This window comes from Macrosteles quadrilineatus, unplaced genomic scaffold (genome assembly GCF_028750875.1).
Source record: "Macrosteles quadrilineatus isolate MER2022 unplaced genomic scaffold, UCM_ALF_1.0 Scaffold_5__1_contigs__length_97177068, whole genome shotgun sequence".
NCBI classification, from domain to species: domain Eukaryota; kingdom Metazoa; phylum Arthropoda; class Insecta; order Hemiptera; family Cicadellidae; genus Macrosteles; species Macrosteles quadrilineatus.
Window position 1 is genome coordinate 85342644 of NW_026542598.1, and position 72089 is coordinate 85414732.

The following is a 72089-nucleotide window of genomic DNA, read 5'->3' on the forward strand; positions in this document are numbered from 1 at the left end:
GAAAAGTAATAGTTTAAAAATATTAAATATAATTTTGAACGAATAACTTGAAAGTTTGTCAGATTTAAAAATAATAAACTAAAGACATTAAAAAATTCTTACCCAACATGAAAAAATTGAAAACAACATGTGATTTTAACACATTAAATCAAGTAAAAAATCAATGCCATCTGTATTTATTTTTAGATGAAAGAAAGCATTATTATAACAAATCACAATTTACACTGAATATTACAGAACATATAGAATTTCGGTAGCGTGTGTAGTGGACTGTATTTATCAGATAAGCGGAGTTTGATTCTTCAAATTATAACACTGAGATACAATTGACAAGTAGTTTTAATAACAATTAAACTTTGAGTGATTTCACAAAACTTTACATTTTTTAGTACAAAAGAGAGAGAGGGATCTTCATTTCTTGATGTTCATGTTTTCAACTAACAAATTACTATTAAATTATTTCACATATGTTGTTTTAAACATTAAAACAAGTTAAAAATCAATGCCATCTGTATTTATTTTTAGATAGAAGAAAGCATTATTATAACAAAGTTGTTAACTATACTGAATATTACACAACATACCCCCACCCGTGAACCACTAAGAGGGGTTCACCTAATAATCAAGTATTGAGAGTATTGAAATGAACATATTTACAATAAACTGATGGTTAACAGTCTATCTTCTTTCATTACTCATTGATTGGGAGGGAGGAGACTTTAGTTATAGATCTGGAGAGTGTTCCTGTTGAAGTTGTTAATCTTACAACTCGTACAAGCCCATCTTGCCCTGGGGGGGGTTGAAATGACACGTCCCATTTTCAATGAAAAGGAGGTTGGTTTGGTTCATGCAATAGGACAAGATCTCCAATTTTGATGTTAGGTTGAGGACTTCTCTATTTCCATCGTTGTTGCAACGTGTAGAGGTATTCTTTTTGCCATCTTTTCCAAAAACTTTGGGTTAAGGCTTGAACAAACTTCCACCTTGACAATCTGTTAGTTGGAAAACTAAGATTTTCCCAAAAGATGTATTTACTAGTCTATATTTTCAAAAAATGTACTTTAATTTGTGTACAACAAATATTTTGCTGTAGGACTTACAAATAATTCTATATTAACTTTACTGGATAAAAATATAGATTATCTAAAATAACATGAGATGAATTAACAATAAAAGAATGCTTGGTATACAGTAAGTGATAAACATAAAGCATTCCCTGATTTAGGTTCCAACAAGTTAATTTTACAAATTCACATTTTACCTGACGGTTAAATATTCACAGTCAATTCCACTGAGAAAGAATATTTTTCCAAGGTAAACATTTTCTGGAGTAACTAATTAATTCTGAAGAGATAATCTGAGTTTTAATTTAAGACCGTTAAATCGGCAATCGTAATTTGAAGCGAAAACTCGCCTCCGCGAAATTAGAAAAAGCTTAGATATATCTTGTTTGGAATAATTCATCTAAAAGATTGTTTTAGTAGTTTTGAAAAAAAAAAACATTTAAAAATGTACGTATAGAGATGATCATAAATGGAACAAACAACTTTGAACTGCATTGAAATGTATAACGATGGGCAAATGATACTACATTTGGGGTATTTCCTTGGACAGACTTAGGGTTTAGACTAAGTGTTAATCTAAAAAAACCACCTACTGTAGTTTCTTCCTGAAATTAGTAAATTAAATAAAAAATATGTGCTTAGGTCATAGATCAATTTTAATTATTTTTAAATATAGACTACTGAACATTTGTTACATTTTTTTCATCGCCACATTTTTCTTTACATGTTTGCTTTTGTATCAGGCAGTGATACTTACAATGGTTGAATACTTTTCATTAAATTCTCGGAAACTGGTGTTTTCTACCTTCTAATACCTTAAACCCCACTTGAGGTATATACTTTCCTCTTTCTAATCAAGCATCAAACTTAACCACGTTTATTCAACGATAAGGCCTACGTTACTTTCCTTAACTCAATTACACGATGATACTCCTCCTTTTCACTTTCATAGTCTCAACTTTATCAGAATCCACGATTGACGAGAAGCTCGACATATTACTCGATGATATCAACAATTTTGTCACTGCTGGTGGTGCCGAGTCCATCGCTGTGGACGATTTCTCAGCCTCCTTCCAGAAGAAGGTGTTGTTCTTTACCGTCAAGGGCAGCTTGACAGGTACAAATGGATACGTTAATGACCTTTCCACCTTTCAGAGAACTGGTAACTCAACACTTACCGCAACTCTAACGACAGTCACCGTAGGACTCCACTTCGGTCTTCGTCATCTTGAGACGTCCTACAAATACAAGGCTGAGTTCGAGAAGATCGCGGTTTCAGGAGACATCACACTCAAGGTGAAGAAAAACTCCATTTACCTCCAGGTAACCTTTGTCTTCGAGGAGGAAGATTCTTGTAGCACCATGCTAGACCTATGGTACATCGAGGCTCTAGACGACTACGACGTGGAAATCACCAACTTTGGACCTCTCAACTGGACATATGAGAAGATCGTGGAGTGGCTTCTGAGGAAGTTCAAGGAAGATATTCAACAAAGGATTGAGGTGGGTCTGACCAAGTCGTTTTCGAGAATGATTCAAGGGCAGGAGTTTTGTGAGCTGTTTAGGTTTATGTGATATTTGGGATGGTGTAGTTTAGAAACGGTTTATCACATTATATATTATATTAGTAAGTGCTATATGAAGACGGTGTATGTGAAGTTTCGTTCAAATCAGTACATTTATTATTTTCAGTTTTTGTTTAATAGTACAACTTCAAAAGCAATCATTTTGGACGCAAGTATTTATGCTGTATTATAAGAGGCAGTGTATTTTATTTGTATAATTTCTGTACACATAAAAAATATATGGTTGTGGTTCGAAAGCTGTAGTATACTATTTTGTTTCTCATACCACAATTTTTTTACTATTCGCATGACCTTTTGAGCATACGCATATGGTTTAGGCTTATAGACCCGTCACACGGATCTTGTTTCAGCAGCTAGTTCTCGCTGCGAGATCCAACAGCTTCAGTTGATAGTTCTCCAGCGCGCTAGAAGTCCTGTCAGACGAAGCTGGAGAACTAGCGCTACAACTTGCAAGTCTGGGGATGTAATTGGGACTGGGTGTATAGTTAACAAAAATAAAGTCGTCTGTTGGTATAAGAAGTGATCTTTGTCGATGACCAGCCATCATAGAATTAAAGAGTGCAAGGAAAAAAAATAATAATGTATAAACAATATTATTTTGTATCTACTACAGGCATTAAATTAACAAATTAAAATTTAATAAGTCGGGGTTGGCATTTAACAAAAGTTCTTTATCTTTTATCAATAAAAAAACACATTCATTTAGTTAATATAGGTGAGCTGTAGAAACCGTAACAACGACAAAATTATAGCAATGTATGAAAAAACTTTTAACATGAAGTTTAAAATTTTTTCTTGATTAGTTAAAATGTATTAAATTAATTTAAATTCATTTTTCTTATTGCGAGAACTAGCTTGATACTGTCAGATGGAACTGGATTGGCGCTAGAGATTTTAAGGACAAATAAAGACATTTTTCATTTCATTTCATTTCAGGCAACGCCCACCGTGGTTAGGTTAGGTTGGGTTATCAATGCACAATTATTTACAATGCATAATGGACCCACAATTTTGTTTCGTGGCGCGTGGCAACATGGTGACAACGCAAGAACGTGAGGTGCCTGCTATCTGACTGTGACTACCCCTGCAACCCATGTCGTCGGGACTTTATGTTGGGGTTGGAAAATTGTGTAGCTCGTGAAACGCTCTACTTATTACATTAAAATCCATAGCAGTTCATGACATTTTGAGCTCTTAAAACATGATTTAAAAAAATAATTTCTGGAGTTTGTGAACCTTAACCTTGAAATTTACTCATTGTCCTCACGCATAACAACGCAAATAAAACGTATATTTTAAATACATATCATAATATTATATACAAACTTAAGGCACTCAATGATCACTAAACAAACATAAAGCATACACAAACGCAAGCTTCAAAGTTTAATATAGGGTAAAGAGTCCTTTACAGTATCCATTGTAATTCTTTTACTGATGCTTCATACAAAATTCAATAAGAAGATTAATATGCAAATTACATTTCGAATATCTTGGATATTGACAACCGAAGGTATGAGATGAAGTGACAGAACTTTGACATGCAAATGTTTTGACTTCTCTTCAGCCTTGCCTTCATACATCCTCTGATGCACTCGTGTGATCTATGTTGAAATAAGTTATACTTGTAAAAATGTTACTATTCTGAAATATTTAGTAAAATTAATTAATCAGTTTATTTTAAAGTGGTTGTTGAGGTAGACGTTTACGATACAAAAGAGTGTGGAAGGTGAGCTCAGAAATATTAGTAAAACAGTGTTTTGATTATATATACCTTATTGTTTAAGAAAATATTATATGCAAAAAAACATTTGTATAAATCCTGTAGAAAATATCGAAATTATATTCTTTATCCATTCTTAAAATTGAATAAAAATAGCTTTATTTAAGTGGAACAAAACCTGATTAACTCTAACTTTTGCATAAAATTATATATATGAAAAGATTGAAATAAATTATAAAATAAATAACTTCTTGATCAGCATCGTACGTGTTAGTAAATTACCTGAAGAAAACAAACAAATTATACGTCGAATAACACTAGTGATAATATATTTACACTTATACCATCCTTCATATGTATTTAACGTCTTGTGTGATTCAACAGTATAAGTGTAAATATATTATTACTAGTGTTATTAGACGTATAATTTGTTTTTTTTTTTTAGATAAATTATAAAAGTATAAAATAAAGGGGGGAGTTTCACAGAAAGAAATGTTCTATATCAAACATTCAGGAGGTGAGCCGACATGGGTCTGTATAAAGCTCATATTCTACCAATGACTTAATGTATTAAAAAACTAAGATTTATAGAAGATTTTTAAGATTAATAGATGTTTTAAATTAAACAAAAAATTGTTATTTATTCAGGCAAAGTTAGGGCCACATGGCCCTTTCTTTTTTAATACTACACTAGCTGCTGTACCCGTGCTTCGCAACGGAGAGGACACGGAAGCGAAAACTATGATCTTTAAGCCTGTTGTATAAAATAGTTACACATTCCCCTTTGGTTTCAGGAACATAGCTCAATTTAAACTCTTAGTTTGAAAAATATCTTTCTTTAAGGCTATGCTAACTTATAAGACGAATGATATGATGCGCTGATGCATGTATGGAAATAATGTTCCTTTTCGAAATTTTCAAATAATAAGCTTACTTAAACATTAATTTCGTTAAAAAACGTACATATAAAGTAAAGAAGGAAAAATAATCACATCAACACATGCACTGTAGTAAAGCAAAAAACAGTTTATATTGATATCACATATAATTTATATGTTTCACCCTATACTACTAAGATTTTTTCAAAGTTCAATCTTTACATGCAGATCAGTGTGTATGTATCACAATAATGAGCAAAAATAAACTAATGGAAAACTTGTATTACCTTTTATTACAAAGCCTAACTATTACTAATTACAATTAACTAAGTTATTAACTATTATTGTTAATCAGGGCACAGATTTCACCAATTTAAATATTTAAATATAGTTTAACAACATAGTACATAACAGTTATTATTTTAACTTGTTCCATAGCTTAAAACATTAGGTAAAGAAACATAGTTACGTTACAGATATTTAATTGACTTAAAACAAAAGTGAATTGCGTGCAGCTTATTTTTGTGATATTCTCTATGGTGAAATCAAAGCAGTGTTGTAAAACACAACTACTAAGGAGGTTTCTGTAAATAAATGCAAAAAGGCGAATGTGAAGTAGATTATAGAGAAAATATAAGTAGTAGTTACCACTGGACAGAATAAAATTAAGTATAATTGAAATTTGGTTTGTAAATTAAATTCAAACTCAAATTAAAGTGTAAATATCGAATAGTAAAATTTTTAAAACTCCCTAAATATTTCTCTTAGTTTTTAAAACCTATTAAATCCTAATCCAAACATTTGTTGATCAGTTCAAATTTGTAAACAAAAAGCTACCATATCAAAATTATTCAAAACCATTTATACATTGTAATGATCGTTCTGTTTCCATTAAAATAATGTTGTTAAAAACCACAATTAAACTATTCTTATAATCATAAAACTGTATATTCATGGGAGCAGAACCTGTACCTCTTAACATCTGCTGTTTCAACTGTCAAATTTTAGTATTAACAGCTGACTTCAATTAATCTTTTCAATCGGTACAGTGGTTCTTGCAGTGGCGTAACTAGAACATGGCTTTGGGGGGGGATGGAGGAGCCCCAATACCGGGGGGCCTGGGGGGTATGGAATACCCCCCAGCAAAAAGGGGGGTCCGGGGGTCCTCCCCCGGAAAATTTTGAAAAATTCGAACTCCAAACTCGCTTTTTCAGGCATTCATGAGGTGTAAAGAACGTTCAAAAGAACTCCAAAAATCTACCCAGTTGAGGCTGTTTCTGGCCGGTCAGTATCAGGAAATAGTAAGTAACTAATAAATCAAAACCACAACACAACAAACGAACAAATTATCGTTAAGTTGTTTTTGTACTGTAGCCTTCTGTGCTGCGCGCGAAGAGCCGTATCTACTGAATTTTTATTTCAAATCGATTTTGACAGGCTGAAAACTTAATGTATTATTGATCAGTAGACCTACAGTTTGTTGAGACATTTGTTAAGACACTTAAAACACAATCAACAATGAAGATTGACAGTCAAAACCAGTATTGTGAGAAAGCCCTTAATTTCTTGTTATTTGTGTATGTCAGCTGTAAAGAGGATTTAAACGTAAAATAATATCCTTCGGCTACTAACTGTTAAAACTTGATATTAATATAGTTGTGAAATTCGTGTAGCCTATTAAAGTTGGGTTAGTTCGAGTAAAATAGTTGGGAAATTCAGTGTCTCCCCCAAAATATTTTTTTTCGTGCGATGACCCTGACTGTAGGTAAAATTATCGGGTGGAAAGAGTGAACCTCCCCAGGCACCAGATACCCCTCCCCTCCCCCACCCGCCCCTACACCACGCGTCTTCGCAAAGTAAGCAAGGCAGAATGTTTTTGTTTGTTATCAGGAACTGTCATCACTTTCAGTATGCTCAATGCTCAGTTTTAGCACAGACAAGGGAAATTTCCTTAGTCAATGGTTTTAGTTACCATACGCTTTCTAAACAAATCTGTTATTAAGCTTTGCTATGATGATGCTTTCCTCTTAGACATTGTGAACAGAACAACAGAACACATCATCACTGAACAACAAGTAACACACAGGCGACAAGCACAGGGAAACGCGCCAGACCCAGAACAGACTGAGCGGGAACTTAACTAAACTTACAGTTACAGCGCATGAGCGGCAGTGTTGCCAACCTAATATGATGACTTCCCACGTAATTGCCACTGGAAATCCCCGATTTTATTCGCAAAGATTATGAAACTACCCGCAACAATTCCTGATCCACCCTCTGAGAACAATGTTCATTATGGAGTAGGTTATTAAGTTTTTTTTTTTTTTTTGCCTTTGGGGGGGGGTTCTATCCCCCTCATCCCCCCCCGTAGTTACGCCACTGGGTTCTTGCGTTATTGGGTAACAGACAGACATACAAACACACACCATCTCATTTTTAAATATTAGTATAGATTACTGTAACAACGTTATTACCATTTCTAGATTTTTGAATTATAATTTATATGAGCTCAATAATTGAACCCAAGCAACTTTGAGAGGATGATGTAAGGATCTTATTATTCAAGAAATATGTGTAAAGGGTGTATAAAAAACAGCTCACACTCGGTGGCACAGATCATCTCACCCGTAGCTCAACTAGCATATACTATTTTACCTATACAGTAAATAATAATAAATAGTAAATATTAAATAGTAAACAGTAAATAATAATATAGTAAATAATCCACCTTTAAGGGTAGATAGGGGGTAACTGAAAATGTTCATTTTAACGGTTTGAATTAGTAGAATACAATGCTAAAGTTTAAACTCAAACGGATAACCAAGTCAAAGATGGCAGCCATTCAAAGACATATGTTTTATTAAATTGCCAAAATAATCAAATTATATAAGAATCAGTTACACTTAAGACACCTGCACACATAAGAATAGTTTTACATACAATTAAAAATAAATTTTTATTGCTTACAAATAACACCATAAGTGCCAGATGAAAAAAAGCTTACTCTGTTTCGATATTTTGCTAAAATAAACTGTAGTTTGTTCAAAAGATTTTGTGTTAGTTAAAATATGAATTTTTAAAAACGACTTCAAGCATTTTTCCCCTTCATAAACCTTTATTTTGTTCAAGTAAATAGAATGAATGTATGGTTTTATTTAATGTTATATGATTCTTCAAACAGCTTATAAATGCAGATTACTTTCAACATTTAATACACTTAAATGTCGAAGGTATATCTCCATTATGAATCAATAAATTTCTCCTTATTTCAAATTTGGTTTCAAAGGATTTTCCAAATGAAGTGCACTTACTTAAGTCTCTCTCTTGAATGAATCCTTGCAATATTTGTCTTCATAACGGTGTTAGACGCAAAGAATTGTCCACGTGTAGTGCACTTGTAAGGTATCTTTTATGTGTGAACCAATGAATGTCTCTTCATTTTGCTCTTAGTCAAGAAGGAATTTCCACATGTAGAACACTTATAAGGTCTCTCTGCTGTATGAACCATTGCATGGTTCTTAAAGTAGCCTTTTGATGCAAAGGATTTTCCACATGTAGTGCAAGTATGAGGTCTCTCTCCTGTATGAACTAATGCATGTGTCTTCAAGTAGCCTTTTGATTCAACCTTAATTCTGTTTAAGTTTAGTTTTTAGTTCATTTAAATGACTAGCTGTTGTACCCGTGCTTTGCAACGGGAAGAGGACACAAAATAAAAACATTTTAATCTTTACATTTGTTGCATATAATAGTTACACATCCACCAACGCTTTTAGAAACAAAATTCAACTTTTATAGCCTTAATAGAAACGTTTAAGTTATATGACTTTTAAATCTGGTAAGTAGTGGAGACCACCATTTTGGTTTTGATTAATTTTAAATCTTGTGTAGGCTGACATGAGAAAAACTTACCAAATCTTAGAATAAAACATTGACATACATGATTTACCTTCGTCTTACATATCTTTTAATTTATTATTGACATTATAACATTTTAATTTTGAAGTTGCAAAAATACTAACTATTAAATTTAAATGAAAATTTTTTTTAATTTCACTCTTCTTTATCTTTATATTAAATCACAAATCCTTCCATCTTCAGTTTCTTCACTCACAATAAATCATTAGCAAAACTAAGTCAGCTGTTATAAACTTTAGAAATATTGCTGTGCCTTATCAATACAGTTTTTTGAAATATTAAAGAAACTATATCTATAGGTACTATAAAAAATTTTAAACAAATAATTTAGCATTAAAGACAGCAGACAAAACTAATATGATTATCAAAGCATCAAGGACTAAAAAATGTAATAGCAAATACAGTACCTATATGCTTCATTGCATCTCTGATTCTACTCTACAAAAATATCAACAAACAACTTAATATACAAACTCGTTTTTTTAATCAGTTCCATCGTCCATTGCCTTTACATTTTCACACTTACCATTAAGTAAACATAGTAACAGATATTTAATTGATTTTAGAAACAAAAGAACACTATGTACTGCTTAGTTTTATGATAGTTTCCTTGGTTTGATTTAATCAGTGGTGTGGCAAAACACAAATAATAAATGTATCAAATAAAGTAAATGTGAACTGAAAGCTATGTTAAGATAAAATAAGAGTATTTTGTATTAGCATTTGATAATTAAATATAGTTACATACAACAGATTTTAGAAAACAAAAATCAACGTACAATTTAGTTATTGATGATATTCTTTAGTTTAATTTAAGCATAGGTTTAGCAAAACACAATAACTTAATTTACCTTAATATACACATAAAAAACAATGTGATGTGCAAGTTATGTTAAGTTAATCCAACACATGTTAAGCAGTAAGAATTTACTTAAAGTAGCTTACAAAATTCATATAAAACATCTATACTTTGTAATTTTAATACTGTTTCCATGAAAACATACCAATAACATTATTTTCATAACTTAGACGCTTTAAAAAATCCAAAGCAGAGCCGGAGTTGATACAGCAACGGTTATAGAATCTTTTTTTCTCTATAATCATTGACATAGTTTTAGAATAAATAATCCATGATAAAAGGTTAGATTAAAATAAACCTATCTCATAGTTATGGAAAATATTATATTTAATTTCTTTGTATCAGCTGTCTGAAATTGTGAAATATGCAGTTAAGCAGTTCTTCTTGTTTACATTTAAATGTCAAAGCAAATGTAAACAAACATTGTTAGTGTTCTCATCACAGCCATGGAGACCAATCAATATTTACTTTTAAAATGTTCACCTCAGAACTTGTAAAGCCAAAGAAGCAAAGCCTACGGCCAGTATCGAAATGTGAATAGTCCTATAATGGTCCTTGGTATGGTAGCTATTTTTGTATAATTTAAGCCCAGTTGGTTCAGTAGTTTTTGCACCTATTAGTAATACACATACAGACAGACACCATTAGATTTTTATATAATAGTATAGATTACTGTATATTGAATGAATGCATAGTTTCATTAAATGTTATATTATTCTTCAAACAGCTTATAAATGCAGTTTATTTTCAACATGCAATACACTTAAATGTTAAAGGTATATCTCCATTATGAATCAATAAATTTCTCCTTATTTTAAATTTGGTTTCAAAGGATTTTCCAAATGAAGTGCACTTATATGAACGAACTAATACATGTGTCTTCAATTTGTCTTTTGATGGAAAGGATTTTCCGCATGTAGTGCAATTATAGGGTCCCTCTCCTGTATAATTCAATGAATGTCTCTTCAATTTGTCTTTTGATGCAAAGGACTTTCCACATGTAGTGCACTTGTAAGGTCTCTCTTGTATGAACCAATGAATTTCTCTTCATTTTGCTCTTAGAGACGAAGGATGTTTCACATGTAGTGCACTTATAAGGTCTCTCAACTATATGAACCATAGCATGTGTCTTCAAGTAGCCTTTTGATGTAAAGGATTTTCCACATGTAGTGCACTTATACCACCTCTATCCTGTATGAACCAATAAATGTCTCTTCATCTCACGTTTCGCTTTAAAGGACTTTCCACATTTATAACAAGTATGAGGTCTCTCTCCTGTATGAACCAATGAATGTTTCTTCAAGTTATATTTATATATAAAGGATTTTCCGCATGTAGTGCAATTATAGGGCCTCTCTCCTGTATGATTCAATGAATGTCTCTTCAATATGTCTTTTAATGCAAAGGATTTCCCACATGTAGTGCACTTATAGGGCCTCTCTCCTGTATGAACCAATAAATGTCTCTTCATTTGACTCTTGTGCACAAAGGATTTTTCACATGTAGTGCACTTATAAGGTCTCTCTCCTGTATGAAACAATGCATGCATCTTCAAGTTGCGGTTTGATGCTGTAATGAGAGTAAGAACGAATGAAAAAGAACTTTTATTACCTTTAGAAAGGTTTTTAATAACTTGAACAATACTACATTGAATTATAATGGATTTGTTTACAAACACAACAAAACAATAATAAAGAATTGAAGACACATGTTTTTTTACTACATTCTTCCTCCCTAATGTTAATGAACGTAGTCATTTAAATAATTAGGAGGTCTTCTGCTTCTGAAACTTCTTCTCGGATATGTGTTATGGTTCTTATTGGCTTCTTGTCTAGGTTGTAAATTCTCGGCAGTAGTATTCATTTCATCTTCTTGATTCTGTGTTGATGATGGACTAGGAAAGTATTCAGGTTCAGGTTGAGAAGTGGGTAATAGAGTATTTTCATCACTCTCAAAATCGGTTTGCTCTATGTCGGTTTGGTACTCACCAACTGGAGCAAGATGACGTGTAGACACGGTAGTTTCTCTTCCATCAGGCAACTTAACATGAGCATACTCGGCATTTCCGTGAAGAAGTTGGACCTCTTCAACAAGTGGCTCATACTTTGACGTACGATTGAATCTCTTCAAGTACACAGGGCCGGAATTGAGAAGCCATGAAGGAGCTGAAACACCATTGTTCCCAGATCTACGTGGATGTAAGAACATCCGCTCGTGAGGAGTTTGATTTGTGGCTGTGCAAAGTAATGATCTCACTGAGCTAAGGGCATCCTCTAAAACTGTCTCCCATTGGTTTATTTCTAAGTTAAGTGATTTCAATGCCAGTTCAATTGTTTTCCATAGAATGCCGTTATACCTTTCTACTTGCCCATTACCTGCTGGATTGTACGCAGTGGTTCTACTAGTTGAGATTCCAAGTGAGTTCAAGTAGCTTTTTAGGTCTTGGCTCAGAAATGATGTTCCTCTGTCCGAATGTATGTAACTAGGAACCCCAAAAGTAGAAAATAATGTTTTTAGTTTTGACTTAACTGTTGACGACGACATGTCTGAACACGGGAAAGCGAAAGGGAACCGTGAAAACTCGTCTACTATTACTAATAAGTAACGGTTTCGACTTGATGAAGGCAGTGGGCCTTTGAAATCGATATTCAGACGTTCAAATGCAGAAGTGGCTTTAATCAAAATCCCTTTGTGTTTGAAGAATCTAGGCTTCACAGCAGCACACACATTGCAGGAGTTTGTTATTCGTCTGATTTCATCAATCGAGTAGGGCAAGTTCTTACTCCGAACCCAGTGGTACAAACGTGTCACACCTGGGTGACATAAATTGGCATGTAAATCAATCAACAGTTTTTCTTGATTTTGGATTGAAGAACATACTCTAGTCAGGGCATCTGCAGCCATATTATCTTTACCGGGTCTATATACAATATCATAATGAAAGCACGACAATTCCAATTTCCACCTCATTATCTTTTCATTTTTCACTTTGCCATGACGGTTGTTATCGAACATAAAAGAAACCGACCTCTGGTCAGTAATCAGTTTGAAATGTTTACCAACCAAATAGTGACGCCATTTCCGCAGTGCTTCCACAATAGCTTGTGCTTCTTTTTCGACACTTGAATGTCTTTGTTCTGCTGGAGAAAGTATCCTTGAGAAGAATGCAACTGGACGGTTCGATTGAGTCAAAGTAGCAGCAATGGTACTCTCAGATGCATCAGTTTCTACGATGAACTGTGCTTCAGGGTCAATGCAGCTTACTACAGATCCGATGATTTCACTTTTTATAGCTTCAAAAGACTGGAGCCCTGCTTTGGACAAAGGGAATGTAGTACGCGCAAGTGGAATCACTTTGGCAGCATAATCTGGTATAAGTGATGCATAATGTGAAAACATACCAAGGGTCCTCCTCAGTGATGCGGTGTCTCTGGGCGGAGGTAAATTTTTCAAAGGATCTAGTCGACTGGGGTCAGGCTTGATAGTTTTGTTTGATATATGATAGCCCAACAAGTTGATCGATCGCAGTGAAAATGAAGACTTCTCATTATTAATAGTTAGATTGTATTTGGATGCAGCTTCGATAAACTTTTTTAAGTTTATATCGTGTTGTTCTTGTGTTTTTCCACAGATTGTAACATCGTCAAGATAGGCGTAAGTGTCTTGTAACTGTTCTGTTCGGATGACTTGGTCAATTACACGTTGGAATGCTGCCACCCCATTAGTGACCCCAAACGGGATACGCTTAAACTGGTAGAGTTGACCACAGGCCTCAAAAGCTGTGTAGTGCTTTTCTTCATTTCTTATCTTAACTTGGTGGTACGCACTTTTCAAGTCGATAGTACTGAAAAACTCATAATTTGCAACTTTGTTAACGATATCATCGATTCTAGGTAGTGGGTAAGCGTCCAGTAATGTAAAACGATTTATAGTTCTGGAGTAGTCAATGACCATTCTTTTTCTATGATTTTCAGTAGTAACTACTAATGCTTGAGCCCTCCATGGAGACATACTAGGCTCTATAACATCGTCTTTGAGCAATTTACTTACTTCGTTTTCAATAAACTTTAAATCATTGGTGCTATGGCGATGATACTTGATTGCGATTGGCTTACATTCCGGTTTTAAATTAGAAAACAAAGATACCGGTTCTACAGTTGAGGCTGCCACGCTACATACGGTTAGTTGTGACTTGTTACCACCAAAGACTACTTTAATACTTGCATGGTTTTTCAAAATATCATGTCCAACAATTATGTCTGCACAAAGATCTGGTAACAATGAAAGATTAACTTGCTTGTAAAAGTGATCAAGAATGACAAGATTTACTTTGCATTGACCTGTTATGTCGGATGTGATTGATGTAGTAGCCATTGAGACAGTACCCCTACCTGGTTTTATAGGAATACCTAAATTAAGAGCAGTAGATTTGTTTATAAAACTTAGAGAGCTTCCCGTATCTATCAAAGCAGAGACAGATTTACCATTAACTAGGGCTTGTACTGTACTCTTTGTTAACCCACCGGGCGAAGCTGCTAGGTCAATAGAGTTCATTACTTCTTTAGATTTATCCAATTGCTTGTTTTGTAGTTTACCTGCCCTGCAGACCTTAGCAAAATGCCCCTGTTTACCACAGTTATGACAAATTGTATTTTTAGCTGGACATTTGACCCTAGGATGTCTTAGATTACCGCAAAAGAAACATTTTTCAGTCACAGCAGCTAGAGAACACTTTTCTAAACTGCTTGAAGTTGCTTCAACATTCTGATTGCTAGCTTGAGTTTCTTGGGACGAAGTTGCATTTACTATAGATTGGAAAGCTAATGATTGCTCATGTGCAAGTTCTAGGGATCTGGCTTGACTATATGCCTGATCTAGGGTCAACGAAACATTTTCTAGTAAGCGCTGGCGAATTGCTGAAGATTTTATTCCTGCAATAAATGTGTCACGGATATAATCATCCCTATTCTTTTCAGCTGTGACAGCTTTAAACTGACAGTCTTTACTTAGTAATTTTAAAGCCTGGAGATATTGGTCAATAGTCTCCTCAGGTTGCTGCTGACGTGCAGATAGTTTATGTCTGGAATATATTTCATTTACAGGTTTTACATAGATACTTCTTAGCACAGATATAGCATCGTTATACGTACCGCTTTCACTTATGTACTCGTCGATTTCCGGAGTAATAAAGTTTATAAGTATTTTGAGTTTATCGGAGTCGGATGGTTGTGGTGTGATGCTGGTAACAAAATTCTGAAACGTTTTGTGCCAATGTGTCCATTCCTTACTTGCAGATGATGAGTTTGGATCTACACTAAACTTGTCTGGCTTTAGGATCGTATTCATTTCACAATATCAAGTTATTAAAATTGTAATGAGAGTAAGAACGAATGAAAAAGAACTTTTATTACCTTTAGAAAGGTTTTTAATAACTTGAACAATACTACATTGAATTATAATGGATTTGTTTACAAACACAACAAAACAATAATAAAGAATTGAAGACACATGTTTTTTTACTACAGATGCAAAGGATTTACAACATGTAGTGCAATTATAGGGCCAGTCTCCTGTATGAAACAATAAATGTTGCTTCATTTCATATTTGGTTGCAAATGATTTTTCACATGTACAACACTTGAAAGGTCTCTCTCCTGTATGGACCAATGAATGTCTCGTCATATTGTTCTTAGACGCAAAGGATTTGTCACATGTAACGCACTTATAGGGTCTCTCTCCTGTATGAACCAATGAATGTGTCTTCAAGTGTACTTTTAATGCAAAGAATTTTCCACATGTAGTGCACTTATGGGGCCTCTCACCTGTATGAACCAAAAAATGATTCTTCATCGCATTTTTCGTTGTAAAGGATTTTCCACATGTAGAACAAGTATAAGGCCTTACTCCTGTATGAACCAATGCATGTATCTTCAAACTTTCTTTCGATGCAAAGAATTTTCCACATGAAGTGCACTTATATGGCCTCTTTCTTGTATGAACCGTTGCATGTTTTTTTAGGTGGTATATTGATGCGAAGGATTTTCCACACGTAGTGCACTTATAAGGCTTATAAGGTCTCTCTCCTGTATGAACCATTGCATGTGTCTTTAAGTAGCCTTTTGATGTAAAGGATTTCCCACATGAAGTGCACTTATAGGGCCTCTCACCTGTATGAACCAAAAAATGACTCTTCATCACACGTTTCGATGTAAAGGATTTTCCACATGTAGAGCAAGTATAAGGTCTCTCTCCTGTATGAACCAATGCATGTGTCTTCATATTGCCTATTTGTGCAAAGGATTTTCCACACGAAGAGCACTTGTAAGGTCTCTCTCCCGTATGAACCGATGAATGTTTCACCATATCGGTTTTGGATATAAAGGATTTTCCACATAAAGTACACTTATAAGGTCTCTCTTTAGTATGAACCATTGCATGTCTCTTTAAATGGCCTCTTGTTGCAAAGGATTTTCCACATGTAGTGCACTTATAGAACCTCTCTCCTGTATGAACCAATGAATGTGTCTTCATATTGCCTATTTGTGAAAAGGATTTTCCACATGAAGAGCACTTGTAAGGTCTCTCTCCCGTATGAACCAATGAATGTTTCACCAAATCGGTTTTGGATATAAAGGATTTTCCACATTCATTACACTTATAAGAACACTTCCTAATGTGTACCAACAAATGACGCTTTACATTGTTTAGTTGTAAAAAGGTTTTCTCACATATCAAACATTTAAAAGGGCGTTCTCCAGTGTGATGTAACATATGAACCTTCATGGTAAATAGAGTTGAACAGATTTTCTCACATATTAGACACTTGAGAGGAAAGTTTTTAGTGTGAGTTGACTTATCTAGTCTTGCACGTTTTATGTCTGTGAAACTCATCACGTAAATCTGCTACGTAATCAAGAAAGTAAACAAATCAGAGGAGTTTGAATGGATTTTAAGTAGTAAACTTGTGCTGAAGGACTTCTTAAATGTATAACAGATACATTATAGGCTACTGTTCTCATTTGACATTGAATCTTCTTGTAGTCAAATCTTGCTATGCATGTTAGGTATTTTACAATACTCTTGAGTTAATTTCCTTCTTCTCTTGTTTCTCTGAATTCTTCTATTGCTATATAAATTTATCATAATTATCTCTTTTTTTTGGTTCCTTTTCTGTCTCAACCTACAACAAAAAAGTGCAATATAATTTAAATTCTAGTTTAACAAAATTAATTACTGTATTTATTGTGTTTAAGGGAAACATAACATCTAGAGCGGTTCTTTAAAGTATTAAATCATGGTTGTCTTAATCTTCTTTTGCTTAAATTAGATTATTTTTTCTTATGTCTGTTTTTCATCTGTTTCCCTTTTGAATATCATACTTAATTAAAAACATTTATTAATCCATTTACATAGTATAATATAGTAGGCTAGTATAATATAATAATATATACATATAATAATTATAGGTATAAATATTAAATATATACATTTTTCTATTGTATATCATGCGAGTTTAATAGTGTCCAGGATACGAGAACCCCATCAAAGATCAAATAAGTTAGGAGCCTAACACTGCCTAAAGAGCTAATGACTGCCAAAGAGATTTTTTTCCTTTTCACGTAACATTGCTCAAGTTCACGTTATCCCTTGCGTGTGAGAAAATAATTGGGTATCTTGAAACCGAAAATGGACATCCATTCAGGTTCAGGGAGTAGCCAAAACGTTAGTAAGGACAAATAGTATCGGTACATTAAACCCACAAATTAAGCCTATTTTAGTAGCTTTGGTGGATTATTCATACAGGTCTGTAACAAAAAGGATAGGGTTTTCAATAGTGTGTACTTCTAGGATAAATGTATAAAAATGTTTGGCATGGTATGCTGCGTGAAGTATTGGCAGTAGTGCTGTTTGTTGTCTTGGTTTGCAGTGATTATTGTTTCCATTAAAAGTATGAGGTATAGAATTAAGTTAAAACTGTTTGACAGTGCTTATTGTAAATAGATGGCTGAAATAAATCTTAAATCTAGATTCTTAGCCTTAAAAACCTATTCTGTAAAAACAAACTTGTAATACTGCAATGGTTTCACATTGTTCTATAATTATTTTTTATTTACGGGTTTTCAAAAAATTGTAATCTGATCGTTTAATTGGTTGTTGTAGTGACAACTAAGATCGATTCTTATGAGGCCTAAAAGGTGTCATCAAGTAATCGCATAATTTAAAGGTCGTCATCAGAGCTTATTAAAAGACACGACACGCGGAAACATTAAACACACTTTTACAAAAACAGAAAACAAACGAAGGCGCAAAATACATTAATCCTGAGGCAAAACTATTATTTTTCTTATCACTTGTGAATGTGAGACTACAGCGAAGCTTAATACGACTTTATTGCCACTTGCCAATCAAATAATTATTAACCTAGTTTTAGAGCAAGCCTCCTGCCACAGGGTTGCAGTACCGATCACAGATGCATTAACGCTACATACCGTCACACATTGGTACCCACTGTACCGTTCTAATCAGTAGAATGTTGTTCAATCAATAATTTTACTCTATTAACTATCATTGTTTTGTACAGTATGTTTAAGTTTCATTACTGAGTTTCAGACAGAACATTTTATTTTTAGACCTTAATTTGAACAACGTTGAACAAACAGCTAAAGCTAATTTTACGCAGTAGCTACTCAAGCTGTAAAACATATTTAATTACCACAGATCTAGAAATCTGCAGGCAACAGTACCATTTTTTGACGGGATTTCGTAAAGATTTTACTAATTTCCCGTTGCAGAAACAATGCGTTAATGTTTTTATTCTATAATCAATGGCCTTAATGTAAATACCTTGAACTATGGAAAGGGTAAATAAACATATTAACATAATAATAAACATATTGTTTTTGCAACAGGGAATGAACCTGACATTTCTAAGGAAATATGTTTGTGAAAATTAAATATAGCCTAATGACATTCCCTATGATGCCCCATCCATATAAGGGAGATTATCTATTTAACACTGGAGGTCGTCCTGTGGTTAAAATCTCGGTCAATAATATCTGTGTTTATATTTTAAATAGAATAACTAAGTTATTATAAAAATATGCATATTAACTATCATCTTAGCGGCAAGTTCAAAAAAGTTTAATAACTTTTTAACACAATTGTAAAAAACTTGGAAAAAATTAATGAAGGGAACTAAAAAATGTGATTTGTTCCTAAATGGAGACAAAGAAAGCCAGAAAAATTATGAGATTGCCAATAACACATAAGGCTTACAATTTATGATAAATAATTTATTTGCAGTCATTGAGAGCTTCCCAAGTTTACCTATATTACTTAACGCTCAAGGGTGGGGCTGGGCGTTACATGGTTATGGTAATGCACAAATCTGTTAAAGTGCGAAAATGATTAAACTATTTAAGAATGAGTCACACTTAAGACACCTACACACATAAGAACAGTTTTACATACAATTGCTGATTCTTAAAAAAAATTGTTTTATTGCTTACAAATAACACTTTGTGTCAGATGAAAAAAGTGCTTTAGTGGGTTGTAACAACATAACAGGCAAGTTATAACGAGAAAAATGTCTTATTTTATTAGTTCAAGTATTGAAAAAAGACATTATACAACCTACATTCTGTGACCTACAAGATGCTTAGCTTATGCTGTTTAGATATTTTGCTAAAATAAACTGTAAAGTTTGTTCTACAAATGTTGTTTAATTTAAAACATTATTTAAAAAAAACAATGTTAAGCAATTTTTCCCCTTTAAAAACCTTTATTGTATTCATGTGAGTTTTTAGTTCATTTAAATGAATAACTGTAAATTGAATAAATGTATAGTTTCATTTAATGTTATATGATTCTTCAAAGGGCTTATAAATGCAAGGTATATCTCCATTATGAATCAATAAATTTCTCCTTATTTCAAATTTGGTTTCATAAGTTTTCCACATGACGTGCACTTATGCGGTCTCTCTCCTGTATGAATCCTTGCAATATGTGTCTTCATAACGGTGTTAGACGCAAAGAATTTTCCACATGTAGTGCACTTGTAAGGTCTCTCTTATATACGAACAAATGAATGTCTGTTCATATCGTTCTTAGAGGCAAAGTATTTGTCACATGCAGTTCACTTATAGGGCCTCTCTCCTGTATGAACCAAAAAATGTGTCTTCATCACACGTTTCGTTGTGAAGGATTTTCCACATGTAGAGCAAGTATAAGGTCTCTCTCCTGTATGGACCAATGTATGTGTCTTCAAACTTTCTATTGATACAAAGGATTTTTCACATGTAGTACATATGACATATTTCCTCTTCCTGTATGAACCATTGCATGTCTCTTGAAGTTGCCTTTTTTTGCAAAGGATTTTCCACATGTAGAACAAGTGTAAGGCCTCTCTCCCGTATGAACCAATGCATGTGTCTTCAAGTTGTATTTTATTGCAAAGGATTTTCCACATGAAGAGCACTTGTAAGGCCTCTCTCCCGTATGAACCAATGAATGTGTCTTCAAGTTAGCTATTGTTGCAAAGGATTTTCCACATGAAGAGCACTTGTAAGGTCTCTCTCCCGTATGAACCGATGAATGTCTCACCATATCGGTTTTGGATGTAAAGGATTTCCCACATAAAGTACACTTATAAGGTCTCTCTTTAGTATGAACCATTGCATGTCTCTTTAAATGGCCTTTTGTTGCAAAAGACTTTCCGCATGTAGTGCACTTATAGGACCTCTCACCTGTATGAACCAATGAATGTCTCTTCATATTGTCTATTTGTGAAAAGGATTTTCCACATGAAGAGCACTTGTAAGGCTTTTCTCTCGTATGAACCGATGAATGTCTCACCATATCGGTTTTGGATGTAAAGGATTTCCCACATAAAGTACACTTATAAGGTCTCTCTTTAGTATGAACCATTGCATGTCTCTTTAAATGGCCTTTTGTTGCAAAAGACTTTCCGCATGTAGTGCACTTATAGAACCTCTCTCCTGTATGAACCAATGAATGCGTCTTCATATTGCCTATTTGTGAAAAGGATTTTCCACATGAAGAGCACTTGTAAGGCCTTTCTCCCGTATGAACCGATGAATGTCTCACCATATCGGTTTTGGATGTAAAAGATTTTCCACATGCAGTACACTTATAAGATAGCTTCCTAATGTGTACCAACAAATGACTCTTTACATGGTTAAGTTGGAAAAAGGATTTCTGACATGTCAAACATTTAAAAGGGTGCTCCCCAGTGTGATGTAACATATGAACCTTCATGGTAAATAGAGTTGAACAGATTTGCTCACATATTAGACACTTGAGAGGAAATTTTTTAGTGTGAGTTGACATCTGTAGTCTTGTACGTTTTATGTCTGTGAAACTCATCACATTAAATATGCTACCTAATCAGGAAAGTAAACAAATCAGAGGGGTTTTATGTATTTTACAGAGTAAACTTGTATTGTAGGACTTCTTAAATGTATAACAGTAACAGATACATGATATGCTACCGTTCTCATTTGATATTGAATATTCTTGTAGTCAAATCTTGCTATGCATGTTAGGTATTTTACAATATACTTGAGTTTTTTTTTATTCTTCTTCTCTTATTTCTCTGAATTCTTTTATTGCATTATATAAATTTATCAGGATTATCTCTTGTTTTGATTCCTTTTGTGTCTCAACCTACAACAAAAAAGTGCAATATAATTTAAATTCTAGTTTAACAAAATTAATTTCTGTATTTATTGTGTTTAAGGGAAACATAACATCTAGAGCGGTTCTTTAAAGTATTAAATCATGGTTGTCTTAATCTTCTTTTGCTTAAATTAGATTATTTTTTCTTATGTCTGTTTTTCATCTGTTTCCCTTTTAAATATCATACTTAATTAAAACATTTATTAATCCATTTACATAGTATAATATAGTAGGCTAGTATAATATAATATAATATAATATAGTATAATATATAATAATTTATAAGTATAAATGTTAAATATATTAAGTTATACATTATTCTATTGTATATCATGCGAGTTTAATAGTGTCCAGGATACGAGAACCCCATCAAAGATCAAATAAGTTAGGAGCCTAACACTGCCTAAAGAGCTAATGACTGCCAAAGAGATTTTTTTCCTTTTCACGTAACATTGCTCAAGTTCACGTTATCCCTTGCGTGTGAGAAAATAATTGGGTATCTTGAAACCGAAAATGGACATCCATTCAGGTTCAGGGAGGACCCGAAACCTTTCTAAGGACAAATAGTATCGGTACATTAAACCCACAAATTAAGCCTATTTTAGTAGCTTTGGTGGATTATTCATACAGGTCTGTAACAAAAAGGATAGGGTTTTCAATAGTGTGTACTTCTAGGATAAATGTATAAACATTTTTGGCATGGTATGCTGCGTGAAGTGTTGGCAGGAGTGCTGTTGGTTGTCTTGGTTTGCAGTAGATTATTGTTTCCATTAAAAGTATGAAGTATAGAATTAAGTACAAAATGTTTGACAGTGCTTACTGTAAATAGATGGCCGAAATACATCTTAAATCTTGATCCTTAACCAAAAAACCTATTCTGTAAAAACAAACTTGTAATACTGCAATGGTTTACAATTTTTCTTTCATTAATTTTAGCGAATTTCTCTATAGGGAAGTTGCTGTTACCGTAGGTCTCATGGTAAGACTTAGGCCCGGGACCGATTTACTTTTTCATTTTGATGTCTCCAGAGGCCAAAAACACCATTCGTTCAAATTTGTATATATGTATATATATATAAATAGATTTATATAGTGTGTGTGTCCGTAAACACGATAACTTGAGTAATTTTCATCCGATTTTGATGAAATTTGGTTTGAAGGTGTAAGGCGGGAAAAACTTGAATGTGTTCGCGATCCAGCATGGTTTTATGGGGGGTTTATGGGGTAAAAATTGGGTTTTCTCACTTTTTACCCTCAAAACAAAAAATTCCCAATTTTTCACTAAACCTTCTTAAAGAGCTTAAAAAAACAAACAATTCAGTATATCAAAGTGTTTTTGTACGGTTGGTTACGGAGAAAACTAAAAAATGGTAAATTTAAAATTCCCATGTTATTCTTATTGAGAATATTGTAAAAAGTTGTAGTTTGCTTGTTTATGGATATCTTTTGATCGAACTTGGCAAATATATTCATTTTATACTAAGCGATAATTATTTTACTTAAAACACATACTTTATTAGTTTCCTTGTAGCAGCAAACCTAGGTACTCGTTAAACCTAATGTTATTTAAATAGATCAATTGAAACTCAATTCAGCCAAATGGAAATTCGCTTAGACGGCAGGTTTGCTGCGGTGGGGGTATTTATTTATTGTTTTGTCAAAAAAATTGTAATCTGGTCGTTTACTTGGTTGTTGTAGTGGCAACTAAGATCAGTTCTAATGAAGACTACAAGGTGTCATCAACTAATCGCATAATTTACATGTCGTCATAAGAGTTTATTAAAAGACACGACACACGGAAACATTCAACATACTTTTACAAAAAACAGGAAACAAACGAAGGCACATAGTACATTAATCCTGAGGCTAAACTATTATCTTTCATATCGATTGTGAATGTGCGACTACAGCGCAGGTAGGGACGTTCCGATACTACCGATACCAGTAGGTATCGATACTTTGGGTCCGATACCAGTAGTATCGGTATCGGTATAAAAACGTTCGATTCTGTAGTGGTATCGATACTGAACACGGAGTATCGTAACATCGGTATCGGAAAAGCAGTTCTTAGAGAATTAGAAGTTCATTTAAGAAATACATTTTTGTTTTGAGTTCAATGGTCATGAATAATTATCTACATGTTTTTCGTGTAAATTACAATATAAAATATAGGTTACGGTTGAGATTTTTAAAAACTTCCCTTATTAGATTGACTTAATAGATTACTCCGCTGAACGCCAGCCACAATAGCCAGCATAAGTAAAAAATGTGCTTATGTGTTTACATTTGTTTAAATAAATAACACCTTTGTAATTATTATTCGCCTATTCACCTATCGGTTATGTTAGGTTGGGTTATTGATAAATTACTAGCGCTTTCATTTGTGCCGCTTATGAAAGTGCAACCTGCTTTTCAAGCTTTCGTTCTGTGCTCATTGTCCAGTTTATTTTTCCGATACTTTTGGTCCGATACTGAGATGGTATCGATACCACACTTCCGATACCATATCGATACCAAGTATCGTATCGAAAGCGGTATCGGAACGTCCCTAAGCGCAGGTTAATACGACTTTATTGCCTCTTGCCAATCAAATTATTATTAACCTAGTCTTTGGAGCAAGCATCGAGTAACAGTTCCCTGAAAAGCCGCGGGGCTGCAGCACCAATCACAGATGCATTAACGCTACCTACCGCCACATATTGGTACCCACTGTGCCGTTCAGATCAGTAGAATGTTGTCCAATCAATAATATTACTCTATTAAATATCATTGTTTTGTACAGTCACTCTGTTCATATACATCGACCCACCCCAGACTGAGCGACCTGTGGCCAGAGTGTAACAGTATATAGAAAGTTCCCTTTGGAAAGCAATTACGACCTTATAGGGCAACTTATGAAAAAAATGGGTAGTTTTGCGCAAGGGTGCGTCATGACGAATATTTTAAGTATATAGTTTTTGGGGGTGTGACTTGTAGTTCTCTCTTAAGTTAATGAGTACTTTGGGCTTTATATATGGATATTATTGCAATAAATACCGACAATATTTAACGACATATAAACAATAAATAAGGAATATTTAAATAAAGAGCAATAAATTGTATAGGGGCTCAAGTATCAAGTTAGAAAAAAACATTGATTGTTTAAGCACTGTTAAAACTTTTTAGATACGAAACTATGTTAATATTGAGGTAAATTGATAATGATATAATTTTTTATAAAAATATGATACAGTATCAATGAAAGGGTTAATAATCTATATCTTTGCCATGTAGTCCATTTTACACAAGCATGTTAAAACACAAAAAACTTTAATAGTAAGGCGAGTGCCTTAAAAACTTCTACACTATTTACGCAAATGTCTCAAAGGGCAAATAGCTTGCCTCCAGAAAAAGATTCCAAGTCCTTCGTAAATACAGATAATGGACGACAATTAATCCAAAACTAGTGTCCTATAGCGAAGCTTTAAAATTGATGCTGTGATTTATATGTTTATTAATATACTATATCAATGCATATTGTCCAATCGTAAATACTAATGTAGACCATAATCCAAGACAGGACCTAGTAACTGGTTTACACCTAAACTTGCAAACATGGGAGAGTATCTCATTTACCTTTATGCAATATAGAAGACTAATGGTAATGTTAATAAATTCCAAGAAAGTTTACACAAAACTATGAATGAGGCAAGAGTATCTGCAAACGACAAACCTATATCCATAAAAGAGGAACTATATATATGTATGTATGTATGTATGTATGTTGTATATACCTTATTGACTCCGAAACCACTTGTCAGATGAAGTGAAACTTTCAGGCATTATTAAGCATTATTCAAGGATGGTTGGTGTGAAGTTTGGTGCGGATCCAATAAAAGGGCTCCACCCCAGAGGGTTTTAAAGGGGTCCAATGTCAGACTTTTGGAACTACAATGTTTACAAATAAATATAATTTAAAAGAAGATTTTTACTTTCACCAACTGTTTTGTAAGTTTGAATGATCACAACTGTATTAGTCATGCAATGAAATAGTTCCTCACTGTTTCCACAGAATGTAATACAGGAAACTATTTTACTTTTGGATAAGCCCCAATCGATGTACACCTGTCCACTCAACAATGTTTGAACTCTCCACTATTAAATATGTGAACATAAAAGGTTACGCCTAAAACTTATATATTTGTACACCTAATGAAAAAACAAAAATTATAGGCCCTCCATATAAGGGAGTTTATTTATTTAGTACGTAATAGAGGTCGTCCTGTGGTCAAAATCCCAGTCAAAAATATCTATGTACATATTTAAAATAGAACAACTAAGTTATTATGAAAAAATGCCTATTGCCTAGCATCTTAGTGGTAAGTTCAAAAAATTGTTATAACTTTTTAACACGATTGAAAATAACTTAGATCAATTGTTGAATGGAACAAAAAATGTGATTTGTTCTTAAATGAAGACGAAGAAAGCCAACATTTAATGAGATTACGAATAACACATTAGGCTTACAGTTTATGATAAATAATTTATTTGCAGTCATGGAGAGGTTCCCAAGTCTGCATATATTACTTAACGCTCAAGGGTGAGGCCGGGCGTTACATTGCCTTATGAGAAGGTGGAAGGGGTTTTCAAGACCGTTATGGTAATGCACAAATCTGTTTTCTTAAAGTGCGAAAATGATAAAACTATTTAATAATTAGTCACACTTAAAGAATCCTACACACAAAAGAGCAGTTTTACATAAAATTGCTGAGACTTTAAAAATAAAGTTTTATTGCTTACAATTAACACCATAAGTTCCTGATGAAAAAAATGCTTAAGTGGGTTGTAACAACATAACATGCAAGTTATAACGAGAAAAATGTTTTATTTTATTAGTTCAAGTTTTGAAAAAATACATTATACAACCTAGACTCTGTGACCTTAAAGAAGTTAAGCTTATGCTAATAAACTGTAAAGTTTGTTCTAAACATTTTATGTTCATTAAAACATTTATTTTAAAACACTATTTCAGCATTTTCCCCCTTCATAAACCTTTATTCTGTTCAAGTTTAGTTTTAAGTTTATTTAAATAAATTACTGTAAATTGAATGAATGTATAGTGTCATTTAATTTTATATGATTCTTCAAACGGCTTATAAATGCAGACAACTTTCAACATATAATACACTTAAATGTTGAGGGTGTAACTCCGTTATTAATTAATAAATTTATCCTTATTTCATATTTGTTTTCAAAAGATTTTCCAAATGAAGTGCTCTTATGAGGTCGCTCCCCTGTATGAATCTTTGCAATATGTGTCTTCATAACGGTCTTAGACTCAAGGATTTTTTCCACTTGTAGTGCACTTGTAAGGTATCTTTTATGTGTGAACCAATGAATGTCTCTTCATTTTGCTCTTGGACACGAAGAATTTTTCACATGTAGTGCACTTGTAAGGTCTCTCACCTATATGAACCATTGCATGTGTCTTCAAGTAACCTTCTGCTGCAAAGAATTTCCCACATGTAAAGCACTTGTAAGGTCTTTCTCCTGTATGAACTAATGAATGTCTCTTTAAGTTGTCTTTTGATGTAAAGAATTTTCCGCATGTAGTGCAATTATAGGGCCTCTCTCCTGTATGAACCAATAAATGTCTCTTCATCACACGTTTCGCTGTAAAGGATTTTCCACATGTAGAGCAAGTATAAGGTCTCTCTCCTGTATGAACCAATGCATGTGTCTTCATAGATCCTTTTGATGCAAAGGATTTTCCACATGTAGAGCACTTGTAAGGTCTCTCTCCTGTATGAACCAATGCATGTTTCTTCAAGTAGCGTTTTAATGCAAAGGATTTTCCACATGTAATACACTTGTAAGGTTTCTCTTTAGTATGAACCAATGAATGTTGCCTCATAACGCTGTTAGACACAAAAGATCTTTCACATGTAGTGCACTTATAAGGTCTCTCACCTGTATGAACCATTGTATGTATCTTTAAGTTGCCTTTTGATGCAAAGGATTTACCACATGTAGTGCACTTATAAGGTCTCTCTCCCGTATGAAGAAATGAGTGTATCTTCTTATTGCTCGAAGATGCAAAGGACTTTCCACATATACAACACTTATAAGGTTTCATCCCTGTATGAACCATTTTAATGTGATTCCTTATATTGCTGCTAGAAGTAAAGAATTTTCCACATATAGTGCACTTATAAGGTCTCTCTCCTGTATGGAGAAATGAATGTGTAATCATTTGGCATTTAGATGTAAAGGATTTCCCACATGCAGTACACTTATAAGAACACTTTCCATGGTGTATCAACAAATGACTCTTTACCTGGTGTAGTCGGACAAATGTTCTTTCACATGTCAAACATTTAAAGGGACGCTCTCCAGTGTGATATAACATATGACCCTTCATGGTAAATAGAGTTGAACAGATTTGCTCACATATTATACACTTGAGAGGAAAGTTTTTTGTGTGAGTTGACATATCTAGTCTTGCACGTTTTATGTCTGTAGAACTCATCACATAAGTCTGCTACGTAATCAGGAAAGTAAACAAATCAGGGGGGTTTTATGTATTTTAAAGAGTAAACTTGTGTTGTAGGACTTCTTTAATGTATAGCAGATACATGATATGCTACCGTTCTCATTTGAATTTGAATCTTCTTGTAGTCAAATCTTGCTTTGCATATTAGGTATTTTACAGTATACTTGAGTGATTTTTCTTTTTCTCTTATTTTTCTGAATATTTCTATTGCATTATATAAATTTATCAGTATAATCTCTTGTTTTGATTTCTTTTCTGTCTCATCCTACATGTCTCAACCTAAAACATAAAATAGTTCAATATAATTTAAATTCTAGTCCAACAAAATGAATTACTGGATTTCATGTGTGTAGGAGAATCCTTTAGAGGATAGATTTTGAGCGGTTCTTTAAAGTATTTTATCAGGGTTGTCTCAATGAGTTTTCTTTTGCTTAAATTAGATTATTTTTTCAAACTATTCACTTCTTAATAACATCAAACTTAATGGAAAACATTTATTAATCCGTTCACATAGGCTGAACAGTTTATCAATTCGCGAATATTGACAATATTCTGATCATTTCTACAAGCTCAAGAATAGTATAATGATACAAAATCAGGGCCTTGCTTTTTAGCAGAATATTGAATATAAAATCCCACTAACCAATACAAACTCCTCAAATTCTAACATTGTATAATCCGAAACACGCTTTGCTGAAAAAACTGTGCTGAGCCTATTTAAAATGAAATTTTGATTACAAACCAGGGTGTCTAGCCGGCCAAGAAATTAGGAACTGTAAGTGAGTTAAGGCGAAAAAAAAGTATGTAAACCATATTGTAATATGTTGACACATTGATTTGTGTTCTTTAATATGTTTAATTTATGCCTGCCTTCTTTATTTATTCTAATAGAACTAACACATGTTTTATTATTATATTATGATTGTAAATAATGTCCAAAAAATACACATCTATTTTTTGTCAAGTCTAAAAGTCTTGTCTGTCTTTAATATTTTTTACATTTGGTGCCGAAACCCGACTTTATCATGTCAATAAGGAGATCAGAGAGGGAAAGACACCCTCCAGACAGATATACTCCAGCAATTGGGAATAACAACGACAAAACTGTTAATCCAAAGCCAAGTAAAGACCAACCATCAGTATCTGCCAAATCTAGTACTTCTTCTAGTAGACGACGATTAATGGAAGTGGAGTTGAAGAAGCTAGAAGAAATACAGAAATTGGAAAGAGCCCATGAGGAAAGAGAAATGGAGCGACAACGACAAGTTGAAGAAATGGAGCGACAACGACAAATGGAAGCTAGAGAAGTAGAGCGACAGAAGCAACTGCTGACAGCGAGAGCTGAGCTTGAGTCTGCTTCAGTGTGTGGCAGTCAACAGTCAAGCCGCCCTAGTAATCGATCTGAAACCAAGGTAGGACTTAGCATAAATCTTGATGATGAGGAAGAACCGCAAAGCAAGGTTGAAAGGTGGTTGAATGAAAAAGAACCGACGGTTCTTAAGTCCTCATCAGCTATCATGACCTCAGCCGTGCAAAAGCTTGCGGATACCTTCCAAAAAGCTATACAGCCTGTTTTATTTCGTCAAAAACTTCCAAGCTTCAGTGGCAAGCCTGACGAATGGCCGATATTTTTTTCGGCGTATGAAAAAACTGCCTATCTTTTTAGTGAGGATGACAACCTCATAAGAGTAAGGAATTGCCTAGAGGGAGAAGCATTTAGAATGGTTAAGCCTCTTTTTGTCTTAAGTCAAAATCTTAAGTCAATTATCAAGACCTTACAGATGCGTTTTGGTAGACCAGAACTCATTTTGGAGTCAATGTTAAAAAAGACTCGTAGGCTAACTTCTGTCAAGGAAGACGACACTACAAGTCTTGTTGAGTTTTCGACAAATATTTTGAATTTTACTGCTACAGCAGAGTCATTACATCTAGAAAATTATGTATTAAACCCTTACTTACTAAATGAATGTCTCAACAAACTTCCCTATAGTTTAAAATACAGGTGGGCTGAGCATGTAAGTAATAATGCTCTAAGCAGTCCCGACTTGAAGGAGTTTTCCACTTGGTTGGAAAAACAATGCTCAATCCTGAGTATTTACTTTCGTCCTACAGAAGAGAAACTCTGGCAGAAGAAAACTGACATAAAGCCGGTTTATACCAGTTCTACCGAAGACAAACAGTTTAACTGTATGTTTTGTCTCGACAACCACAAAAGTGAACGATGTGGAGTTTTCAGGAAGGCAGATGTATCGCAGAGATGGAAAATGATTGTCGAAAAGAAACTATGTTTCTTCTGCTTTCGTGTCACGGTACATTTTTGCCCCGTACATCGTCGCGAGCGCCGCACCGAGCGGCCGCCTGCGCTAGCATTGATAGTTCTGATTTAATATGACAATTAAACCCTTTAATTGGTAAAATAAATAAATGTTGGGTAATATGTTGCCGTTATATATTATAATCATTTAAGATGTAATGTTTGTGGTTTGTTTGGTCAAGGTTGAAAGTGTAGAAACCGTTAAATCAATTATATCAATAATATTAAGGTTGAATTAAGTAATTGATGTTGACTTAAATTCTTTCAAAAATAATATAAACATTAATATTATTAAAGGCAATTAAAATGATCATTCTGTAACGTTATTTCAATGAATAAAACCAATAGAAATCAATAGATATAACTAAGCATCCTTTCTAGAATATTTTATTTTTGCGACAAGTTTTCAAAATGCGACTTTTAACAATAATTTTTCCCTTTTCCACGGCACTGCCTCCGCGCTCTCACTCGCACACACTCTCTATCTCTCTCTAAACTCCCTTTTGCCGCGCTCGGTAGAATTCGTCTGGTCTTGGTCATGTTCGGGGAAATGTACGGAGTAAAATTTTGCTGATATTTATCTCCCTTCTCCCTTCTCCCTGCTCGGTTCGGGGTCTTGATCGGGGAAAAGATCGATAGTGTGTCACCGCCTTTAATATGTTTAATTTATGCCTGCCTTCTTTATTTATTCTAATAGAACTAACACATGTTTTATTATTATATTATGATTGTAAATAATGTCCAAAAAATACACATCTATTTTTTGTCAAATCTAAAAGTCTTGTCTGTCTTTAATATTTTTTACACATATGTTCTTTTTGTATGGGACTGAGAAATGTTGACCAGAAGCCATCAGCCTATCGTTGAATCTCTTGTCTTGAATGTATTGTTGAATGAGTGGATATTTTTTAACAATTGCTGTGTGATATTTGATCTTCCTTGTCTGTTATTTCTCCATGCAGATGTGTGGTTTTTTTTAACGTCTGGCCACTCATTATTGAAAATGGAATACGGTGTATGTACTTTAAGAGGAGACTGATTACTACTGATAGGCTAGCTGATTTTAATTATTGTCTTTCAAATCTTAGCTGGTTAGGATTATATAACAACCGTGATATTGATGCTGCGATCTCTATGTTTATAAATATACTTTGTTATTATCTCAATGTTTATTGTCCAATCGTAAATAATAAATGTAGACCAAAAACCAAGCCAGGACCTAGTAACTGGTTTACACCTGAACTTGCAAACATGAGAGAATATATCATTTACCTTTATGACATATAGAAGACTAATGGTAATGTTAATGACAAAATGAACTTTAAAAATGCCAAAAAAGTTTACACAAAAGCTATGAATGAGGCAAGAATTTCTGCAAACAACAAACTAATTAATAAATCAACAAACAAATGCAAAGCGGCCTGGAAGATAGTGAGAAGTGAATCAGGGCAGAGCAAAGTACCGACTGAAATATGTCTTTCGCCTGACACCTTTAATGATTTTTCTTGTTAATGTACCAACAAGTATGACTCACAATCAGAACTCAAATGTACCAGACTATTATAAACTACTTAGTAATTTAAAGTTTACCACCAACTCAAATAAATTCTCATTAAAAAAAGTTGATATGAAAACTGTGAAATCAATAGTAACTAATCTAAGCTCCTCTCGCAGCGAAGATTGTTTTGGACTTTCGAACTACCTATTGAAGAATATTATAGACCCTATTCTAGTACATCTCACCTACATTGTCAACCTAGTATTAGTTACAGGTGTTTTCCCAAATTGTTTGAAGCAATCAATAATTAGCCCTATTTTTAAGAAAGGTAGCAGAGATTTACCAGAGAACTACAGACCAATTGCTATTGTCCCCATTATAAGTAAGATAATCGAAACTTGTTTATTTAGGCAAATGTATGATTATTTTACAAGTAACAATTTGCTTAGTACTAACTAATTTGGTTTCATGCCTAATTCTTCAACTACCAAGGCTGTAGAGAACATTGTAGATTATATCCTCAATGGTTTTGAAAACAATTTTGCCACAGGCTGTAGTATGTTAGACCTAAGTAAAGCTTTTGATATGGTTTCACATGTTATTCTTTGCAGGAAATTGGAGTATTATGGTATTAGAGATAAGGAACTAGCTTTAATTAGAAGTTACCTTAGCAATAGATCTCAAGTAGTTAAAGTCAATAATGTTTTTTCTCAACCAAAGTCAGTATTAGCAGGTGTTCCACAAGGCTCGGTCCTTGGGCCATTCTTATTCTTAGTTTTTATCAATGATTTTGCTGTACATGTTCCATGTTTTTCTGTTTTATATGCTGAAGACACAACTATTCTTGAAAAAGGTGTAAATATCCATAATGTTTTAAAGCAGCTTAGTTCCTCAAAAGATTGCTGCAAAGTTTGGTATGGTGCAAACTACCTACTCCTGAATGAAAATAAAACTGAAAACATTCTCTTCACACTCAAAAATAGTATTAGTCATGAATATGAAGATCTTTTAAAACCTGTTAAGCTGTTAGGAATTGTGTTAGACAGCAAGTTAACCTGGAGTAGCCATATTGACCTTGTATGTAAAAAAACTTGCTAGAGCTACTTGTTTAGTGAGGAAACTCAAACAGTGTGTCAGTTCTGATGTATTATTAATGGTCTACTATGGTGTTTTCAATTCTCATTTGAACTATGGCCTGCGCTTATGGGGAAATAGCACTGATGCAAAAAGAGTATTCATATGGCAAAAGAAAGTCATTCGTTGCATGGTAGGCTTAGAAAACAATCAAGAACATTGTACAGATAGTTTTATTAGTCTTAAAATAATGACGTTACCATGTATGTATATTTTTTGTAATCTGGTTTATGTTAAGGAAAATATAGTTAATTTTAGTGAACAATGTAATCAACATGAACACAGCACGAGAAACAAACACAATCTTGTAACACCTTACATTCGCCTTCACAAATCATTTAGAAGTCACAGTTACCAGCAATTTTTGTTATTTAACAAGTTACCATTAGTTGTAAGAAATCTACCTCTTGTAAAATTCAAAGAAACTATCTCAAACTGGCTAAAACAAAAAGCATTTTATAGCATTGAAGAATACCTTAAATGTACATTTCAGACTTAGACTAGAAACTTAAGATTTTTTGTACTAAAACTATTTGACGAAGCCTATTGTACGCTAATGTATTCCTGTACATTGTATTTAATGGCCAATAAACTTCTTGATTCTTGATTCATATTAATCCAAAACTGTTCTAAAGTCAATGGTACATCTGTTCCTCGTAAATGAGATTAAATACTTGCAGTATCCAATATCAATGGTATATTTGGTTCACAAAAATGTAATGACTATTTGCAGTATTCAAAGTCAATTAATTATAAGTCTGGTTCACGTAAATGAACTGTCTACTTGCAGGAACTAAAGTCTATGTTTCATCTGGTTCTCATACATTAAATGTCTACGTGCAGTATCCAATGTCAATAATGCATTTTGGTTCGCAACATGGTGGAAGCTTCCACCACGGGTTCGCATAAATAAAATGCCTATTTGCAGCATCCAAAGTCAATGGTACGCCTGGTTCACTTAAATGGAATGTCTATTTACAGGTAGATGGTACGTATGGTTCACGTAAACGAATAGTGTACTTGCAGTATCTAAACTTAATAGTAGGCTACATTTGGTCCACGTAAATTGTCTTCTTCCAGTAACCTAAATCAATGGTACCTGCTTCACATAAATGAGAAATCTACTTGCAGGATCCAAAGCAATGGTTCATTTGATTCACATAAATGAAGTGCCTAATATAATATATCAAAAGTCTAAAGCTATATCCAAAGTCAATGGCACGTCTGATTCACGTCAATGGAATGTCTACTTGCAGTATCCAAAATCAGTGGGTATCTTTGGTTTACATTAATGGAATTCCTAATTGCAGTATCTATTCAAAGCCTGCATTACTGAATGGTATGTCTATAGTTCACATCAATGGAAACTATTTGTTCTTAAATAGAGAGTAAGAAAGCCAAACAATTTATGAGATTGCCAAGAACACATTAGGCTTACAATTTATGATAAATTAGCTATTTGCAGTCATTGAGAGGTTCCCAAGTCTACCTATATTACTTAACGCTCAAGGGTGTCGCTAAGCGTTACATGGCCTTATGAGTAGGGGAAAGGGGTTTTCAAGACCATTATGGTAATGCACAAATCTGATTTCTTAAAGTGCCAAAATGATAAAATTATTTAAGAAAAAGTCACAATTAAGACACCTACACACATAAGAACAGTTTGACATACAATTGCTGAGTCTTTAAAAATAAAGTTTTATTGCTTACAAATAACACCTTAAGTGCCAGATAAAAAAAAGTGATTAAGTGGGTTGTACTAACATAACACGCAAGTTATTATGAGAAAAATGTTTTATTTTATTAGTTCAAGTATTGAAAAAAAAAAACATTATACAACCTAGACTCTGTGACCTAAAAGAAGTTAAGCTTATGCTGTTTAGATATTAGCTAAAATAAACTGTAAAGTTTGTTCTAAACATCTTGTGTTCATTAAAACATTTATTTTAAAAAACAATTTCAGCATTTTCCCCCTTCATAAACCTTTATTCTGTTCAAGTTTAGTTTTTAGTTTATTTAAATGAATTACTGTAAATTGAATGAATGTATAGTTTCATTTAATTTTATATGATTCTTCAAACGGCTTATAAATGCAGACAACTTTTAACATTTAATACACTTAAATGTTGAAGGTGTAACTCCATTATGAATGAATAAATTTATCCTTATTTCATATTTGTTTTCAAAAGATTTTCCAAATGAAGTGGTCTTATGAGGTCTCTCTCCTGTATGAATCTTTGCAATATGTGTCTTCATAACGGTCTTAGACTCAAGGATTATTTCCACTTGTAGTGCACTTGTAAGGTATCTTTTATGTGTGAACCAATGAATGTCTCTTCATTTTGCTCTTAGACACGAAGGATTTTTCACATGTAGTGCACTTATAAGGTCTCTCACCTATATGAACCATTGCATGTGTCTTCAAGTAACCTTTTGCTGCAAAGAATTTCCCACATGTAGTGCACTTATAGGGCCTCTCTCCTGTATGAACCAACAAATGTCTCTTCATCCCAAGTTTCGCTTTAAAGGATTTTCCACATGTAGAGCAAGTATGAGGTCTCTCTCCTGTATGAACCAATGTATGTGTCTTCATACATTCTTTTGATGGAAAGGATTTTCCACATGAAGAGCAAGTATAAGGTCTCTCCCCTGTATGAACCAATGAATGTTTCTTCAAGTTGTCTTTTGATGTAAATGATTTTCCGCATGTAGTGCAATTATAGGGCCTCTCTCCTGTATGAGTCAATGAATGTCTCTTCAATTTGTCTTTTGATGTAAAGGATTTCTCACATGTAGTGCAAGTATGAGGTCTCTCTCCAGTATGAACCAATGCATGTCTCGTCATACATCCTTTTGATGAAAAGGATTTTCCACATGAAGTGCACTTATAAGGTTTCTCTCCTGTATGAGCCAATGCATGTGTCTTCAAATGGCTTTTTGATGCAAAGGATTTTCCACATGAAGTGCACTTATAGGGCCTCTCTTCTGTATGAACCAATGCATGTGTCTTCATATTCCCTTTTGTCGCAAAGGATTTTCCACATGAAGAGCACTTGTAAGAACACTTCCTAATGTGTACCAACAAATGACGCTTTACATGGTTTGGTTGGAAAAAGGTTTTCTCACATGACAAACATTTAAAAGGACGCTCTCCAGTGTGATGTAACATATGAGCCTTCATGGTAAATAGACTTGAACAGATTTGATTACATATTAGACACTTGAGAGGCAAATTTTTAATGTGATTTGACATATCTAGTCTTGCACGTTTTATGTCTGTGAAACTCGTCACATAAATATGCTACCTAATCAGGAAAGTAAACAAATCAGAGGGGTTTTTAAGTATTTTAAAGAGTAAACTTGTGTTGTAGGACTTCTTACATGTATAGCAGATACATGATATGCTACCGTTCTCATTTGACATTGAATCTTGTAGTTAAATCTTGCCATGCATGTTAGGTATTTTACAATATACTTGAGCTATTTTCCTTATTCTCTTGTTTCTCTGAAATCTTCTACTACATTATATAAATTTATCAGAATGATCTCTTGTTTTGATTCCTTTTCTGTCTCAACCTACAACAAAAAGAGTTCAATATGATTTAAATTCTAGTTTAACAAAATGAATTACTGTATTTATTGTGTTTAAGGGAAACATAACATTTAGAACGGTTCTTTAAAGTATTAAATCAGGGTTAACTTAATTATCTTTTGCTAAAATTAGATTATTTTGTTTATGTCTGATTTCATCTGTTTTCCCTTCTGAAGATCACACTTAATTAAAAACATTTATTAATCCGTTCACATAGTATAATATAGTAGGCTAGTATAATATAATATAATCTATATAATAAATACGCGAACACGAAGTTTGTCGGTTGAATTACTTCCCCATTTCTTAACCGATTTTATCCATTGACGTCTCATTGGAAAGTGTCGCGTAGACTTGCAAACTGCCCTTAAATTTCTGAAAAAGTCCCTTGGGCTCTGCCCAATTGGCTTTTAAAGTTCCCGTGTTATCCTTATGGTGAATATAATTGTTTACATATGAATCAGCTGTATAATTTAATTGCTGTTATTTATTTTTCCATTCATTGAAACACATTTTTACGGATTTACACATTTACACATTTACTGATTTTGTTGAAATTAAATATTAACTATTTTAATTTACATTTGAACATATTAGAATGTAAAAAATCGAGAAGCCTGGACAATTGAAATTGTACTATATTTCTTGAGCAATCATTGAAAGAACCGATTTGTTTACCAAGAAAACATAAGTAAGTTGATGTGTCCATTCCAAATGTACTGGCTTATACTATATTTGTTAATTTACATAAAGTTCTGTTCAGTTGTTATTGTATATATGATGATTGTGATTAAATAAAGAAAAACTTGAGTTACTGCATTAAAATGTTACATTACTAAAATATCTATCAATGGCGACGAGAATAATGGAAGATTTAGAAAAAATAGCAGAAGATGTAAATAAAGTTAGGAAATTGAAATCATTGCGAAGAACAGTCAAGTTTCAGCTTGGAAATGTAAAGAAGTATGTGGACAAAGGATCATTTTCTATCAATGAAATTCAAACTAGACTTGATTTGTTAGCTGAGATTAAATCAAAGTATGGCCTAATTCAAGACAAGATCGACTTCTATACAGAAGAAGAAGATTTAGAAAACGAGCTAACTTACAGGGAAAGTATTGAAAACATGCTGATTGATACAAAAGCAAGATTAATGGATGCCCAATTACTTCATATGCCAAGTATTCAACATAGCTCTATTCCCAATCAAAATAGTTGCACCACTGAAAATCTACAAGCTAATACACCGATTCCAGTTCTTCCTACTTCAAATTTGAGCTTTACTCCTTACGATGAAAGGGAAAACTTTTCTAATTTTGCCAGAAGACTGGAGGTTTTTATGACTTTAAAAGGTATAAATGATCCTAAGTTAAAAACTTTTACACTTTTACATGCCTTGAAACCTCTTCTACATCAGAAACTATACGACCTATGTACACCAGACAATCCTATAAATAAAGAGTATGGGGAGCTTGTGACCTTGCTTTACAACTTTCTAGATCCTAAAAAAAGTATTTTGGCTTTACAACACACATTTATTAGTCGAATACAGGAAGAAGGAGAATCTATTTCAAACTTTGCTACAGAACTAAAAAGGTTGTCAACTAATTGCAAATTCAATTGCAAAGCTTGTGGAAAATCTGTATTAGACATGCTTTTACGACTACAACTCATACGTGGACTTAATGACAAAGACATTAAAACTCAGCTTTTACAGAAATGTGACCACAAACAATTTGTAGAAATTCTTAACACAGCTACTACGATGGAACTTTCAAAATTTGAAAGTACTTTGATATGTCAAAAGAGTGGAAACGTAGACATAAATCAAGTAAAGTTTAAAGCTAGAAATAATATTACATCCAATGAACAAATTCATAGACCTAGAACAAAATCATACAACACAGGATCTTATACAAGTACTGGTAGTAAATTTCGTGTAACAGATTTTGAGTCACTGAAAGGAAAATGCTACCGATGTGGGAATATATACCATAGAGCGAATGTTTGTCCAATGATTGATGAAACCTGTAACACCTGTGGAAAGATCGGACACATTTCAAGAGTATGCCTTAGTAAACATAAAAACAGTAAAGGGCAAGTTCATTACACTGAAAATAATGACATTTCTGAAGACAATATCCATGAAATTAATTTACTGTCTGACAAAAAGAGAGATGACAAATTTCACATTGATATAAAATTGGAAGGTAAAAACGTTACTTTTGAGTTGGATACTGGAGCATCACTTACATCGATTTCATATGAAGACTACAAAAGACTAATTCCTTCCAAAAGACTTTACAAGACTGGTGTAGAGCTGCGCACCTACACAGGGGGGATCATAAAACCTAAGGGGGTAACATACGTAAAATGTGACTATAAGGGACAGTGTTTCATGGGAAAAATCTTTGTCATTAATCAACATGTCGATAGGATTTTTGGGCGTGAATGGATGAGAGAAATAAAACTAGACTGGGGAGAAATAAAATCTATACACATGAATGAAACAAGGAAGCCGGAGCTGGACTCATTACTTGCAAAATATGAAGGTTTATTTGACAAAAACATAGGGTGTATTCCAAACTTTGAAGCAAAACTTAACTTGAAGGACAACTCAAGACCTATATACATAAGGGCCAGACAGGTTCCATATGCCATAAGGACAAAAGTTGAAAATGAACTCAGCCGTCTGGAAACCCAAAAGATTATCACCAAGGTAGACAACTCGGAATGGGGAACGCCTATTGTGCCTGTCATAAAACCCAATGGTGACATTCGTATCTGCGCTGATTTTAAAGTTACTTTGAACAAAGTCGTGAAAGACGAGAAATACCCAATTCCGAGGATTGAAGACATTTTTTCTACAATGAGTGGAGGCAAATACTTCTGTTCTCTTGATATAAGCAATGCTTATTTACATATGAAAATGGATGAAGAGAGTAGCAAAATGCAAACACTAAGTACTCATAAAGGGTTGTTCAAAGTAAATAGACTGATGTTTGGGGTTAAGGTTGCTCCTTCCCTGTGGCAAAAATTCATGGATTCCTTACTACAAGGTATGGATGGCGTACAATGTTTTTTCGACGACATTTTAGTCCAGGGGTCAACTTACGAAGAAACTCTTCTGAGATTAGAGAAGGTATTAGAAGTTCTACAGAAGCACAACTTACATTTGAATGGAGACAAATGTAAGTTTTTTGAAAAAAGTATCAAATACCTCGGGCACATTATTGATGAAAAAGGTCTACACAAAAGTCCTGAGAAAACTGTAGCGATTCAAAATGCTAGAAGACCTACAAATGTAAGTGAATTGAAGACATTTTTAGGCTTGGCCATGTACTACAGCAAATTTATACAAAACTACTCAACCAAAGTATATCCTTTGACAAGATTACTTACAAAAAATGCTAAGTTCATCTGGAGCTCTGATTACCCAACTGGATTACCCGCAGGGGGCCCACGCTTGCGTGGGTACGTGGCCTGGGCGACCACGCGGACCCTAGCTCTCCCAGAGGGGAGGTAATTGCCCGGTGTTGGAACCGGCACTTCAGGTAGGCCACAAGCTATGGACGACTGGACAAGCCAGCCTCTTTGGGTTGTACCCAAAGTGAGAGTACCCAGTGACATTCCCTCCATTCAGGGTGGTGGGGTGTTCAGCTCTGCTAGTGTTGATTAAGTTCATAGATCTTTCACCTGCCTGTAGCTTGTGGTTGTGACTGAGTTCTTCGGGCTCGTCCTACCTGTTGTGTTCGACTGACATTTTGTGAGGCATATCCTCGACTTTGGAAGTAGCCTCGTCCTGGGAGGTGAAATACCTAGCCCCCAAAGGGGAGGTAACTGCTCGGTGTTGGTATCGGCATTTTCAAGTAGGCCACAGACATGGACGACTGGGCATTGGGTCCCAGTGACATTCCTTTATCCAGGATGGAGGGGTGTTTAGCTCTAGGAGAGATGGAAGTGCATCATATTCTCTAACCTACCTGTGTCTATGGTTCTCTGGGCTTCGGCCTGCTTGTTGTGTGCGACCAGCATTCAGTGTGGCAAATCCTCGACTTTGGAAGTAACCTTTCCTGGAGGTGAAAACGGGCAAGTACCCGCAGCTCACGGGGACACTCAAGGGCAACGTAACTTTCCGCAGTGTGAGGGTAACGGTTTGTAGGCACTTATGCAAACCAATCCCTGTCTCTGAGCACGGACGGTATGGTTATCTTGAGCGTGGGGGGTTCTTCCCGGAACCTCAATTGAGTCAAGGGTGTCGCCACCTCTGGTGGATAGGTTCATCCGGGTGGGTCCCACTTCTATACCTGCCTCCTTTTGGGAAACCCTGATGGCCTGGCAGTGATGTTGGGTCTGACGGGCAAACGAAGTAGATCGGGTGCTGGGTCCGAGCCCGCCAGGGGTATCTGGGGATCTATCGCTCTGGTTATCTCTGGTTTCCCAGCAACTGGGTAAGGCCTCAATCGGGTAGTGGTGTAAATGGGAGGTTGGGGTTCCCCCCGTCAGCGTGCTGACGGTCCCCTTCCTTCTGGCTATTGATGGCGGGTTCGCCTGTCAGGGATTAGATAGGTCCCGAGTGTTACTTGCACTAAATGCGTCGGGGCGCTCTACCATGGACCTCTAGGTCCCGACCTAGTGGAACCCAGGTGGAGTGACGCTTAAACAAGTAGCCGGAAACCCTGGTTAGGATTGAGGGGCAACCCTCTTTCCGAAGGGTCTGCTTCGGCAGCCGGTGAGCCTGATGACCTTAAGTCATCCGCCCATGATGTGCAAAAGGTTGATGCGTAAGCTTCGGCCTACATCATGGGGCCCGGGTAAGTCTCACGACAGGTACCGGGTATGTAGTCAGGGGGCTTCGGCTCTCATGACAAATAATGTAATGTAATGTAATGGAGCTCTGATTGTGAAAATAGCTTTCAAAAAGTCAAAGAAGAAATAACAAGTGAACAAATTTTAACTCATTTTGACCCCAATCTGACAGTTACTCTTGCAACAGATGCATCACCTGTAGGACTCGGAGCAGTTCTTTCTCACAGACTAGGAAATGGTACAGAAAAACCTATTGCATTCGCACTCTGACAAAAAGTGAAGTAAAATACAGTCAGATTGATAAAGAAGCTGCAGCTATTTATTTTGGACTAAAGAAATTCTTTCCATACATATATGGACGAAAGTTTGTCTTGATAACCGATCATAAACCCCTTGTGTCCATATTCGATCCTCAAAAGACATTACCTACTATGGCAGCGACTAGAATCTTCAATTACGCTCATTTTCTTTCAGGGTTTGACTATACAGTTGAATTTAGAGGAACAGAAAAACACGGCAATGCAGACTTTTTGTCGAGATTTCCACATGAAAAGTCGCTACCAAACTCAATTGATGATTATTCTGTCTTTCAAATCAACCAATTAGAAACACTCCCAGTTACAAAACAACAGATTGCAGATGAATCACTGAAGGAAGAACACCTTAAAACCATCATTCAACATTTAGAAGAAGGAAAGAGCCTTGAGAATCTTGGATACAATGATTATGAATTTACATTACAAGACGGATGTTTATTTAAAGGTAATAGAGTTGTCGTTCCAAAAAATTTGAAATCAAAAGTACTTACAGAAATTCATTTTGGTCACTTGGGAATAGTTAAAATGAAGGCTTTAGCGAGAAGCTACTGCTATTGGCAAGGCATCGATCATGATATTGAACATCTGGCTAAGACTTGTAAACAGTGTTGTTTAAAACAAAACAAACCACCTCAAACGACTCCTCATCCATGGCAAACCCCTGATGGTCCCTGGCAAAGAATACATATAGATTTTGCTGGGCCTTGTTTTGGAAACAATTATTTTTTTATTGTCGTTGACGCTTACACAAAATGGGTCATGGTATTTCAAACAAAAAATACTTCTTCTGAATGGTGTGTCACAAAATTAAGACGATTGTTTTCTACATTTGGAATTCCACTTACTTTAGTGTCAGATAATGGCAGACAATTTTGTGGACATACTTTTGAAACATTTTTGAAAAACTACGGTGTGTTACACAAGACAAGTGCTCCATTCCACCCTTCTTCCAACGGTCAAGCGGAGAGATTTGTCCAAACTATAAAGAAAGGTCTACAAGCCATGAAAGATGAAGGAGGGAATATGGAAATTAAGTTACAGAGATTCTTGATGCAAATGAGACAATCAAGAAACTCCACTGGATCAAATTCTTACTTCCTAATGTTTCAGAGAAATGTGAGAACGAGACTAGATTTGATGATAACAAATAACACACCTTCAAACAGTGACTTTAAATGTGCAAAGGGAATAAGAGACTTTAAAAGGGGGGAAAGAGTTCAAGCTTATGATTTCAGAGACAAGAAAAACAAGTGGATGTTTGGTAAAGTAAAGAGCAAGGATGGACAGTTAATTTACGTTCTTGAAATGGATGATGGATCTATATGGAGGCGGCATATCAACCACATGTTACCTTCTAAATTTAAGGGGGAGGATTGATGTGTCCATTCCAAATGTACTGGCTTATACTATATTTGTTAATTTACATATGTTCTGTTCAGTTTTTATTGTATATATGATGATTGTGATTAAATAAAGAAAGACTTGAGTTACTGCATTAAAATGTTACATTACTAAAATATCTATCATAAGTCATAGAACGTCACGAAGTAGAAGAAATATAGAGAAAACAAAATTTAGGTAAGTACTATCGTTATTAGCCTATATAATTAAGAACACCTACAATATGAAGATTCCCACAAACAATGAACAAGGATGTTAGCCATAGTACAACTATTTTGTTTTAAACATGGACTTAACATTATGATAATTGGCAAAGGAAAACCCTCTAATGCTGATTTAAACTGGTAAGGCGAGGACATTAAATATATGTTTTCATAAAGGTCAAGTGATTTTAAAAAGAATATTACTTTATCCGAGAAACCTTATTAAAACTTTAATTGAAGGATTCTCATTATTCACATTTAAGGGAAACAACAAACCATCTGAACAACATTAGGCCTTTCAATTCTGCATTTTTCCAGGTAAATATAATTTACGTTATAACAATAACTAGCCAAATTAATTCCAATTGAAGCAAATAAAATTGTATCAGAGAGGCTATGCAGAGAATCAGGTGGTTCGTAAGTAATGTAAACAAAATGTTATCGCTATAAAAAAATATGCAGACTACATTATCATTGACTAAGATCAATATGGACAACCAAATGCGGCTATAAGTGGGAAACATTTGTAGAATACACTAAAAAACCAGATCAGCTTTTGAAAAATGAAAAAATATTTACAAGAAATGTTTATTAAATAGAACTGTTAGGCACGTAATCTATTATTTGAGTCTTTTAAATTCATCGGAAATTATGATTTTTATTCGTTTGTAAAGTTATTTGTTTTTCAATGACTACTTTACTTTTTTGCAATTGCTCGATTTCGAGCAACATGTACACTAGTATATTTATATAATATTTATAGGCATAAATATTAAATATTTCGGTTATACATTATTCTATTGTATATCATGCGAGTTTAATAGTGTCCAGGATACGAGAATCCCATCAAAGATCAAATAAGTGAGTGGACTGCCAAAGAAGCTATTGGCTGCCAACGAGATCTTTGACCATTTAACGTGATATTGCTCAAGTTCACGCTATCCATTGCGTGTGATGAAATAATTATTGGGTACTTATCTTGAAACCGAAAATGAACATACATTCAGGTTCAGGGAGTAGCCGAAACCTTTCTAAGGACAAATAGTATCGGTACATTAGGCCCGCAAATAAAGCCTATTTTAGTAGCTTTGGTGGGTTATTCAAACAGGTATAAAAAAACAGGTCGTAATAAAAAGGATAGGTTTTTCAATAGTGTTTACTTCCAGAATAAATGTATAAAAACTTGTGTGTAAGGTGTTGGCAGTAGTGCTGTTTGTTGTCTTGGTTTTCAGTAGGTTATTTTTTTCATTAAAAGTCTGAAATATGGAATTAAGTTCAACATTTTCGACAGTGCTTATTGTAAATAGATGGCCGAAATAAATCTTGAATCTTGATTTTTAACATAAAAAACCTATTATGTAAAAACAAACTCGTAATACTGCAATGGTTTTTAAATTTTTCTTAGATTATTTTTTATTTACGGTTTTGTCAAAAAGAAAATTGTTATCTGATCGTTTACTTGGGTGTTGTAGTGACAACTGAGATCGGTTTTAACCCATTGGGGAAGGAATTAATCCGCTACCTGCAGCACCCTCTGGCGGCAATTAATTTTACCGAATTTGTACATTTTTACTCTAACTGCTGTAGAAAGAAAACCTTAGGTAATAAATTAATAATTCTTTCACCATTTTGTTCACAGTAAAATTGTCTACAGAAAAGTGTTAATTTTATAGTCAAAGTTGTAAACTAAAAATATATATATATATAAAGATTATAAAAATAAAAATTTTAAAAACAATATTTTGAAAGTAAACTTGATATACAAATTCCAAGATTAATCCAGACACCAAATAACACTACTATTATAAAGGTCGATCGATTCCCTACGTAGAAAAATCAAAAGTTGTGTACTTTTATAAGTAATAAAATTTTTAAAAAATTGTTTGCTTACCTTACCGCAGCTGATTTTTGGTGATATGTGGTTTCCATGGCAACACAAAATTGTTTGTTATTCGCTAAAATAAATGAGTAAATACGCAAATCAAGAAGCAAGATATTTATAAACATTATAATAGTAAGAAGAAACAAAAAGGGCGAAAAATAATAATAACTAAATAAAAAATGGCGCTGTCTAGCGGTGACACGAGCGGCTCTCGTAAGTCGGCCTCCGGGCCTGCAGCGGCCGTACGAGTAACGCTCGTAAGTCGGCGCCAATGGGTTAATGAATCCTAAAAGGTGTGATCAAGTAATCGCATAATTTAAAGGTCGTCATCAGAGCTTATTAAAAGATACGACACGCGGAAACATAAAACATACTTTTACAAAAACAGGAAACAAACGAAGGCGCATAATGCATTAATCCTGTGGCAAAACTATTTTTTTTCATATCACTTGTGAATGTGAGACTACAGCGCAGTTTAATACGACTTATTGCCACTTGCCAATCAAATAATTATTAACCTAGTCTTTAGAGCAAGCCTCCTGCCATGGGGTTGCAGCACCGATCACAGATGCATTATTTCTACCTACCGCCACACATTGGTACCCACTGTACCGTTCTGATCAGTAGAATGTTGTTTAATCAATAATTTTACTCTATTAACTATCATTGTTTTGTACAGTAGGCCTATGTCAAAGTTTCATTACTGAGTTTCAGACAGAACATTTTATTTTTAGACCTTAATTTGAACAACGTTGAACAAACAACTAAAGCTAATTTTACACAGTAACAAAAATTCAAGCTGTCAAATATATTTAATTACCACAGACCCACAGATCTAGAAATCTACAGGCAACAGTAGCATTTTTTGACGGGATTTCGTAAAGATTTTACTAATTTCCCGTTGCAGAAACAATGCGTTAATGTTTTTATCCTATAATCAATGGTCTTAATGTAAATACCTTGAACTATGGAAAGGGTGAATAAACATATTAACATAATAATAAACATATTGTTTTTGCAACAAGGGATGAATCTGACATTTCTAAGGAAATATATTTGTGAAAATTAAATATAGCCTAATGACATTCCCTATGATGCCCCATCCATATAAGGGAGATTATCTATTTAACACTGGAGGTCGTCCTGTGGTTAAAATCTCGGTCAATAATATCTATGTTTATATTTTAAATAGAATAACTAAGTTATTATAAAAATATGCATATTGACTAGCATTTTAGCGGCAAGTTCAAAAAAGTTTAGTAACTTTTTAACACAATTGTAAGAAACTTGGAAAAAATTAATGAAGGGAACTAAAAAATGTGATTTGTTCTTAAATAGAGACAAAGAAAGCCAAAAAAAAAATTATGAGATTGCCAATAACATATTAGGCTTACAATTTATGATAAATAATTGATTTGCAGTCATTGACAGCTTTCTAAGTCTACCTAAATTACTTAACGCTCAAGGGTGGGGCTAAGCGTTACATGGCCTTAGAGTAGGGGGAGGGGTTTTCAATACCATTATGGTAATGCACAAATCTGTTTTCTTAAAGTGCGAACTATTTAAGAATTAGTCACACTTAAGACACCTTCACACATAAGAACAGTTTTACATACAATTGCCGATTCTTTAAAAATAAAGTTTTATTGCTTACAAATAACACTTTGTGTCAGATGAAAAAAGTGTCAGATGTAGTGGGTTGTAACAACATAGGCTAACAGGCAAGTTATAACGAGAAATATGTTTTATTTTATTAGTTCAAGTATTGAAAAAAGACATTATGCAACCTACACTTTGTGACCTACAAGATGCTTAGCTTATGCTGTTTAGATATTTTGCTAAAAAAAACTGTATAGTTTGTTCTACAAATTTTGTTTAATTTAAAACATTAAATAAAAAAACAATGTTAAGCAATTTTTCCCCTTCATAAACCTTTATTGTATTCAAGTTAGTTTTTAGTTCATTTAAATGAATAACTGTAAATTGAATGAATGTATAGTTTTATTTAATGTTATATGATTCTTCAAAGGGCTTATAAATGCAAGGTATATCTCCATTATGAATCAATAAATTTCTCCTTATTTCAAATTTGGTTTCATAGGTTTTTCCACATGACGTGCACTTATGCGGTCTCTCTCCTGTATGAATCCTTGCAATATGTGTCTTCATAACGGTGTTAGACGCAAAGAATTTTCCACATGTAGTGCACTTGTAAGGTCTCTCTTATGTATGAACAAATGAATGTCTCTTCATATCGTTCTTAGAGGCAAAGTATTTGTCACATGTAGTGCACTTATAAGGTCTCTCGCCTGTATGAACCAATGAATGTGTCATCATCACATGTTTGGTTGTAAAAAATGTTCCACAAGTAGAGCACTTATAAGGTCTCTCGCCTGTATGAACCATTGCATTTGTCTTCAAGTAGTCTTTTGATGCAAAGGATTTTCCACATATATTGCACTCATAAGGCTTCTCTCTTGTATGGACCATAGCAATATGATATAGAGCTTTTAAATGCAAAGAACTTTTCACAAGTAGTGCACTTAAAAGGTCTCTCCCCCGTATGAACCTTTGTATGCTCCTTCATATAGCTTTGGAATTGAAACGATCTACCACATATAGTACACTTCGATGTAAAGGATTTTCTCTCTCCTAAATGAATCAATTTAGTATGTCACTGCATAACGTCTTTAGACGCAAAGGACTTTTGAAGAGAATGTTTACAGTTTTATTATCATTCAGGATTAACTAGTTTGTTTGCACTTTAACAAACGTTGCAGCAATCTTTTAATGTACTAAGCTGCTCTAAAACGTGATTGACATTTAAATTTTAAACTCACACACTCTTAAACTTGCATGATATACAACAGAATAACGCATAACCTAATATATTTCATATTTATACCTATAAATGTTATACAGTGAGTAAATTAAGACTTGAAACAAATCTGTATTATTAAAACTGAAATAGATAAAAATATTCTGTTTGTAGTATTGATTCTTAAAACATGTTCCACTATTTTTTACACAAAAAAAATTGTATAACCCCCCCCTAACAGGGTAGGGGGTAGGGGTTGACTTATTTTTTCAAATAGCAACCTCTATTGAGTGACCCCTCATTTTGAAGGGCTTGTCAAAAGAAACACAATGACGCAAATCCGAGGTGAATATCTCACCCCTAGCCAAAATGGCGGTTATTCCAAAATGGGTGCTTTTTCACATAAATCAAATCTGTAGTAAGTTTATCGTTGATTAAGTATGGGTCCTTACTCAGGAATTGATTATGGTTTACATTTTTTATTATTTTTATTAACCTTTTCAAAATATAATGTTAAGTTAAGTTTTTAGAGGAATACATAACTTATTTGAAGACCAAGCTGGAAGTAATAATATGGTCATATATGATTTTTGTGTTGATGGTTTTGATTTATATACAGACATGGTTTTCACTAAAAAAGCGCACCCTTGACAAAGCCACAAATACTGAATGTGAAAAAACTGGGCTCTGGCAAGTACAATTCTTCCTTCGTAAACGACTGACGACTGTCCAGAGCCCATGTGTCTAGTGCCTTTTTTAAAGTCGTAACATGACAAAGATAACTTTCAAGGGAAATTCCTTCTTAGTCAGTTTGAAAGAATTACGGACTATTGCGTAGTATGGCCGGAGTCAGGCAAAACAAACAGTTTGTTTTTCTTACTGTAAATAGAGATTAGTATTTCATTTACCATTATAAGCAATACCCCCGCTGCTGCAAACGTGCACGCTAAGCAAATTTACCTTATTGGATTTTCAATTAAATCTATTTAAATGACATTAGGTTGAACAAGTATCTACGTTTGCTTTAACAGAGATGGTAATGTAGTGTGTTTTAGTACAATATCCAAATTGTATTATAAAATAGATAACTGTGCCAAGTTTGATCAAAATATATAATAACATCGGAATTTTAAATTTACACCTTTTTTATTTTTCTCTGTAACTAATAACCATACAAAAACATCAATGTACAAAATTATTTTTTAAGCTCGGCTGCATTGTTTGGAGATAATTCGAAAATTTTTTGTTATCAAAGTAAAAAATGGGAAAATCAAATTTTTCATGCATAAAACCCCGTTCCCATTGTACGATAATGCTGGTTCACAAACTCATTCAAATTTGTCCTGCCCCAGGGAAATTTAACCAAAATCAGGAAAGGATTAACACTGTACCCACGCGGTGATCATCTATGCAGATAGTCTATCCACATTACACTTAGTCGACCAGTTGATGTGAACATAGAATGAACTTAATTTTTAAATCAATTCTTATGTTATTTTTATGGAGAATAAGTAAATTAGTTTGCTTGTTTACGCATAATGTATTTTGATCCAATTTACTTAAGCTGTTAAATAATAACTATTAATATTCCACTCAAATACTTCGTTACCTTCCCTGCAGCAGAAGACTTAAGTACTCAGTAAAAATATAGAAATTAATGAATATTGCAAATAATTTATTCCATCAAAAACACAATAATTGTTACAAATAGTTGTACGGACATATGGGTTATTCCATAATAATAAACATAATGTTTTTGCAACAGAGGATGAATCTGACATTTTTAAGGAAATATGTTTGTGAAATTCAATGTAGCCTAATGACATTCCCTATAATAACCCATCCATATAAGGGAGGTTATTTATTTAGTATTAGAGGTCGTCCTGTGATCGAAATCTCGGTAAAAAATATCTAATGTACAGATGTAAAATAAAACAACTAAGTTATTATGAAAATATGCCTATTGTCTAGCTTTTTAGCGGCAAGATCAACAATTGTTAATAACTTTTTAACACAATTGTAAATAACTTGAAACAAATTGATAGTGGAAGACGACTTTAATGTTTCCTTGACCATGCGCAATATTCTAGGTTTTGACGTTTTTGCAGAAGACAGTGATGACGTTTCTTTTTGCGTGGGACCGGAGATATAATCTAGAATTGTGCTGCAATTGCAGAAAAAATGTTTCCTTCACCGTGGGGCATTAGGGATATTAGGGATTGGGCCACAAACAAGGGAGACGATGATGCTGTTATCTGATGATGTCCTAGGGTTTGTTGCAATCACGGTAGATTATAATAATGATTCCATGGCTACAAGAAGTATTCACGATATGATGAAGCCTTGGTGCCTCGGGAGATGCCGTGCCAAGCAAAAATGCAAGTTTAAAATACCTCAGATAATGTTATTAAAGATTATTGGTAGAGGGGGGCCCGGTGAACAAACTTGCAGTGGGACCCGTGAGCTCTTATCGCCACCACTGTTCCATATCTAAAATATATAAAAGAGTAATGTACAAACGTATTGTAGATTATTTGGTAAATAGGCTAATTACTTTTTAAATGACGAGTAACATGACAAGCCTATAACTACTGGTTTAATGGATTTTACAGACACTATAATTGACAAAGAAAATAAAGTAATTGGTATTTTTTATGGACCTTACAAAAGCTTTTGACAGTATCTCACACAATATACTTTTTAATAAATTGCAAAATTTGGGTATAACAGAACAGAACGTTATATGCATTGGTTTGAATCAAATCTCTTTAACAGAAGACAGTATGTTGAGATTGTGTCTGAAACAACTGGTCAACCTTAAAAAATACCTTTAAAATAATAAGAATCAAACCTGGAGTTCCGCAAGGACCTTTGTTGTGTTTGTTGTTGTGTGTTTGTGTTGTGGATTCTTGGACCTTTGTTATACTTGTTCTATGTACAAGGAACTTCTTATAATATGTAATAAGGAACTTATTATTAATAAGTTTTAATGGTATCAATAGCAGGTTAGTTCTGAATGCTGACGATTTAACTGTTATAACATCATCTAAATCTTATAATGATTTTGAAATAGTGTGTAATGAATAATTAAAATGTTTTTAATATTATTTCTCTAAAAACAGTATTTTTTTATTTATCAAGAAGAAACAAATAGCATTTTCTTCTTACTAAAACTTATAAATAAAACAGTGCAAAATAAAGACAATCCGGAAATGTCCATATCAATAGAGCAAAGTCAAGAAGAGACAATAAACTTCACAAAATTTGTATGTTTATGTTAGTGGACTTAACCATTTGAATTAGAATTTACATATTCTAAATTTACCAAACAAAATTTCTTCAGCATTTTTAGTCTTAAAAACATTAAAATGTATTTATTTTGCACATTTACAAAAACGTCTGTCATATAATCGTCATATAATCTATATATCTATGGGGTACTAGTGCACAAAACCTAGATAAAATACATGAACTTGAAAAAATCACTGCGAATAATGTTAAACCAAGACCTAAAACATCTGTAAGAAACCACTTTTCACAATTAGATATTCTAACTGTCTATGACCAGTATATTTAAGAATGCATTATTTCCGCCAAAAGTAAAATTCATAAGTACCGGTACCTTTGTGATTCGCAAAGATATACACACATATAATACAAGAAAAATATATCAAATAGACGTGCCCCGGCATAGCCTTGCATTTTTCTCATAGAAAGCCAACACATATTGGATCAAAATTTCTTAATTCCAAATTGACAAATTTATCCAAATTTCCAAATTTATCAAATTTCCATCAAATCTGAAAACTAGTATACATAGAGATTAAGAAATTTAGAAGATTTCTTTTAATAGCTCTATCAATCTATCAAATTATCTTTACTAAAAAGATTATATTCCATAATAAAAGGAAAAAACTAGTTTACAAGATCTTGGGAGGGAAATTAATAAACTTGTCTTATAGTTTTAGACCCCTCGTTATTTAGCCAACAAAAAGAGTAAAAAAAAAGTTAAAAACTATAGTTCTTGTTAAATTAACACAATCAATATTACTGATAAAGGGTTGTATTTCACAGATTTATCCATTGTTTTAAATAAAATAAGAAACTTAATGTACTTTTGGTGTTTTTTTTCTTTCTGTGACTCTATTCATGTATGAATGTACAGCTTAAATAAAGATGATTTTATTTGATTTGATTTTAATTTGATACAGGTTATAAATCAAAACGATTATAAACATGTAGTGCACATGTAAGAACTCTCTCCTGTTTAACAACAAGATAATGTATTTCTTCCATTTACATTAAGTTGAGGATTTTTATTTTCTACATGCACTTAAGGTGCACTTAAGGTCTCTCTCCTGTATAAACCGATGTATGTCTCTTCATAAAAAGTTAGACGCAAATGATTTTCCACATGTAGTGCACTTATTGGGTGTCTCTCCTATATGAACCAATGCATGTGTCTTCATATTGTTTTTTTATGCAAAGAATCTTCCACATGTAAACTTGTAAGGTCTCTCTTCATATGAACCGATGAATGTCTCTTCAATCCGCCTTTGGTTGTAAAGGATTTTCCACATGTAGAGCACTTATAAGGTCTCTCTCCTGTATGAACCGATGAATGTCTCTTCAATGCGCCTTTGGTTGTAAAGGATTTTCCACATGAAGAGCACTTATAAGGTCTCTCTCCCGTATGAACCGATGAATGTATCTTCAATACGCCTTTGGTTGTAAAGGATTTTCCACATGAAGAGCACTTATAAGGTCTCTCTCCTGTATGAACCTGTCTAATATGTGTCTTCATAACAGTATTAGACACAAAGAATTTTCCACATGTAGAGCACTTGTAAGATCTCTCTCCTGTATGAACCTGTCTAGTATGTGTCTTCATAACAGTATTAGACACAAAGAATTTTCCACATGTAGAGCACTTGTAAGATCTCTCTCCTGTATCAACCAATGAATGTCTCTTCATATCACTATTGGTTGCAAAGGCTTTTCCACAAGTAGAGCACTTGTAAGGTCTCTCCCCCGTATGAACTAATGAATGTCTTTTAATATAACTTTTCATTGTAAAGGATTTTTTACACGTAGTGCACTTATAAGGTTTCTCTCCTTTATGAATTAATTTATGTATTTTCATATAGCCTTTTGATGCAATGAATTTTCCACATGTAGTGCACTTGTATGGTATCTCTCTTGTATGAACCAATGAATGTAACTTCATTACGCCTTTGGTTGTAAAGGATTTTCCACATGTAGAGCAATTGTAAGGTCTCTCTTTTGTATGAACCAATAAATGTTTTTTCATATCACTTTTGGTTGTAAATGATTTTTCACATGATGTGCACTCATAAGGCCTCTCTCTTGTATGCACCATTGCAATATGTTTCTTCATACAACTTTTAAATGCAAAGAATTTTCCACATGTAATGCACTTATAAGGTCTCTCCCCCGTATGAACCTTTGTATGCTCCTTCATATTGCTTTTCGCTTTAAAGGATTTTCCGCATGTAGTACACTTGTAAGGTCTCTCGCCTGTATGAACCAATAAATGTTTTTTCATATCACCTTTCCTTGCGAAGGATTTTTGACATGTAGAGCACCTGTAAGGTCTCTCTCCTGTATGAACCATTGCAATATGTGTCTTCACGTGGCTTTTGGATGTAAAGGTTTTCCTACATACAATACACTCATAGGGACCCTTCCGAAAGTGTATCAACAAATGACTCTTAACTTGGTGTAGTAGGAAAAATGTTCTTTCACATGTCAAACATATAAAGGGACGTTCTCCAGTATGACATAACATATGAACTTTCATTGCAGATAGAGTTGAACAGCTTTGCTCACATATTGGACACTTGAGAGGAAAGTGTTTAGTGTGAGTTAACATATCTATTCTTGCAATTTTTATCTCTGTGAAATTCAACAGATAATTCTACTAATAACTAATCAGGAAAGTCAACACATCAGAGGGGTTTGTATGTATTTTAAATTGTAATCTTGTGTAGTAGGACTCATAATTGTATAGCAGATATATGATAGATTTCTCATTCAACATTGAATTTTCTTTTCTTCAAATCTAGCTCTGCATATTAGGTATTTTATAATATACTTGAGTGATTTTGTTTTTTCTCTTGTTTTTCTTTATTCTTCCATTATATTGTACTAAGTTCTTAAATTATTAGTATAATCTCTCGTTTCATTCCCTTTACTCTCTCAACCTAGAACAAAAATGTTCAATGTAATTTAAATTCTACTTCAACAAAAGGAATTGCTGAATTTAATTTTTGTTGGGGAAACATAACATTTAGAGTGATTCTTCAAAGTAATACATCAGGAATTATCTCATTTAGTTGTTTGTGCTTGAATTAGATTCCTTTTTTATGTCTAAACTCATCTGTGTCCACTTCCGAAAATGATCATACCTTATTATAAAAATGTATTAATCAGTTAAAACAGGTTTTTAACAATCAGTTCACAACATTCTAATAATTTCTACACACTCGAACAATCAGTTCACAACATTCTAATAATTTCTACACACTCGAAAATATCATAATGATCAAATATCAGGGTTTTGCTGCCATGGTCAAAATGTAAAATAAAATCCAGCTAATCAATACAAACACCACAAATCTGAATATTGTCTAATCAGAAACACGTTTTGCAAAGAAAACTTTGCTGTGCAAATACAAGAAAAACTATATGTTCTTGAATAATTGTTTTAAGGGGATGGCAGCCTTATTTAATCTTGCATTTTCCCGTCTACATTGACTGTTTGGCTGTGCGCAACTGTGGAGGTTACCAAGCAAAGCAAGGTGTGAGCTGTACTCAGTACGAAGGTGGAGTGTAATGTAAAAATGTTTGTGGCAGTGACCAGAATCCAAACCCACGTCATTGCTGCCTTGGGCCCAAATTATATGACGCTACCGACTGAGCCACCAACTAAACTAACCAGGGTGTGTAGCCGACCAAGAAACTGAGAACTGTAATTATGACATCATAAAAGTCGGTAAACTGTAGGTACCTAACTTAATTATGTTCATTTTTTATGGATCTGGGAAATTTTAAATAATTGCCAGCAGCCTATGGGCCAAGTGTCCATTGATTAGGCGCAGTTTCTTTGTTCTCTTTTAAGGTTTTTGAATGGTAAAAAGAAAGTATATCATGGAGACAGACAGATTACACACAGACAGATTACCATGGTCGTTGTGGGAGCTATAAGTAACCATTTTCAGACCAAAATACTACATACATTTTGTAAACACCTTTTTTCTTTTTCTTTATTGCTGGTTTGGTTTCAAGGTTACAAGATCAGTTGCCCAGATTGCCCATGCAAATAATATATAGGCCACATGGATTAGACATTTGAAACCCGCAACAAGGTACACCAACTCCAAAAATGATTTAACAAAAATCAGCCTTTGCCCAACACCTGGTCGACTCTATTGACTCAATGAGTAGCATTGACTAGGGCTTAGAAATTGTAGGGCCTACATATCTGTGGGAAAGGTAGAACACTTGACACCTTGGAGGAGTTTGAGGTTTATAAAATTCATAATGACAATTAGTGTAAGGAGCATCCTTAACGAAAAATTACAGTTCCGGTCTCACTCGACTTTCAATAAGATCCTAAACTCGAGAACAACAGTTTTTCCTTTTTGTTTTGTTATTACTTGATTCTGATTCTTTGTTTTTCACTCAAAATTATTGTATAATTAGCTTTAAGCAAGTCTTGTTTGTTATTGCACTGAATTGTACCAAATATCAAAATAAAGCTGTCCGTTGGAATGTAAAATAAAAATAAAAATAAATCAAATAAAATAGCTGGTCGAAGATCTGATATCATCAGTGATAGCAGTTTAAGAGGAGACGACGTGACGTAGACCTCCCTGCTAACAACCCTGCCCCGCGCCGGACTAAATCAGTATTATTATGATAGAGCTATCAAAATGTTTGTGTATTCGTGCCATTTTAATGTTTTTTAAGTTCGTGTAGTCCTTGTTTTGTTAATTGTGTTAATTGTTAATTATGTTTTTGACGAGTTGTAAGTTTGAAAAATGCTGTATTCGCAATATAACTTATAAGCTGATACTAATCACTAATGAGCAATACTAATCATTGGACTATTTTACGGAGGTATGTATTAACCTATCATTGTCTTATAATCTTTATACAGTATTGTAAAACTTGAAAGGGGAGTTGATGAAACGTAGCTCTTCCTTAGGTTAAGAGTACATTACACCTTTACTTCGAGCCCAATAGGTTTTGACCTTATTACATTAATTCACAACTAGTTTACACCTTGCTCGAAATTAAGCAATTGCAAAGAAGTGGTTATTTAAAAACAAATAAAAGTCATCATAATTTCCGATGTGTTTAAAAGACTCAATTCATAGATTACGTACCTAACAGTTCCATAAAATCAAAATTTCTTGTAAATATTTTTTTTTCATTTTTCAAAAGTTGATCTGGTTTTTTAAATGTTTCCCACTTATAGCCGTATTAGGTTGTCCATGTTAATCTTCGTCAATGATAATGTAGTCTGCATGGTACCCCCTGTTGTCGCCAGTACGTTTACAAATTTCAGTCAATTTTTTATAGCCCGATAACGTTTTGTTTGCATGACTAAGAACTACCTGATTTTCTGCATAACCTCTCTGTTGCAATTTTATTTGCATCAATTGGCATTCATTTGGCTAGTTACTGTTATATCGTAAATTATATTTACATGAAAAAATGCAGAATTGAAAGGCCTAATGGCGTTCAGATGTTTTTTTGTTTCCCTTAAATGTGAATAATAATGAGAATAATAATGTGAATAATGTGAATCCTTCAATGAAAGTTTTATTAAGGTTTCTTGGATGTAGTCACATTCTTTTAAAATCACTTGACTTTTATGAAAACATACATTTTATGATAAATGTCCTTGCCGTACCAGTTTAATTCAGACTTAGAGGGGTTTCCTTTGCCAATAATCATCCATGTTTCCTACAAAATAGTAGCACTTCGGCTAACATCCTTGTTCATTGTTTGTGGGAATCTTCATATTGTAGCTGTAGGTGTTCTTCATTATATAGTTTGATGACGATGGAAAATTGTTTTTTTAAATCTCTATTTCTTCTACTTGGTGGCGTTATATGACTTTGCTAAGTTTCCATGGTTAACAAATCGGTTCTTTCAATGATTTCTCAAGAAATACAGTAATATGTCAATTCATTTTTCTTATTTGGTAAAATATATCAAACTGCCCAGGCTTTCTCGATTTTTTACATTGTAATATGTACGAATGTAAATTGAAATGGTAAATATTTAATTTCAACAAAATCAGTAAATGTACCCAATGTGTTACTAAGACTTGTTCAATAACCTTTAAAAAGATGTATAAAAATTTACTGTTTCTTTGCTTTTTCGTTCTTTAATTTAAGTGTGTCTTATGAAAACACCGATCGGCTAGTCTAATTGCATGTATAAAAACATGTATTTGCTTAAATGATTTGGCAACAGCTGCACTAAAAATCATGATTAAATGGAGTTTATTGTAGTTTTCAGAATCCTTGTAAATTTCCTAACAAGAATATTGAGGAACTAGGTGAAACCCTTCAAAATCGTATTGGTAGATATTTTGTAGTTAAACACTTCCGTGATTTCATCAGTTTAAGGTAGATTAATCTATGATTTTATTTGAAAAAAATCTGTTTGTTGGGAAGACACGTTCTAACTTCAAAGGGAGGTATATCTATTACAGTGTAAGTTTGATTTTTCTTTCGTCACGTCGCGTCAGTTCATATCGTACTTCTGTGCCAATGAATAACCCTCTTGCACAGTTTTGAGAAATTGGTTATGGGGTTACTGTTAAAGCTGGAATCCCTTGACATGGGGGATGTCAGTTAGTTGTCTCAGCCTTACCAATTACATAAAGTTGTCAATATAATCTCTCTACGGAATGTTAGGTGTAGTGGAATATACTTGAAGTGAAGTTGGCTTTTATTCTTGAACTGTTAGGGGCCTCCTCGTTTATATGGTCGTGCGGCTTAATTGGCAACAAATAATGTAAATGACATAGCAATGTGGCATTTCCAAAAAGCAAATAATACTGTAAATTGGCTATTACGTAAATATTGACGTTTACATGCATTGTTAATCAACGTATCTTATAAAAGATTATGTGATCTAGTTTAAAAGCAATACGACATTTGTGATGACAGTAGCTGCATAAATAATAGTATTTACTCATTGGGCAATTTTTTACAACCAAAATGTCATGTTATTTTCTATAATGTTACCAACCCATAGTGGGCCACGGTCCGTAATATAGGCCACCAAAAATAATCTTTCAAGATAGGTACAATTTTAGGCAAGGTTTCTGTGTTTGGATGTTATCAGACATGGTAAGGGCACAATAAAATTCTTCCGCGGCAGATGAATTATCTGTTGGAGAAATATAAGCCGAATTATAAATGTCACAATGCGAGTTTGAGCATTTTGTAACTATATGAGTAAGTTACATGGATATTATTTAGGCTGCTGCTCAGTGCTCAGTGCACTTTTAAGAATATATTTTTTTGATATAAATTAAATGGTTTTTGTGGCCTAGTAGCGCTACTAAACATGCACGACCCGTTTCGTTAGTCTAATAACATTCCAAGGATCAAGTCTTATTTTTATACATATCTATATTATGTTTTCACTAAGCTGAATGAATACATCGAAAGTAACCTCTCTGAAAAGTCTGCAGTATATTGCAGTTTTCCAGCTTAATGACTTTCTAAATCATGCACAAATTTCCTACATAAATATTGTAAAATGTTTTATGCAGTTGCTGTAAACCACTATTAGCCTAATTTAACAAAACATGGACAAGGCTCAAATGGGCACCGTGCCCTTCTGCACTTGTATTATTTTGTATTGTATTACACAATCGATATTTTTGCAATGATTGAAAGCATGTATGACAATAATCTCATGAACCTTTGATGATCTGTCTAGAATATGATAAAATATAGGGAAAAGGTGTGAAAAAGGCAGACACCAACCCGTAAAATAGATATAAGATGGTTCAATAAGAAATAATTGTAAGAGTTATTGTGATAAAAGGATTTTCTACTGATTTCGTTATGGAACTTTATATTGCAACACATGAAATGATACAGAAGAAAATCAATTTAAAAATCAGAAAATAACATTTCAAATACTTCTTTTGGACAACTCAGTAACTCCCAATAAATTAGTGTTGTTTAAAACACAATTTTAAAATTAACAGCTGTTTTATTAAAAAGTATTATCGACATGACCAAAATGTAAACAAATCTGTGGAGGGATCTTAAAAGGCTTCTGGTGCAGAGTCCTAAGCGAATTTACTTCGTTTTTCTTTTGATAACTCATCTACAGACCAAGACCTTTCTTTGGACACCTCTACCAAGTTTCTACGCCCAGCCGTTCTCTCAAATTAGTGGAGACAAATTTCCAATAAAATATTTGAATTCCCCCATGTTAATCTTATGGAAAAAAATCCAACTTTGATGGAAGATCGTGCCCAAACTAATAAATATTTCAAAAAAATAAAAACACTTTGCAAAACTACAGATCAGGGCCATTCTTTTGACACTTTAATCATCAAAATCGGTCAAAAAATGAGGGAGGAGTTCTGTTCACAAAAATCGGATTAGCGTATTATATATATAGATAGATTATTAGGATTAACAACCTTATGAACCTATGTTTTTGTGAAAAATCTTTAATTGGGGTTTATTCCTTTTGGGATAAGTACAAAGAAAAAAAAACATTGGGAGGCAAACTTTTTTTGTTATACCTAATTATATGTTCCTGTAACTCAAAAAATGTTAATGGAATAAAGAGATATTTCATTTATTTAGCCTAGCATATATTTTTTTCATTTATTTGGTCGAAGTTTTACTAATAATGAAATTATAAAATTAGGCAACTTTTTTACCTAAGGAGTATTTAGTTCTATAAGTAAGTCAGTTTTCAGAAACAACAAACGGTTCCAATCATGAATATCCAAAATCGCTGACATGGCAAGTTTAGATGGTTTGAGGAATTGCAATGCGCTAATGTTCTTCCAAACGTCGAGCAGCGGTTCGTCGATACTCCTGCTCAAGATGATCGGCCTGTTGTTCATTATTTTGCATGGCCATAAGATCTTAAATAATTTCTCTTCTATTCTTCGATGCGCGACATGGCCGAGGTTTTGAGCCATTTGTGAGATGAATGAGCTGTTTGGAACTGCTTCGGTTGTGAGGAGATAAAATTAGTTTAAATAAATCAGTACTGAGGATTCATTGTAGCTTCTCTTGCTTTCGGATTATTTATATTCACTTCGGAGGTCTTGGGAACTTGGGAACTTTAAATTACACTTTTTTAAATTTTCTCTGCGACCATTAGGCATACAAGACCACTTCAATATACAACATTATTTACTTTTTAAGCTCTACAATGCGGTTTAAAAAGGAATTGCAAGATTTTTTTAGGGTCAAAAATGGGGAAAACCCATTTTTAACCCGATAAAACCCCCCATAAAATTACAGTTACCATGGTCCGATTATGCTGGTTTGCGAACTTGTTCGAATAAATGTAGGCTTACACGTTTGTACCAAGTTTCATCAAAATCGGATCATTTTTGCTCGAGTTATCGCGCTAACGGACACATATATAGCCTATGAATGTGAACGGATGGTGTTTTTGGCCTCTAGGGACCTCAAAACAAAAAATTTAATCAGTCCTGGGTCCAGGTCTTACCAAGAGTACCGGTACTACGGTAATAGCTTATGCCCTATATGGGAAATTCGCTAATAGGATAGTAGGATAACCTACTTAAAATTCAAAAAATAGCAATAAGAAATAGGTATTTAGAAATTAGAACACAACGAAATAACCAAAAACTAATTCAAAGAACTGAAAATTTTAACGGTACCGGTGCAAAAAACTGCTTGCGCACCTCTCAGACAAATTATCACCCATACAACTCTTGGCATAAAAATTTCTTATTTCAAGTAAACATAAATTAAAGTTCTATGAAAAAAACCATACTAAGTTATATAGGCCTAGAATTAAAATGTTTTAAGCATCTTCCTAATGAAATTAGAAATGAACAAAGCAGGAAGAATTTCATGAGAAAACTAAAACTTTATTTAGTAGAGAAAGCGTTCTATTCCCTGGACGAGTATTTTTCCACCTCCCCTCTTAGCGTTAGTTAATTGATTTAGTTTTGATTATTTTCATTTACTGGTTCTTGGATTTTAATGTAGATAATGATCCAAGATATGCAAATTTGTAAATTACCCTATTAAGTTAAGATAGATTTAGTTGACGCCCTTCAATGTACAAAACTGTAACTTACCTTATGAATAGGCCTAAAGCATATTTGATTGATTTGATTTGATTAATGGCAAGACGACCGCGCGCCAAGACACAGATGCGACGTTGCCACTTTTCGCTCGCTGCGGCCTTGTATTAGAGGTGGCTGGGGTCAGACTCACAAAACTTAAACCAGGGTGTCCACAGAAATTTTGTCATCAATTTCCCTGACTTTCCATGACCATTAACCATTGATTTGATTTCCATGACTCACGAACTTAATTCAAAAATAATAATATACCGTACACACACGAATAATACTGCCTAGACAAGTTATTTCACAGAAAATATTGAAATATGTATTTAACAGATAACAATGGAGTACAATAGGTACAACAATGAACTAATACAAACTCAAAACCCATAAACTAAGACAACTGTATAAATTAAAATTGTCGTACATTTGTGAAAAATTCGGAAAAATGCTACAATAGTCGCGGTTACGGCCGACTAGGGCATTGAAAGGTCCCCTAAAATCCATCCATCATTGGGGATTTCCATGACTTTTTACCTATTTCCATGACTTTCAACGACCATAGGCCTAATTCTTTTCCATGACTATCCCTGACTTTCCAGAATGTGGACACCCTGTAAACGCTAACTTATATATTGGCTCACAGCCTCAAAGCGAGTCAAGCAACCGAACTCATGCGGAGAAAGACGAACCTTTACAAACTCTGAACGTTACAAAGAGTTGACTCGCAAAAGTTAAAAGCTATTGGCTGATAAGCTAAGGAGTTGAGCCGACTCACCAAACTAACTTAAAACTGAATACCCAGGCTGTTGGCTGCGCTGCGAGTCAAACCGAACTCGACGGTTGTGTCACTATACCGAGTTGAGTCTGACTCCAGTCAAGGATAGGCCTATACTCAACTCATCACATCTCTAAACGTATGTTAGTAAGTTACGTATGTTTAATATTAAATAGGCTACTAGGCCTATATACGTCTAGGCATATTGCCTAACCCAAGTTGGCAGCTTAATGGCAAGTTCAAAATTTAGTAAATTTACTTGGCCTACCGTATTTTTTTAGGCCTTCTAAGCTATTACACAGAGGATATGCGTCTGGTAACCAGACGTGGATTAACTTAGGCGTCCAGCAGTGACGTCACTGGGTTTTAGGGGCCCCAAACGTCATTACCACAACGATATGATGTACAACTATCGGTGTTCGTGGTTAAGTGGATAGAGTTATCGCTGATATGCAAGAGGTCCCTGGTTTGAATCCCATCGGTAACTTTAACATTTAACTTAGTCAAAGATTTTGCTTTGAATAGCATTTCTTCTTAACTGTACATTTTTTTTTTTATTTTAGCATTTAAAATTTTATTTTATGAACAGAATTTAACCTTCAATCGATTTTTTTATTATCAGCAAGTTTGGTTGGTTAGGTTAGGTTATGACAGTAACTGCCGGACGCCTAATCCACGTCCGGTTACCGGACGCATCCTCTGTGAAGTAAAGTAGGCCTATTATTATTAAGATCTTAACGTGTTAGGCCTATATTAGTAGGCTTCCTAACACTAACGGATGGGAAGAGGATGTTACATTAATTTACCTGTTTAAGGCTTGTAATCAACATAAAACGTAGCACTGAGAAGTCCTAGGCTATCAATTAGGTAAGCTAATGCAGCTTCAGCTTCAGCTTGTTTAGTTGATCCAGTTCCTGTGTATATTTGGTATAAACAAAACAATTGTTTTGGAAACTAACTAATACCATAGACACTAGACAGATTAATTAACTGACAATAGTGACAACCTGACAACTGAACTGATTCGTGAATCGTGTTGTGTTGTTGCGTTGGTTGATGTCCATTGTCCAATGTTGGTTTTAATGTTGGTAAATGCTGATCTGGACTGGAGAGTGGAGACTGACTGGGTTTCTTCGTGTTGAGTTCCCGCAAGGCTCACGGGACGCTCCGTGACGTAGGCTCGACGTCGCGATTTCATAGCATCCGTGCTTTCCAGTTCCATTCCTTGCACATTTTAATTAACTAGTGTACATGTTGCTCGAAATCGAGCAATTGCAAAGAAGTACTGGAGTGTTTTATAAACAAATAACTTTAAAAACTAATAACACTCATAATTTCCGATGATTTAAAAAAAGTCAACTAAAAGATTATTAACTAATGGAAATACTAACAATTTACATAACATTCCTATTCCAGTTTAAAGGGTTAATTTATAACAATCAAACTGCCCATGGATGGGAAAAGGTAAGCTTAACAATTTAAGTCAACTTAAAAAGGCTGTCAGCTATTATAAAATACCATACCTAAAACATTTAGCCAATTTGTAGACAATAAGGGTAGGCTACTTTAAACTTTACAGGACAGAGTTAGGCAAAAACTGGCAGAACTCTGAAATGGTGTTATTTATCACAGGTTTACTCATATGCCAAATCCTTAAAATAAAAATTCTATAATTAATAACTTATATCATTAAATACAAACCAGCATACAAAACTATACACATTTTTAATACAACATAGATAATTTACACATTGGCTGTTTACAATTAACATATGTTCTCCTCACTTTTAATTTTTCTTCGCAATGGGAAAAATCTGTTTCATAATCATTGAAATAGATTTATAATAAACTAGCTGTGTACCCGTTCTACGCACGGGGATCTTATAATATTCAGTTGAAACCTTCTTATATAAAGAACAGCAGTTGGTTTGCATATTTTAAGATATGCTGGCCAAACTATTATACATAGCTTCATTTTATGTTGTTTTTTGTTGTTCCGGATCGGTATGACAATCAATAAAAGGTTAAATTACCTCTGTGTCTGCCGGTCGATCCTATAACGGTAGGCTTACTTTTATTTTTACTATCTGATCTCGTTTGCATGGCTCAATCACGTCCTGGTTGAAGTTCGTTCGCTACGCTCACTCACCTGTATGTTGGAGCTCGTTCGCTGCGCTCACTTTCCTTCAGGTTAGCTCGTTCGCTACGCTCACTTGCCTTCAGGTTAGCTCGTTCGCTACGCTCACTCGCCTCCAGGTTGCAAATTAGCTGTTGTCATAAATGTAAAAGAAATAATAGTGCTAGTGCTGCACCCTGTTGGTAATCCTTGTAACTTTAATGCTATTGAACATCACAGAACAGAACCAACTTGTTTAATTGAAACAGCTGTTAAGATTCAATAATTTCATTTCTCATAAGGTTAACATGGGCTTCCAGAAATTCCACGTCAAAAATCGACAAAAACTTGATTTTCAAGGGTTTACTGTTAAATATCTAACTGTCTCATATTCGATGAAATACGTCTAAAACCATCTCATATATGTATAGTATTTGGAAAATAAGTTTCAGGCGGGACAGTGCTATAGTTATTGAGGAGTAGTTGTAATAAAGTGCGTATTTTAGCGTTACCAAGAGAATGACAGATAGACAGACAGACAGACAGACAGACAGACAGACAGAAATTGAGATAAGGTTTGATTCGGTTTCTCTGACCTATGAAATGTAAAAATAACCAAAAAGTTCATTATTCTAAGCAATGTACAGACAAAACTCTAATTTTATTTATATAGATAATCCATCATTGAGTTTAAGATTAAATAAACCTACCACATATAGTTGTTTTATTTTTTTGGATCAGCTGTCTGAAATAGGCATTTGACAGTTCTGGTTCCTGGTTGTTTACATTTAAATGTCAAAGCAAATGTAAACATTGTGAATTTTCTCATGCTTCCATGGAGACCAATTATTAAGTGAGGTGTAATTTCTGACAACAGCTGGAGTTTCAAAACAATGTTTGTTTCCCATGTTAATCTTATGGAGAAATACGAAACTTTAAAGGGCCCCAGGGCCTCACTCTCTAATTATTTACCTAAAAAGAAAGTTTCCTGCACAACTTCACGTTAAGCTCTTTCCAACGACACCAAAAACATGTCAATCGGTTCAGTAGTTTCGGAGGAGTAATTGTCACAAAAATCCTGCTTGCGTATTAAATAAGTACTAGTGTCCCTGTTGCTCGAATTCGAGCAATTGCTAAGTAAATATTTGTAGCAAACTGTTATAATACTATATTAGCAAACTTATTGACGGTTTAGGATTAACCTATGCTCTTCTTCTCACTTTTGATTTCTGACAACAGCTGGAGTTTCATAACAATTTTTGTTTCCAATGTTAATCTTACGGAGAAATACGAAACTTTAAAGGGCTCCAGGGCCTCACTCTCTCATTATTTCCCTAAAAAGAAAGTTTCCTGCACAACTTCACGCTACGCTCTTTCCAATGACACCAAAAACATGACAATCGGTTCAGTAGTTTCGGAGGAGTAATTGTCACAAAAATCCTGCTTGCGTATTGAAACTCGACCAAAAATATGTAATGTACTCACTTATCTATTTTCACCCCACACTGTAAATAAAACATGTGATTGGAGTTTCCTCCATTTGTTTTGATTTTCTGTTTATATTTCGTTGTTATTTCGTAACCAGCATAGCAACGCATAAGATCCATGTTAATTTTTTCAAATTTTTAAACTCATTTTTTGTGCTTATCTTTGAGCCTATTTAAATTTATAAAGGGATTCTGCACACCTACAGGAAAATAGCTTTCCAACGGTATGCGTAGATTTTCCCTACGATTCACACGAGCTGAGAAAAAAGGTTTTAAAGAAACATGCTTGCCTATTAATATATAGATAGATAGATAGATGAATGCATGAAAATCCTTCTTTATGAGGCAAACTTAATTTATTATTAATTTAAATTTTTTTAATAAACTCATACCCTGAAATGGAGGTAGAATGGAATTTAGCTTGATGCTAAAAAGGGTGTAATCTTAGTGAGTAAATTGAACTATGTAAATAACTTAAGTTAATATGAAAATAAATTTGGTAAAAATTCACAAGAATAACAGGGACCAAGCGTTATAGGCTATGCAAAATCAGTTTGATAAAATTTGCTTTTTAAATTTACAGTATTCTATAGTATTACACATCTACCATAGCCATAATGTTCTACCACTTCACCTAAACAATAGAGAAAAATAAATTATCAACAATTCGTAAAATATCACAAATTATTCATGAAATGAAAAACATAAACATAACTGTAAACAATCCTATTTTGACAGTTCTCATTGCGAATCACAGTTTTTTATTGCTGCTTAGTTCAAATTTGCTGTTTTTGTAAATGCTAAAAAATATAGTGCTGCACCCTGTTGGTAAATCTTATAACTTTTTAATGTTTTTTTATATCATAGAATCAACTTTTTCTAGTTGAAACAGCTGACTAAATTCTTTCATTCCCTTTAAATATGAATACTCATAAGGTTAACATGGGGAATTACAGAGCCACTGGGGCGGAGCCCGAAAGGAATTTTGAGATAAGAATATGCCTATATGTTAACCGGGAATGTGTAAGCTATCATCATGCCAAATTTCAGCCCAATCCGTCCAGTGGTTTATGCGTAATTGAACTTCAAACACACAAACAAACAAACTTTCACATTTAAGATTGGTTGTTTTCATAAATGCAAAAAATATAGTGCTGCACCCTGTTGGTAAATCTTATAACTTGTTATCTCTTTTGCATGGGAGTCATGCAACACAGCTGTCCCTTAGTTAAGCAGAACTTTCAAGGTTGTCACTTTCCATGCAAGTAGTGGTAGTCCAACTTAGGTAGACATTTCCCACAAACTCTGCCACAGACAGGTGAACTTTTCATGAGTTGCACACAAGACCTAGCAGGAGAGAGTTCTTTTGATTTAACAGTTAAAGACCTTATGGATTGATAGGCCATAATAGTCTAACACAGGTAACAAATTAAAAATCTGTTGTATGAGAATCAGATTTGATTAATAAAACAAAATATAGGGTGTAGGTATTCAATGATATTATTTCTGTTTTATTTGCCAGTTTACTATTTCTCAATTATTATATCACTGTGTAACAATTCTCTTTATTTTATGTACTTATCAATGGTTTGCACTTTTCGTTAGATTTATTAAATCATGATATCATACTGGCACTGGTGTTCACTTATTCTACAGGCCCAGAGGTCCTCCATCTAGTGAATACTCTACCTTTATGCTAAATCCCCCCTTGAAGTTATTCTTTAGTTTGGTTAAATTTTTTCGTAGGTCTTTAACCTGTAGGAAGGAAAAGAGGCAACCAGACTTTACAAGGGGAAAGACTAAGGTAATTATCGACCTGTGTCCTTGTTGACTTATATATCTAAAATATATGAAAGAGTAATGTACAACTGTGTTGATCACTTGGTAAATAACTTTTTTTATTTATTTGAAAAATTACAAAATCTTACAGAATTTTATAAACAACTTGTTTCAAAAGCCAGGACAATTTTGCTTATCTGCAGCTCATAGAGAAAAACATGTTCTTGATAACAATCTACTTTGTCCCTTGGTCAGTCCTTATCCATACAACACTTTGGTTTTCCTTGTCTCTTGTCAAGATCTGCTATCATTGTTGTTTCCACTTATACTCTACCTTTTTATAGAAGACTAACATTAATTTACTTTAACAAGAACTTGAAACAAATATATTAAATAAATAAATATTTAACAAAAAATAGCATGCATTAAATACTTCTCAACTTTAACAATAATATAATGAGTAATTTTGGCAACAATATTCAATCAGATTTGAAATGGATAAAATGATATAACAATACAACAATACGTAAATAATTAAATAAATTATAATAACAACAATTTAACGAGTTTCTATGGATTCCTTGAGATGACAATATTAAAGTAAATAACATGCATTAAATGATTTTTACTTAAACAATAATATTATATGTAAGTAATTTAATAAACAATATTTAAATGGATTCATTGAGATAACAATGCTTAAGCCTAGACTTCAAGACTCTAAAACTAGTTATATTTTCTTTTTCAGTTGGCAATCTATTAAAAAAGTTGGAACTAGAAATTTTCAAACTCTTTTTGAAAATTTGTTTAAAAGGCCCTGTCACACATGGCGAGTTTACTCGCCGCTATAATTATTCGCCACTCGTACTCGCAGGCTTGAAAAAACTTCCGGTCACACATGGCGAGTTGTAGCGGCTACTTCAGTTTGGAGGTGTTGGAAATTACTGTGTTGAGTGAGTAAAATGTCATCTTTGGTATCAAAGAGGGAGGAGGCTTGTTAAAATTAATTAGACGGATTATTTGATGGATTGTTGCGGATTTGCGTAAGCGATCTGTGCAAAAATCAAGAAGAAGAATAACAATGCAACAACTTATGTGGCTACAATATTTATAAAATAAATATTTTTGTGACATTAATTACTTTACTTTCAAAACTACTAGACTACTGTTTACATCTAACCCATGTACTAAAATGTTTTCATTAATAAAAATTACAATAGGCCTACCTCCACCTTTTTTTTATTTGTCTTAAATTAAGCACTAGGCTATGCTATATCCCTTAATATTAAAAATTTCAGAATGTCAGAGAGTTTCTTTTACATTAACTTCAGTAAATATAATTATGTCCACAAATGCAAAACCTTTATAAAAATAAATCAAAAACTGATCCCATTTTTTCTTATTGATCTAATGTTAATGATGAAAAATTGTTATACCTGACTCATACTGTCCTTCAAAACATGAGTTTTTAAATTCTTGTGTATTCAGAAAAACGTGTGCTCTATGTTGATCACTATCAAATATGTTCATATTATTTATAAATCAGGTCTAAGAACGAATAATGTGTGATGTGATGAGCTAATGATTTCTTTGATAATGAGTAACTTGGGTTTGGAAAAGACAAGTCTATAACTATTACTTTAATGGATTTTACAGACACAGGCACTATAATTGATGCAGTTGATAAAGGAAACAAAGTAGTTAGTGTTTTTATGGACCTTACAAAAGCTTTTGAAAGTATCTCACACAAAATACTTTTAAGTTAATTGCAATATCTGGGTATAACAGAACGTTATATACATTGGTTTGAATCATATCTCTCTAATAGAATACAGTATGTTGAGATTGTGTATGAAACAAATGGTAAAATCTTAAAACATAACTAAAAAGTAATAAACATCAAACATGGAGTTCCACAAGGTTCTATTCTTTGACCTTTGTTATTCTTGTTTTATGTACAAGGAATGCCCTCTATATTAAAAAGTTTTAATGGTATCAATAGCAGGTTAGTTCTGTATGCTGACGATTCAAATTTTTTAACATCATCTACATCTTATAATGATCTTGAAATTTTTGAAATAGTGTGTAATGAATTCTTCAAATTTTTTCAATCTTATTCCTCTAAAAACAGTTTATTTTTAAATCATGAAGGGAAAAATAAAATGTTCTTGTAAATAAAACAGTGCAACATAAAGACAATCTGGAAATGTTCATATCGATCCAAGTCAAGAGACAATAAAATTCACAATATTTTTATGTTTATGTTAGTGGATCTAATCATTTGAATTGGAATTTACATGTTCTACATTTAGCGAAAACAAATTCTTTGGGATTACTCGTCTTAAAAAGAATGTAATTTTTGTTTAATCTAGAAACACGAAAATGTATTTATTTTGCTCAAATACACTCAACTGTCATCTAGATATCTATGGGGGCACGAGTGCACCAAACCTTGATAAAATCCTTAAACTTAAAAAGAAAGTTCTGAATAATGTTAAACCAGGAGCCTAAAGCATCTGTAAGAAACTACTTTTAACAATTAAATATACTAACTGTCTATGACCAGTATATTTTATTATGCATTATTTCCACCATAAGTACAGTGTGACGCAATGAAAGCGCCCATATTTATAAATAGTACAAATTAAATACTATTTACCCTATACATATAAATAGCACATCAAAACACAGCTTATCTTTTGCCATTTTAACTTAACAAAGTCATTTTTCCATTTCTTAAAAACAAAATCCTTTAGGTGATGTCCTTGTCTTCTTGATATTCCTTTCAGTCACTTGAAAATTTCATTGAATACTCCTTTTAACATTACTTTAAGAATCACTTTATTTTCTGTGAAATTCAAGGATATCTATAGGGCAACTTTTAAAATCCTTAAATTTCAAGTAACTTTAGAGAGAACCCCCAAAGCAAGCAAAGAGCACACGTAAAGCTTCCAAAAAACTAAAGCATTATGGCAAACCTCTTTGGTTACTTTGAGTTACTGTGACTCACCTTTGGTTGTGAAGGATTTTCCACATAAATAGCACTTAGGTATATTTCCTGTATGAACCTGTCTAGTATGCGTCTTCATAACGGTACATCCAGAGTACACCCTGATTCAGATTCAGATTTTCGGTGGCAGGAATGGCACTTGCATTCAAATGGAAGTGGCAGTAGTGGCTGCCGGTTTCCGAGCCCGTGTGCAGGCAGGAATGAATTCTTCATTCTGGTGCCAGATTCACATTCCGATTTCCGATTTCGCTTGTACGCATACAATTTAGTTCAATAAATTATGTTTTTATGGCAAAATAATTTTTTTTCATTCTTACTTTAAGGGTTACCACTAAACGGTCTTCAGGATTTTTTTGTTTATGAAGATTACACCAGTTTCTTACAATGTGACGTCCAATTTTAATAAGTTTGGTGGTTTCGGGCTCCACACAACGTAATATAGAAAGAAGCTATATAATTTCTAGCTATAGGAAAAGATATATAATATGATGAACACCATTTTCACCTGCTGTAACTTCACAACAGTTTCAGACACTATAATTTTACACGTTAATTCCTCATCCAACAATTCCATAAGAGCGACTAACTTGTTTCTTTACTTACAGAGTCAGTACCTGCGGCATATTTCCTGCTTCCAATGTGGCCACCAACAAAATATCTGACTCAGATTAACCAAGCACCGAAAATCCGAATCAGATTCTGAATCTGAATTGGCGTGCACTCTGGACGTACACCGTAAAGTTGTTAGACACAAAGAGTTTTCCACAAATAGTGCACTTGTAAGGTCTCTCTTCCCTATGATTGAATGTCTCTTCAATTCACCTATAGTTCTGAAGGAATTTCCTCATGTAGAGCACTTATAAGGTCTCTCTCCTGTATAAACAGATGTCTCTTCATAACAAAGTTAGATGCAAATTATTTTCAACATGGAGTTCACTTATTGGTCTCTCTCCTGTATGAACCAATGTATTTGTCATCATTTTTTTATGCAAAGAATCTTCTAGGCCTACATGTACACTTGTAAGGTCTCTCCTGTATGAACCAATGAATGTCGCTTCATTTCATATTTGGTTACAAATGATTTTTCACATGAAGGGCACTTGTAAGGTCTCTCTTCCGTATGAACCCATGAATGTCTCTTCAATCCACCTTTGGTTGTAAAGGATTTTCCACATGAAGTGCACTTATAAGGTCTCTCTCCTGTATGAACCTGTCTAGTATGTGTCTTCATAACGGCGTTAGTCGCAAATAGTTTTCCGCATATAGAGCACTTGTAAGGTCTCTCTCCTGTATGAACCAATGAATGTCTGTTCATATCACTATTGGTTGCAAAGGATTTTCCA

The 72089-nt window shown here is 33.8% G+C and overlaps 5 protein-coding genes across 6 annotated transcripts in view; all 5 read right to left on the reverse strand.

Annotated features, from left to right (window-relative positions):
• Nucleotides 1-11765: 11765 nt before the first annotated feature.
• Nucleotides 11766-21566, reverse strand: LOC128995755 (oocyte zinc finger protein XlCOF6-like). Its single transcript, XM_054420772.1, has 5 exons — nt 21536-21566; nt 15549-17205; nt 15176-15278; nt 13085-13393; nt 11766-12190 (listed from the first exon to the last, which is right to left on the reverse strand). The coding sequence occupies exons 2-5, from the start codon at nt 16914-16916 to the stop codon at nt 11766-11768; spliced, it is 2205 nt and encodes a 734-aa protein (XP_054276747.1). The 5' UTR covers nt 16917-17205; nt 21536-21566.
• A 5067-nt stretch (nt 21567-26633) lies between these two features.
• Nucleotides 26634-36763, reverse strand: LOC128994795 (gastrula zinc finger protein xLCGF3.1-like). Its single transcript, XM_054419573.1, has 2 exons — nt 36582-36763; nt 26634-28533 (listed from the first exon to the last, which is right to left on the reverse strand). The coding sequence occupies exon 2, from the start codon at nt 28228-28230 to the stop codon at nt 27082-27084; it is 1149 nt and encodes a 382-aa protein (XP_054275548.1). The 5' UTR covers nt 28231-28533; nt 36582-36763; the 3' UTR covers nt 26634-27081.
• LOC128994796 (gastrula zinc finger protein XlCGF7.1-like) lies at nt 35047-36588 on the reverse strand. The gene has a single exon (XM_054419574.1). It carries the CDS (start codon nt 36451-36453, stop codon nt 35512-35514), a length of 942 nt encoding a protein of 313 aa, XP_054275549.1. The 5' UTR covers nt 36454-36588; the 3' UTR covers nt 35047-35511.
• Nucleotides 36764-52166: 15403 nt separating the features above from the next.
• LOC128994968 (zinc finger protein 665-like) lies at nt 52167-54379 on the reverse strand. The gene has a single exon (XM_054419825.1). It carries the CDS (start codon nt 54041-54043, stop codon nt 52688-52690), a length of 1356 nt encoding a protein of 451 aa, XP_054275800.1. The 5' UTR covers nt 54044-54379; the 3' UTR covers nt 52167-52687.
• Nucleotides 54380-67845: 13466 nt separating this feature from the next.
• LOC128995839 (gastrula zinc finger protein XlCGF26.1-like) overlaps nt 67846-72089 on the reverse strand; it is a 14736-nt gene continuing 10492 nt past the window's right edge. Inside the window, exons 2-3 of one of the 2 annotated variants that reach the window (XR_008490985.1) lie at nt 69173-72089; nt 67846-68070 (exon numbers count right to left, since the gene is read on the reverse strand). The exon at nt 69173-72089 is cut by the window's right edge and continues 1193 nt beyond it. Coding sequence is in view for 1 of the 2 variants with exons in the window: in XM_054420859.1 (XP_054276834.1) it covers nt 71753-72089 (337 nt within the window). In the remaining variant the exon portion in view is untranslated. The other variant, XM_054420859.1, reaches the window with a different exon arrangement.

Bases quoted from the DNA above. Each gene is read 5' to 3' on its own strand.
- LOC128994795 (XM_054419573.1), bottom strand. From the start codon at position 28,230: ATGAGTTCTACAGACATAAAACGTGCAAGACTAGATATGTCAACTCAC.
- LOC128994796 (XM_054419574.1), bottom strand. From the start codon at position 36,453: ATGTCAAATCACATTAAAAATTTGCCTCTCAAGTGTCTAATATGTAAT.
- LOC128995755 (XM_054420772.1), bottom strand. From the start codon at position 16,916: ATGAGTTTCACAGACATAAAACGTGCAAGACTAGATAAGTCAACTCAC. The intron at 13,394-15,175 runs GTACGTATAACG...CACTTATACCAG, and splicing joins CGAGTACATAAGTGAAAGCG to ATTATGCTGCCAAAGTGATT. The intron at 12,191-13,084 runs GTAAACATTTCA...ATGGTGTTTCAG, and splicing joins ATGGCGTCACTATTTGGTTG to CTCCTTCATGGCTTCTCAAT.
- LOC128994968 (XM_054419825.1), bottom strand. From the start codon at position 54,043: ATGAAAGTTCATATGTTATGTCATACTGGAGAACGTCCCTTTATATGT.